At 60.8% G+C, this 62,493-nt stretch overlaps 3 protein-coding genes across 4 annotated transcripts in view; all 3 read left to right on the top strand.

The window, feature by feature from the left end:
- Positions 1–8,035, top strand: part of GPR108 (G protein-coupled receptor 108) — a 9,160-nt gene extending 1,125 nt beyond the window's left edge. Inside the window, exons 3-18 of the mRNA XM_062178431.1 lie at positions 1,632–1,682; positions 1,812–1,900; positions 2,711–2,835; positions 2,938–2,975; positions 3,067–3,135; positions 3,211–3,315; positions 4,206–4,339; positions 4,430–4,505; positions 5,723–5,796; positions 5,870–5,987; positions 6,079–6,209; positions 6,307–6,350; positions 6,507–6,556; positions 6,648–6,731; positions 7,137–7,261; positions 7,629–8,035. Of these exons, the coding sequence (XP_062034415.1) occupies positions 1,632–1,682; positions 1,812–1,900; positions 2,711–2,835; positions 2,938–2,975; positions 3,067–3,135; positions 3,211–3,315; positions 4,206–4,339; positions 4,430–4,505; positions 5,723–5,796; positions 5,870–5,987; positions 6,079–6,209; positions 6,307–6,350; positions 6,507–6,556; positions 6,648–6,731; positions 7,137–7,261; positions 7,629–7,701 (1,386 nt within the window). The 3' untranslated portion in view covers positions 7,702–8,035. The remainder of the gene's footprint in view (positions 1–1,631; positions 1,683–1,811; positions 1,901–2,710; positions 2,836–2,937; positions 2,976–3,066; positions 3,136–3,210; positions 3,316–4,205; positions 4,340–4,429; positions 4,506–5,722; positions 5,797–5,869; positions 5,988–6,078; positions 6,210–6,306; positions 6,351–6,506; positions 6,557–6,647; positions 6,732–7,136; positions 7,262–7,628) is intronic.
- A 9,407-nt stretch (positions 8,036–17,442) lies between these two features.
- On the top strand, positions 17,443–46,815 carry C3 (complement C3). Its single transcript, XM_062179436.1, is given in 48 exon segments — positions 17,443–17,508; positions 17,510–17,532; positions 18,301–18,493; positions 18,628–18,790; positions 18,882–18,952; positions 19,786–19,880; positions 19,992–20,074; positions 20,406–20,496; positions 21,286–21,346; positions 21,348–21,380; positions 21,382–21,390; positions 21,672–21,692; positions 21,694–21,756; positions 21,758–21,800; positions 22,263–22,291; positions 22,293–22,379; positions 22,462–22,608; positions 23,800–23,821; positions 23,824–24,008; positions 24,097–24,303; positions 24,398–24,556; positions 24,986–25,115; positions 25,338–25,409; positions 25,571–25,771; positions 27,896–28,004; positions 28,316–28,401; positions 29,224–29,366; positions 29,465–29,677; positions 32,121–32,187; positions 32,412–32,498; positions 33,226–33,429; positions 34,524–34,599; positions 34,814–34,973; positions 35,904–36,002; positions 38,334–38,490; positions 38,851–39,014; positions 40,215–40,373; positions 40,521–40,580; positions 40,707–40,797; positions 40,932–40,983; positions 42,013–42,100; positions 42,212–42,301; positions 43,270–43,375; positions 44,276–44,365; positions 44,455–44,538; positions 46,209–46,292; positions 46,386–46,521; positions 46,627–46,815. Coding segments are annotated over 48 exon segments (4,986 nt in total). The 5' UTR covers positions 17,443–17,457; the 3' UTR covers positions 46,769–46,815.
- A 9,284-nt stretch (positions 46,816–56,099) lies between these two features.
- TNFSF14 (TNF superfamily member 14) lies at positions 56,100–59,761 on the top strand. 2 transcript variants are annotated; one of them, XM_062179531.1, is made up of 4 exons: positions 56,100–56,318; positions 58,213–58,249; positions 58,496–58,537; positions 59,334–59,761. In XM_062179531.1, exons 1-4 carry the CDS (start codon positions 56,100–56,102, stop codon positions 59,759–59,761), a joined length of 726 nt encoding a protein of 241 aa, XP_062035515.1. The 2 variants fall into 2 exon arrangements, with proteins under 2 accessions (XP_062035515.1, XP_062035516.1); XM_062179532.1 differs by having other exon boundaries at positions 56,100–56,210.
- The last annotated feature ends 2,732 nt before the right edge of the window (positions 59,762–62,493 follow it).

Here is a 62,493-nt window from a genome sequence, read left to right on the forward strand (position 1 = left end):
CACACCAGCACAGCCCAAGTCATGCACACACGCCAACATGCACGGACACACCAACATGCAAACGCCAGCATAGCCCAAGTCATGTACACACGCCAGCACACACACGCCAGCACGCACACACATGCCAACACGCACACACATACCAACATGCACGCCAACACAGCCCCCAAGTCATGTACACACGCCAGCACGCACAGACACGCCAACACACACGCCAGCACGCACACACGCCAGCATGCACATGTCAACACACACCAGCACAGCCCAAGTCATGCACACACGCCAACATGCACGGACACACCAACATGCAAACGCCAGCACAGCCCAAGTCATGTACACACGCCAGCACGCACAGACACGCCAACATGCGCACGCCAGCACACACAGACATGCCAACACATGCCAACACAGCCCCCAAGTCATGTACACACGCCAACATGCACAGACACGCCAGCACACACATGCCAGCACAGCCCCCAAGTCACATACATATGCCAACACACACGCCAGCACAGCCCCAAGTCACGGACACACGCCAACACAGCCCCAAGTCATATACACACGCCCACACACACCAGCACAGCCCAAGTCACATACACACGCCAACACACACATATACGCCAACACACGTGCCAGCACAGCCCCAAGTCATGTATACACGCCAACATGCACACACACGCCAACACACACACCAACACAGCCCCAAGTCACATACACATGCTAACACACATGCCAACACAGTCCCCAAGTCACATATACAGCCCAACACATACACACATGCCAACATGCACACCCCCACAGGCCAACATGCACACACGCCAACACACACATACCCAACTCACATACACAGCCCAACATGCACACACAACACAGCCCCCCAACTCACACATGCCAACACACACTCAACATACATATGCACACACAAAACCAGCACACAATACCAACAGCCCCCCAGCTCACATACACAGCCCACCACGCACACACACGCCAACACACACACTCAACATATTGAGATACATATGTCAACACACACACCCCAACACCTGCACACACCAGCAAACACACCAGCATACACAGTCCAGTGCACATGCGTGCACACACGTCAGCACAGCCACACACGTGCACACGCCTGTGCACACACGCAGAGTTCCGATCTTGAGCGAGACCGCACCGGCTGCTAGACTGTACGAACGGGGTGACGCTGACGGACAAGACAGCCCCAGTTTCTGACGGCATTTATGGATGCCGGCTGGAGAGAGGTCCCCACTGCAAGGCCATTGCCACAGGTGCCCTCGGGGAGGCTGTGAAACGCCCCTGCACCCAGTTACGAGAGGACAGGACTGGCCGCGGGCAGGGGCAGGTGTCGAGCTCAGAGCCACACCCCCTGCGAGTGGCAGGGCCCAGACTCTGATCCAAGCCTCTGTCTTCTCCGTGGAGGGCGGACGGGTGAGGCCGCCTCCCCGAGGGACCGACCTCCAGGCTGAGGGGGCAGGTGCGGGGGCTGGGCTTTGGAAAACCGAGGGGAGTGGGATCTGGGGGCCGTGCAGGCGCTAACACACGTGAGGTCCCCTCTCCCTGCCGCTGAGAGATGGTGAGGGCCTCTGCATCCTGCCCCTTCTCCTGCCTCCCAGGTGGGCTTCAGTCTGAGCCGAGTCCGGTCTGGCAGCCTCCGCTCCTACTCCGTGAGTGCGGGGCAGGGGGGGCTGGGAGAGGGGAGGGGTCGCCATCTCCCCTGGTCTGTCCCGGAGGCGGGAGGATGAGGAGGGAAGCGGCGTGGGGTAACCAGGGCCGCCCTGTCGCCCACTCCTCAGGCCCGGGACTCCCAAGACTGCCTTCTCCAGAGAAACAGTAGCAGTAGCAGCTTCCTGGTCCTGTTTCTCATCAACACCAAGGACCTGAAGTGAGTGGGGGGCAAGGGGCGGAGCTTCCCGGCCGTGACCCGCGCGGAGCTGAGCTGGCCGGCTGGAAGGAGAGGCACTGATGCCCACTGGGAGAAAGCCAGTCGGTTTCCAGTTCACCTTCAAGCCTTCTGATGGGGGGGGGCAGGAGAGAGGGAGGGGTCTCGGGACAGAAGCCGGGAAGACAGGGGGTTGCTGGGAGAATCAGTGAGCGGCGCCCACACTTGCCGAATGCTTCCTGTGCAGCAGGAGCTGCGGCGAGAGCTCAAACGCTAGTACCTGGCAGAGGCCGTGCACTGGGGGGCTCCATCAATGCCCAGGACAGCTGGCCCCTGGGCAAGGCGGCAGGGACCCGGCTGCTTCACCCAGCACCTGCTGCCTCCCAGGGTTGGCACTGACAGGAAGCTGGAGCCAGGAGCCGGGGAATGAATCCAGGCACCCCCGTGGCATCCTAGGTGCTTGGCTGCTGTTGTCCGAAGACCCGGGATCACACTGGGGCAGGCAGCCTGGTGCCAGACCGGAGATACTGTGTTGCCTTCCTTTAGATACAATGTGGCCTTGGTGCCGCCTCCTAGACAGAAGGCGGCCTGCCTATTGTTTGTCTACAGATAAAGTCCTTGCTTCTTGCTATCTGTTGACAGTACTTTATTCCCAAACGCCTTAGTGAATCAGGAGGAGCGAGAGAAGAAATGACAACAGCACAGGAACGCAGCACCAGCTTGGCTGGGCGGTGGGCAGGTGCTGGAACTTTGTGGGGATGCACTGGGCACCTGCCGAGCTCAGTCTCCCCGCCCCTCGCCCCCCTACCCCAGGGTCCAGGTACAGAAGTATGGGGAGCAGAAGAAGCTGTTCATCTCTCCTGGGCTTCTGCCCGAAGTGCCGCCCAGATCGGAGCTCCCGAAGCCAGAGGCCACGGCCAGCGCCAGGGTGGACAGCAGTGAGTCAGGCAGGCCATGCAGGCAGGGTGGGGTGTCCTGGCTGTTCTCCCACTGTCCCCCGCGCTGTCCACTGCTTAAAACCACCCACCTGTTTCCCACAGCGACCACAGCTGCCAGCAATCCACCTGCAGTGTCTCAGGTTTCGGGGGAGCCAGGGGGAGGGAGGCAGGCCTGCCCCGCCCCCAGGGGCCAGCTGGGAAGGCCGGCTCATGGAGGACTCTGTCCCCCAGGGTCCCGGTGCGAAAGACAAGGAGCTGGTGCTGGGCCTGGGCCACCTCAACAACACGTACAACTTCAGCGTGAGTGTCCACAGCCCCCAAACCCCACCTGCCCTTCCCCTCCCCCCAAGCTGACACCTCCCCTGCCACCACCAGTTCCACGTGGTGATCGGCTCCCGGGACGAGGAAGGCCAGTACAATCTCAACTTCCACAACTGCCACAACTCCAAGCCTGGGCAGGAGCATCCATTCGACCTCACAGTGAGCAGGAGGGGAGGGCCCGACCAGCTGGGGGAGGGTGGACAGGCTGGGGGCACAGCAGGCTGGGAGAGGGCAGGGTGGGCTGATGGGAGGGACGGGCTGGGGGAGGGTGGGGTGGGCTGATGGGGGTGGGGCAGGCTGATGGGCATGTGAGGAGGGCAGGGTGAGCTGATGGGGGGGCAGGGCAGGCTGGGGAGGGTGGGATGAGCTGATGTGTAGGGGCAGGCCGATGGGGGGCACGTGTGGAGGGGACGGGCTGGGGAGGGTGGGGTGAGCTGATGGGGGGAGGGACAGGCTGGGGTGGGCGGATGGGGGCGGGGCAGGCTGGGGAGGGTGGGGTGGGCTGATGGGGGTGGGGCAGGCCGATGGGGGGCACACGTGGAGGGGACGGGCTGGGGGAGGGTGGGTGGGCTGCTGTGGAGGGGCAGGCGGATGGGGGAGGGGCAGGCTGGGGACCAGCTGGGCTGAGAGCGGAAGCCCCATGCCAAGTTTAGCTCCATAGAATCCTCCTGGTAGCATTTGTAGGAAACAGGAGTTGGGACGTCACAGCCAGCCCCACTGTGTATCTGTGGGTTCAGCCAACCGTGGATTGAAAATACTTGGGGGGGGTTACATCTGCACTGAACATGTGGGTGTTTTTCCCGTCGTCGTCCCCTGAGCCACATAGAGTGTAGGGCTGTTGACCGGCACTTGAGTGGGTACCCAGACAGCCGCGGTGACTTAAGGTAGCCAGGAGGGGGTGTGCAGACTCCGTGCTTCACAAAAGGGACTTGGGCATCAGTGGCCTCGGTGGGGGGGGGGGGGGGTCCTGGAAGCAGCCCGTGTGGGAGGTGGGCTACACCGAGGCTCAGATGGGGCCCTGCGACCCCCTGCCGCTTCCCCTGCCCCAGGTGATGATCCGGGAGAAGAACCCGGAGGGCTTCCTGTCGGCGGCGGAAATCCCCCTCTTCAAGCTCTACTTGGTCATGTCCGCCTGCTTCCTGGCCGCAGGCGTCTTCTGGGTGTGCGTCCTCTGCAGGAACACGTAATGCCGGCGCCCCTCACCCCTCAGCCCTCCCCTGCACGCCCCTGGCCCGATGCCCACCGCCCCTTCTCCCTCTCACCGCCCTGCCAGGTACAACGTCTTCAAGATCCACTGGCTCATGGCGGCCCTGGCGTTTACCAAGAGTATCTCCCTCCTCTTCCACAGCGTGAGCACCTGAGGCGGGGGTGGGGGTGGAGGCCAGCCAGGCCACGCCCAAATCTGCAGACCCCAAGCTTGGGAAATCCACTGCCCCTGTCCCCGTGTCACCTGTCTGTCCCCTTCCACTGTCGGCCCAGCTGGTGGAGCTGTCCACCTCCGGGCCTATCTATCCCTCTGCGACCCCCCACCAGCCTGACTGGAACCCACAGTTAATTCACCTCTCTGGCCACCCCCCAGCCCCCCATCACCTCCTGGCCATGCCCTCGGTGGTGCTGACCCCATCCCTAACCTGCCCCCCTCATCGCCTCCTGACCACACCCTTGGTGGTGCTGGCCCCGTCCCTAACCTGCCCCCCTCATCGCCTCCTGACCACACCCTCGGTGGTGCTGACCCCATCCCTAACCTGCCCCCCTCATCGCCTCCTGACCACATCCTCAGTGGTGCTGGCCCCATCCCTAACCTGCCCCCCCATTGCCTCCTGGCCATGCCCTCGGCGGTGCTTTCCTCATCCCCAACCTGCCCCCCTCATTGCCTCCTGGCCACACCCCCATCCCTAACCTGCACCCCTCCTGTTCCCCCTCGCCTCCCAGCCACACCCCTGGTGATGCTGCGCCCATCCCTAACCTGCCACCCCATGGCCTCCTGGCCACACCCCCGTCCCTAACCTACCCCCCTCCTGTTCCCCTCCCCCCCGCCTCCTGGCCACACCCCCGTCCCTAACCTACCCCCCTCCTGTTCCCCCTCGCCTCCTGGCCATACCCCCGTCCCTAACCTGCCCCCCTCCTGTTCCCCCTCGCCTCCTGGCCTCACCCCGTCCCTAACCTACCCCCCCTCCTGTCCCCCCCCCCCCCGCCTCCTGGCCATACCCCCGTCCCTAACCTGCCACCCTATGGCCTCCTGGCCACACCCCATCCCTAACCTGCCACCCCATGGCCTCCTGGCCACACCCCTGTCCCTAACCTGCCCCCCGCCCTGTCCCCCTCCCCCCGCCTCCTGGCCACACCCCTGTCCCTAACCTGCCCCCCGCCCTGTCCCCCCCCCCCCCCGCCTCCTGGCCACACCCCCGTCCCTAACCTGCCACCCCATGGCCTCCTGGCCACACCCCCGTCCCTAACCTGCCCCCCATGGCCTCCTGGCCACACCCCCGTCCCTAACCTGCCCCCCCGCCTCCTGGCCACACCCCCGTCCCTAACCTGCCCCCCGCCCTGTCCCCCCCCCCTGCAGATCAATTACTACTTCATCAACAGCCAGGGCCACCCCATCGAGGGGCTGGCCGTCATGCACTACATCACGCACCTGTGAGTGCGGGGTCTCCCGTGCGGGGTGGGGGGGCAGGGAGGCGGGCTTCCCCTCATCCCCGCCGCCTCCCAGGCTGAAGGGCGCGCTGCTCTTCATCACCATCGCCTTGATTGGTTCCGGCTGGGCCTTCGTCAAGTACGTGCTGTCGGACAAGGAGAAGAAGATCTTCGGGATCGTGATTCCCCTGCAGGTGCCGCGCAGAGCGCCCCCCCCCCCCCGGGCGGAGGTGGGGGCGGGGCGGGGGCGCCCACCCACGCATGCACCCTGCCGGTTGCGCGCAGGTGCTGGCCAACGTGGCCTACATCGTGGTGGAGTCGCGGGAGGAAGGCGCCGGCGACTACGGGCTCTGGAAGGAGATCCTGTTCCTGGTGGACCTGGTGTGCTGCGGCGCCATCCTCTTCCCGGTGGTCTGGTGAGGACCCCGCCCCCGCTCCGCGGGCTGAGCCCCGCCCCCATCCCTGTGCGCCGCTCAGTGCTGACCCCGCCCCGTGTTCCCCGCCCGGCCCCAGGTCCATCCGGCACCTCCAGGACGCTTCCGGCACGGACGGGAAAGGTGAGGACCCGCCGGGCCCTTCTTGGGGGGAACCCCCGGATGCGCCCCCTGGCGCCTCTGCCCACCTCCCAGCCTCTGCCTCTGGACGCCTCCCTCTGGCCTCCCCTTCCGCTCTGAAGCCCCTCGCCTGACCTCTGTGTGTGCCCTCCCCCGCAGTGGCAGTGAACCTGGCCAAGCTGAAGCTATTCCGGCATTACTATGTCATGGTAGGAGTGCGCCATCGCTCAGGAGGGACCGTGGGCAGGGGGAGGGCCCAGCCTGCGCCCCGCCCAGCCACGCCCACCTGTGCCCCCACAGGTCATCTGCTACGTCTACTTCACACGGATCATCGCCATCCTGCTGCGTGTGGCCGTGCCCTTCCAGTGGCAGTGGCTGTACCAGGTGGGCCCCAGCGGGAGGCCGCGGGCAGCGGGCTGGGCCACACAGTGCCAGGGCGGTGACTGCGGGCAGCAGGCCGGCCACACAGCGCCGGGGCGGTGCCCATGGGCGGCAGGCCGGCCACACAGCGCCGGGGCGGTGCCCATGGGCGGCAGGCCGCCCACACAGCACCGGGGCGGTGCCCATGGGCGGCAGGCCGGCCACACAGCGCCGGGGCGGTGACCGCGGGCGGCGGGCCGGGCCACACAGCGCCGGGGCGGTGACCGCAGGCGGCAGGCCGGGCCACACAGCGCCGGGGCAGTGCCCATGGGCGGCGGGCTGGGCCACACAGTGCCAGGCCACACAGCGCGGGGGCAGTGGGTCGCAGACCGCCCACCGCCCACTCTCTCTCTCTGCCCGTGTCCCCAGCTCCTGGTGGAGGGCTCCACGCTTGCCTTCTTCGTACTCACCGGCTACAAGTTCCAGCCTGCAGGGAACAACCCGTACCTGCAGCTGCCCCAGGAGGATGAGGAGGACGTGCAGATGGAGCAAGTGTGAGCCCCGGGCCTGGGGCGGGGCCTGGGGCGGGGCCGGACAGCTCCGCTTGCAGGTGGAGCTGAGCAGGCAGCTGTGGGATAGGTTTGTGTAGGCTGTGACATCAGGGGGACAGTGATTGACAGCTCAGGGTGGGCGTGTCTTGAGCAACTCGGGTGGGAGAGTCCAGATGAAGGCAACTAGGGGAGGACAGGCTGATCTGGGGGGGACTCAGCCAGACTGCCTTGGGGAAGGAGGGAGGCCAGGGCTGCTGGGGGTGGAGGCCCTGGGCTGGAGTGGGCGGGGCCAAAGCGTCTGTGGGCGGAGCTGGGTGGCCGCGGCCAGCTGCGCTGGGGCTCAGGACAGCCGCCTCGCTGTGTGCTCCAGAATGACGGACTCTGGGTTCCGGGAAGGCCTCTCCAAAGTCAACAAGACAACGAGCGGACGGGAACTGTTGTGATGGCTCGGGGTCTCGGACCAGACCGCCCTCCGCTTCCTCCGCCTCCCGCTCGCCACTCCTGCCCCTGGCGCAGAGCGAGTGCGCGGAGGTGCGCGGGCCGCAGCAGGGAGGGTCCCAGCTCCCTGGACCCAGGCCCCCAGAGGGGGCCGCTTCGGGGAAGGCGGACATTGGGCAGCCGGGGCCTGGCTGCGGGCCGCCGTGTGTTCACGGACAGCGAGGACCGCCCCGTTGCAGGGGGGCTGTGTTTATCATTCGGAAGCCTGTACTCCCCGGGGGCCGGTGGGGGCACCACGCCCACTGCTTTACACATTCAATAAACATGCATGGAGCAGCTGCGAGTGCTGGGTCCCGGGTCCCGTGCTGGGCGCTGGGGACAGGGCAGTGGCCAGGAGCCCCAGCCCTCAGGGGACTCAGGGAGCAGGACGTGTGGCCCGGCAACTCCACCACTGGGGCAGCAGACCCGGCACAGGGGCCACCCGGGGCCCTGAGCCAGCCAGCGGTGTCGGGGAGGGCGACAGAGACTCGGGGCAGGTGAGGGAGGAGGTGGCACCGGTGTCTCCAGGTCAAACCGGCAGTCGTTGCAGTAGACTTCAGAAAGCCAGTGGGAAATGGAGTGGAAAGATGCATTATCGTGGTGCGAAAAAGCCACAGATCTCTACAGAGTTTTCCCACCAATTTTTCAAAAAGAGCCAACAGAGAGAGAGAGAGAGCTCTGTCACCCACTGGTTCGCTCCCTGATGGCCACAACAGCTGGGTCTGGACCAGGGGGGAGCTAAGACTCCCTCCAGGTCTCCCATCTGAGGAGCAGGGGCCTGCATACCTGGGCTGCTGCCCCGAGGGTGCCGTAGCAGGAAGCTGACTCGGAAGCGGAGCATCTGGGACTCGAGCCAGTGCTGGGATTCGGATCATTGCAAGCGGGGTCTCAACCCACTGCACCACAACGCCGGCCCCTCCACGGACCCTGGAGGCCCCTCTTGGTAGCTAATACATCATGATTGCAACACGACACACCCCGCACCAAGGCTTCCCTGGACCTTACTAAAAAGTGCATGAGGGGCCGGCGCTGTGGCGTAGTGGGTAAAGCTGCCGCCTGCAGTGCCAGCATCCCATATGGACACTGGTTCGAGTCCCGGCTGCTCCACTTCCCATCCAGCTCCCTGCTATGGCCTGGGAAAGCAGTAGAAGATGGCCCAAGTCTTTGGGCCCCTGCACCTGCTTTGGAGACCTGGAGGAAGCTCCTGACTCCCGGCTTTAGATCAGCACAACTCCGGCCGTTGCGGTATTTGGGGAGTGAACCAATGGGCGGAAGACCTTTCTCTCTGCCTCTCCTCTCTGTAACTGTCTTTCACATAAATAAAATTTTTTTTTAAAAAAGTGAGGCGCAGAGAGGCAAAGTAGGTCACCAGCCGATGAGTTTGTGGAGACGAGGGCTCAGAGCCCGATGCAGCGGCCACTAAGCTCACACAAGACCTTGGTGCTGTGCCACTGGCTGCGTGGCCCTGGAACGCCAACTTAACCTCTTTCCTTGCCTGTCAAACGGGGCCTCCTAAGTCAATCAATAACCAGCGTTCAGCAGGCACATGGCCCAAGTGTGGCCTCTGGGGACCTGCCCTGTGTCTTGGGAGACCCCCTTTAGGGGCAGGTCACCGGGCAGTTGCCCCCCTTCCCCGGGAGCACCCAGAACCCCTTTTGCAGCTCTGAAAAATGCTGCTCAGTGGGGCGAGGACCAGACACGGGGCAGGACTACAGGGCAAGGGCTTTCTGTAGGTGGAATCCAGGGCAACCGAGGCCAGATGGATAAACAGCTCTAGCAGCCAAAGGAGGAAGTGGTGAGGCATGGCAGGGGAGCAAGGCCAGCAAGCCCCACTGCGGTGTGGGGGGGGGGGGGGCTGGGGGCAGGAGCCTAAAGCTGGGCGTGCACATGCTGGGGTCCCCCGGGAGCCAGGGGACAGCTCACAGCCAGGAGGGACATGGCCACGTGGTGCTGGTGGTCTCTCCTGTGTGTGTGCTATGGAGGGCAGCACCAGGGTCCCCAAGGCCTGTGCTTGGGAAAGTCCATGGGGACGTTGAGGGTGGCATCAGGTTAAGGATCTGGAGGTGGGAGCTCGTTCTGGGCTAGCACACTGGGGGCAGTGTGCTTAGAGAAGGGGCAGGAGGGAAACGCAGGGGTGAGTGTTGGGCCTGGCGGCTAAGATGTCGGTTGGGACTCCAGCACCCCTCATCCGAGTGCCTGGGTTTCCATACCCGGCTCCACCCCTGGCTCCTGGGGGTGGGGGGCAGCAGGTGATGGCTCTTGCTTTCTTGAACCCCTGACACCCAAGAGGAAGACCCAGATGGAGTTGCCCAGCCCACACAGCCCCAGCCATTGAGGGCATCGGGGGAGTGAATCAGTGGACGGGAACGGCCTCTCTGGCTCTCAGATTAAAAAAAAAAATCCATAAAATTTCATAAAGAAGGAAATGCAGTGATGAAAGACGCTGGCAGTGATCAGAGGAGGGGGCCAGGAGCCAAGGAATGCAGGCAGCGTCTAGAAGCTGAAAAACAAGCGGCAATCGCTTCTGCCTTGGAGCGCCCAGAAGGGGACACAGCCCCCACGAAGCCGTTGCGTCAGACTTTCCGGCCTCCCAAACTGGGAGAGGAAACATGCAGCTGCCGAAGCCCTGAGTGCAGCGTGAGCTGCGACAGTGCCTGCAGGAAGCTCCCTCAGGGTAAGAGCGTGAACTCCAGAGCCCGGGTTCTGATCCCGGCGCCCAGCAGCTGCAGGAGCTTGGGCAAGTGGCCCAAGCCTCTGTTGCTTCATCTGTAGAATGGGAGGATAATAGCACCTGCCACCAGCCGTATTCACAAGCTGAAAGACGCTTCCGCTGAGCTGTCACGAGGGCGTGTCCACTCTGTTCACTTTCCAAACGCCTGCAACCGCCGGGGCTGAGCCTGAGCCGAAGCTGGGAGCCAGGAGCTCCGTCCAGGTCTCCCACACAGGGGAGTGGGAACCCAGTCTCACCCGTGAGCCATCGCTGCTGCCTCCCAGGGTCTGTGTTAGCAGGAAGCCAGAGTCAGGGACCAGAGCTGAGAATCAAGTACTCTGATGTGAGATACAGATGTCTCTTAAAAAAAAAAAAAAAAAGATGTATTTATGTATCTAAAAGGCAGAGAGACAAAGAGAGAGCTTCTATCAGCTGGTTCACTCCCCAAATGGCCACAATAGCTGGGGCCGGGCCAGGCTGAAGCCAGGAGCCAGGAGCTCCATCCGGGTCTCCCGCGTGCAGGGGCCTGAGCACTCGGGCCTCACTGCTGCTTTCTCATGTGCATCAGCAGGGGACTGGATTGGAAGTGGAGCAGCCGGGACTTGAACTGGTCCCCTGGTCCCAGGGATGCTGGCCCTGCAAGCAGAGGTTTAACCTACACCACAGCGCCGGCCCCAAGATACAGATGTGTTAACTGCTAAGCCAAATGTCTGCCCCTGTAATTAAGTTTAACTTCTGATTTTGCACAGTGAGAGGTAAACAACAATGATCAATAATAGAACAATTACAACAATATACCACAATGGTTATGTAAACGCAAGGCTGGCATTGTGGCCCAGGGGGTCAGCCACCACCTGTGACACTGGCATCTTATATGAGCTCCAGGTTCAAGTCCCGATGCTCACCTTCCCATCCAGCTCCCTGCTAATGCGCCTGGGAAAGCAGTAGAAGATGGCTCAAGTGCTTGGGTCCCTGCCACCCACATGGGAGACCCAGATGGAATTCCGGGCTCCTGGCTTCAGCCTGGCCCTGCCCTGGGCATTGTGACCATTTGGGGAGTGGACCAGCAGATAGAAGATCTCCTCTCTCTCTCTCTCTCCCTCATTCCCCCTCATAACTCTTCACTTCAAATGAATACATAATTATTTTTAGATCTCTTTCTCAAAATATAGTGCTCGGGGCTGGCACTATGGCATAGCGGGTAAAGCCACCACCACCTGCAGCACTGGCTTCCCATATGGGTGCTGGTTCCAGTCCTGGGTGCTCCATTTCCAATCCAGCTCTCTGCTGTGGCCTGGGAAAGCAATAGAAGATGACCCAAGCACTTGGGCCTCTGCACCCACGTGGGAGACCAGGAAGAAGCTCCTGGCTCCTGGCTTTGGATCAGCGCAGCTCCAGCTGTTGTGGCCATTTGGGGAGTGAACCAGCAGATAGAAGATCTCTCTCTGCCTCTCTCCCTCTCTCCCTCTCTCCCTCTCCCCTCTGTCCTCTCTCCTCTCTCTGTCTCTCTCTAAGTCTGCTTTTCAAATAAATAAATAAATCTATAAAATATATGTAGTGCTCTCACCTTTTCACTCAAAGGAAGCATTTTGCTGCTTCTCTCTGGCTAAAATAGCCCAGCAGCCTACATCTCCACTCTTTGGAGCCATTATTAAGTCAAATGGGAGCTACTTGGACACAGCCCTGCAACACCGTGACAGTGGCTCTGTCTGCCAAGACAGCTGCTGAGCGCCCACCGGATGGAGAGCGCTTGCAGCACGGGTGCACCGGGCAAAGGGCTGCCTCCCCTCCAGGCGCGAGAGGGCTGCACATCCCAGTGCCCACCGAACATTCCCACAGTTCGGAATTACTTCTGGAACTTCCCACTGCATAGCTACCAACTTCAGTTTTCCATGGGTAAGTGAAACCAAGGCGAGCGGAATCACAGCTAAGTGGGGAATTCCTGTCTGATGCCATCATTTTGTGAAAGCAATCCAACATGAGTTTTATTTTCCTTACTTATCTAAGACACAGAGACACAGGCCTGGAGAGCTCTCCGCTGCCTCATTCCCCAAACGTTTGCAATAGCAGAGGATGAGCTGGCAATTCCAGCCGGGTCTCCCACGTGGGTGGCAGGGACCCAAGGACTTCAGCCTTCACGGCTGCCTCCCGGGGTCTGCATTAGCAGAGAGCTGGAGGCAGGAGCCAGAGCTGGGGATTGAACCCAGGCCCTGCAGGGTGGGAGGTGGGCACCCTAACTGGCTCTCAACCACTACGTCCCCAAAGGCGGGTTTTAGAAAGTCTTCATCTGCTGGACGGGGAGGGAGAAAGCTGATCCCAGGCAAGAGTGGGGACCACAAGGGAGGAGAAGGGTGGGCTTGGAGAGAGGGTCCGGGCTGGAGCAGGGCCTGGCAGCTGGATCCGGGGAATGAGGAGGAGGGAGGGAGAGAGGGTCGGGGAGAAGTCTGGCTTGGAGGCCTGATGAGCTCAGGGGCGCTAGCGTGCTGTGTGTGCATTCTCTGGTTGGCACCCCACTTTTACCCAAAACGAGAAGAGCAGTTCTGCTAGTGTGGGTCTCCCAGGTACTGCTGTGAGAGAGCTGGATCCAACCCTCTAGGCTGTCCCAGGTCCAGGCCCCAAGGGGGTGCAGGGAAGCAGCCATTGTCACTGGGAGGGGACGATTGATTGATGCATCCGGGTCAAGGTTAGCAGCCAGTTAATGAGTGACGGGATGGGAGAAGGGGGGTGTCCTGGTCGTGGGTTCTGGAGGGAATTCTGGGAAGGCAGCACAGGACACTCCCCACCGTGGGGGCAGGGGTCCTCTGTGGGGTGCACCAGAGCAACCGACCCCAGGCCAGCACAGAGCGGCGGCCTCTGCCCAGAACTCAGCCTCCTTCCCTTCGTCCTGTTCTGGGAACCCACGCAGATACCAGAATCCATGGTGATCATGGCCCTTCTAAACAACAACATAGTATTTGCACAGAACTTACACCCACCCTCCCACAGACTTATTGATTTTTTTTTGAAGATTTGTTTTATGGGGGCCAAGCCTCTACCTGTGGCACCGGCATCCCATATGGGCACCGGTTTGCATCCCAGCTGCTCCTCTTCCAATCCAGCTCCCTGCTTATGGCCTGGGGAAGCAGGAAGAAGTTTCCAGAAGAAGCTCCTGGCTTCTGATCAGCCCAGCTCTGGCCATTGCAGCCATTTGGGGAGTGAATCAGTGGCTGGAAGATCTTTGTCTCTCCCTCTCTCTCTCTGACTCTGCCTCTCAAATAAATAAATAAATAAATAAAATCTTTAAAAAGTTTATTTTAGGTATTTAAAAGGCAGAGTTACTGAGAAAGAGAGACAGAGAGAGAGAACTTCCATCCACTGGTTCACTCCCCAAATGGCCACAATGACCAGGCACAAGACCAGGCTGAAGCCAGGAGCCAGGATCTTCTTCCGGGTCTCCTACATGGGTGCAGGGGCCCAAGCACTTGGGCCATCTTCCACTGCTTTCCCAGGCCATAGCAGAGAGCTGGACTAGAAGTGGAGCAGCCGGGACTCAATTCAGGGCTCACACGGGATGCAGGTGGCGGCTTCACCCACGGCACCACCACACGGGCCCCATCCCGTGGACTTTAAATCAGCTCTCCATGACTTAGATTAGCTCCTGTAGTGTGCCGGCTCTGTACGAAGTTGACACGGGGACATTTTGCTGTGGCTGCCACACTGTCGCGTTTTCCGTCTGCAGTGGTTCAATTCCTGGGGACTGAATCCATGGATGCCGTCCTGGTGAACATGGGGGAGCCACCCGTGCCTTCTTAGCACAAGTGCCTGATTGCCCGCTACCCAGCAGCTCGGGGCAGCCCCCATTTGTCTCTGCCTTCCCTGTTGCTCAGGATGCTGGGCTGGGCAGATCTGCACACTGGGACCCCCGCCCCTTGCCCACCGCCAAAGCCTCCCTTCCTCTCTCCTGCCATCTCCCGAACTTCTAGACAGAAATGCACCTTGCCAAGGGGATCTCACATGGGGAGCAAAGAATCCCCCCTTCTCTTCACTCCTTCCCTCCCGCTTTCGATTCCCTCCCAGTCTCCGCCTCCCTGGTCACTTCCAGGAGGCCAGGACCCCTTCCCCGAGGGCCAGTCAGGCACCTGCGTGAACAATGACAACCATAGGGAACTCCTTCAATGATGGCAGCAGCTGGAACCACCTCTCAACAGCCCCATTGCTCAGATGGATACACTGAGGCTCACCAGAAAGTTCCAGAAGGGAGGAAGCCCATCTTGCAGCAAAGGCAGAAGCCAGACCGGAATTCCTCTTCGAGGCTGTGAAACCACAGAGCCCCATGAAACCAGGACACGGGATGGCCTGGGGCCCGGGGAGGGGAGGAAGGAGGGGGAGAGGAAGTCACGGGGCAGCTTGAAGCCAGATTCTGAAGAATAAGCAAGCGCTCTCGGCCTCCTCCCTGCTCCCCGTCCAAAACAAAGGGTGTTGCAATCAGAGCAAGCAGAGGCCAGGTTTGCTCTGGGCACACCAGGAAGACAATGTGATTTACAGGAAATTAGAATCAGCGGGGTTTCAGAAGCCACCTCTCCAGGGTCGGCGCTGTTCCATGCGGGCGACCGCCATAACCAGCTAACAGGCGGGGTGTGGCTCTGCACCCCATAAGCCCGGGTCCGCTCACCCACTGTGCAGAGGGCCAGTCACTGGACATCTGGGTGTCCAGCAAAGGACTTGTTTTATTTTGCAAAGCACAAAGCAAGGAAACTGGTCGCTAGCGCTTAATTCCCAGCCTCCCTAAGGCCTTGGGGTGAGGGTGCTTAGCGGGGTGAAGCTGGGGCTCATGTCCAAGTTACTGGGGAGTTGGCAGTGCCTGTGGCCTTCCTTTGCTGGGTCCATCATCCACTGCTTTCCCAGGCACATGAGCAGGGAGCTAGATCGAAAGTGGAGCAGCCGGGACTTGAACCAGCGCACTCTGGCCTTCCTTTGGTCACCGAAACCGTCCCTTAGGGAATTGTGGTCACGGCACAGTGAGCTCCCTCAGGCTGGGAGCTACACGAAGGTGGCGGTGACCTCGACTCCGGCCTGGGGTTCCTGGAAAAGACATTCCTAGAGGAAGGACTGAGCGTGGAGATGTTTATCTACGGGCCTCCAGTGTTGACAACCTTGCAAGGCCGGCTGTGCCGCTGCCTGGAGGCAGCGAGCTAAGTTTAGAACAGTGGTTGATTTGCTTCCAACAGGCAGGGCATAGCGGCTAAAGTCATCGCCTGCAGTCATATGGACACCAGTTTGAGTCCTGGCTGCTCCACTTCCGATCCAGCTCTCTGCTGTGGCCTGGGAAAGCAGTGGAAGATGGCCCAAGTGCTTGGGCTCCTGCACCTGTGTGGGAGACCCGGAAGAAGCTCCTGGCTCCCGGCTTCGGATCAGCCCAGCTCTGGCCGTTGCGGCCATTTGGGTGGTGAACCTGTGGATGGAAGACCTCTCGCACGAGGCGGCCCCCACGCAAGCATTGATTTCACGGGGTGCGGGGGAGCATGGTGCACACCCGATACAGTCCCAGAGAGTGGAACCAGCAACGTGTGTCAAGACCCGCAGCTGCACTCCCACAAAATGGGGGTTCCCGCGGCTCCACTCCACGTGGGGAAACTGAGGCTTGGGGCAAGAAAGAGGCACAAGCACAAGGCTGCTCACTGCGGAGCACAGAGCTGGAAGCCAGGGAAGTGCGTCCCTGTGCCAATCAGCAGGCTGCTAGTGCCCACACGGCGGCGGCGTAGGAACGGCATCTGTGCACCCACACAGAGCCATCTCCAAGGCCTATTGTTCTTGCAAAAACAGCTGCGCCCAGCCAGCCCAGGAAGAACGGCACAGACAGTATGTTCGTGTTTGTTTTTCAAATGTGTTGTACGCCGGGGCTGGCGTCGTGGTGCAACAGCTTAAATGGCACCCATGTGGGCGCCAGTTCGTGTCCCGGCTGCTCCACTTCCCATCCAGCTCCACGCTGGTGTGCCAGGGAAAGCAGCGGGGGATGGGCTTGGTCCTGGGGCCCCTGCACTATGCTGGCAGATCCACCCGGAAGGAGCCCCTGGCTCCCGGCCCAACCCCAGCCGTTGTGACCATTTAGAGAGTTAACCAGTGGATGGAAGATCTCTTTGTCTCTCTCTCTCTAACTCTGTCTTTCAAATAAATAAAAAAATCTTTTAAAAAAAAAACATGCTGGCATCAAGGGTGGGAGACTACCTTTTACATACTGAACCATCTGGACCTGTTGCCTGCCCCTCCCCTCCCACACACATACAAATCAACACTGTCCAAAGTAACAATGTCCTAAGAGGATGTTGCTGTAAGATACGTGCAAACACTAGAAGTGAGGATCTTCCCTATTTGGTGACACAGTCACTAAGACATTGTGACAAGGAAAAGTGAGTGGAGCTCCAAGCTTTCTGTTCCCTGGAAAACAAGTGGACCGGGATAGCAAACTCCTACACATACTTCAAAACCCAGCCAAGGCATCCCCTCCACCAGGAAGCCTCCCCTGACTCCTCGAGAGGCAGAATCTTCTCCACCACTAGGGAAAACACTCCGTGGGTCCTGAGAGTACTGGGGGGGGGGGGGGGGGCTGTGTTCCTCCAGCCTAATCTCCCCTCCCTCAACACGGGACCTGACTTCTGGGCTCCAGCTCCCAGCAAAGAGATGGACAAATAGCAAGAGTGTCATCAGCAAACGCACAGCTGAAGGTGGACATCGGGTGGCGGTGGGGGCTCTAACAGCCGGTGCAGCAGGCAAAGCTCTCGGTTCGCCAGCTGACCTTCACGCCGAGAGAGGCCAAGGGCAAGGGGCAGGCACTTTCCTGTCGGCAAGGGGTCACGGCCTCAGGTTCCTCACCCCCTCGCAGGGCCCCAAGGATTGAGAAATCGGGGGCAGTCCCAGGGAGGGGACAGGCCACGGGAGAAGGAAGGGGCGGGAGCAGATAAAAGGCAGCCTCCAGCGTCCCTGCTACTCTCCCCCACCCTGCCCCTCTGTCCCTCCACCCCTGGGCCCCTGCGCCATGGGACAAGCCTCAGGCCCCAGCCTGCTGCTGCTGCTCCTGACCAGCCTCCCCCCTGGCCCTGGGGGACCCCATGTGAGTGGTCCTGGCTGTGTATGGGGGCCGGAAGCAGGCATGCAAAGTGCGGCTGGGGCATACTGATTCAGGTTGAGTCGGTTCTGGGTGTTTACGGGTTGGGTATTTGTGGGGTGTGGGTGTTGCGGCATGGAGGGTTTGCATGTGCACAGAAATGGGGATCTGTAGCCTTGGGGGCGCTGAGCCATGGTGCCCGCGGGCGGGTTTGAAGCCCTGGAGGTTCTGACTTTGCAGGAGCTGGGAGCTGGAAAGTTTCAGCGCTCACAGGTGTAGTGTTTGGGGGTGCAGAGGTGTAGCTGCCTGGAGGGTCGCCATGTTTGCTTTTGGCTGTGTTTGTGGGATTCGAGCGGTGGGGGTTCCAGGTCTTTTGGCATCGGGGTGCGTGTGGGTCTGGGTGTGGGGAGTGCTGAGGTGGGTGGGTTTCAGGGCCTTGGGCGCGGGTTGGCTTTGGTCATTGTGGGTCGCAGGGCTGCTGGTTCTGGACTGGAGGCTCAGCGGTTGCTGGGATCTGCAGCCCAGGGGGGTCCCGGCTGTCAAAGGCCACGCCCCACCTGCTGAGGGTGGCTCGTGGCGGCCACCGTCCCCCTCTTAGCTCTCAGCACGCGGCAAGGGCAGTGCCTGAGGACTGAAGGCCCAGGGTCCGGATTCCGGGTTGGCAGGTGCCCGGGGCACTCACTGGCGCCCTCCAGGATCCGCGGCTGGGCAGAGCGCCCAGGGGTCGGAGGCCCAGCCGGCCACTGGCCCTCAGCCTCGGGTCGGCTCCTACAGGTTCTCCTTAATCACCCCCAACGTCCTGCGCCTGGAGAACCAGGAAACCGTGGTGCTGGAGGCCCACGGCGCGGCGGCCGACGTCCCGGTCACTGTCACCATCCACGACTTCCCCGCCAAGAAGCAAGTGCTGTTCAGCGAGAAGATGGTGCTGACCAGCGCCACGGGCTACCTGGGCAACGTCACCTTCAAGGTGGGCGCCCGCTGCAGCGGGGTCTGCGGGCGTCCTGGGCCCCCCCTCCCCCAGACTGGGCGGCGAGCGGGGGCCGGGGAGACCCCCGGCAGCCCCCTGCCCACCGCTGACGCCCGGCCCACGGCCACACGCAGCTCCCCGCCAGCCGGGAGCTGAGCTCCGGGCGCGGGCCGCGGTACGTGATGGTGCTGGCGCTGTTCGGCGGCGAGGCGGTGGAGAAGGCGGTGCTGCTGAGCTCGCACAACGGCTACCTGTTCGTGCAGACCGACAAGACGGTGTACACGCCCGGCTCCTCAGGTGCGGCTGGGCGCGCGCCCCCGCGGGCCCTCGGGCGCGCGCGCCGGCCCCGGCTCACGCGCCCGCCTCGCCCCCCATCCCCGCCCCGCAGTGCTCTACCGCGTCTACACCGTGGACCACAACCTGCTGCCCGCGGGCCGCACCGTCGTCGTCAGCGTCGAGGTACCGCCGGGGGCCAAGCCAGGGAATTCTACGCGGGCGCATCCTCCCACGGCCGCCAGGGGGCGAGCGTGAGCACCCGAGTCTGGCTTGGGCCCTCCCGTGCCCACAGCCCCCCCGGTGGCTCCCATCTTCTGTGGCACAGAGCCCTGGAGCCCTGCACGACCCCACCCCACCCTCGCTCCCCTTGCCCACTCCGCCTCAGCCACACGGGCCTTCCGGTTCCTCCAACATGCCCGCTGGGCCCTACCCCAGGGCCTTTGCACGGGGCTCTTCCCACAGCTCAGAAAAGCAGGATACAATACAGCCGTTCTGGCCGGGCAGAGCACGCCGCGCACCAGCAACGCCGTGGGTGACGGCTGCTCGAGGGTGCAGCAGGGAATAAATGCCAGTTACGCCACCCGAGACGCCTGCCTCCACCATCAGACTGCCTACTTTCAGTCTGGACTTCTCTGCTTCTGATCCAGCTCCCTGCCAATGCACAAGAGGGCACCAGTGAGGTCTCAAGTCCTTGGGTCCCTGCCACCCACGTGGGAGCCCCGGATGGAGCTGCAGGCTCCCGGCTTCGGCCTGGCCCAGCCCCGCTGTTGCAGGCATTTGGGGAGTGACCAGCGGATGGAGGACCTCTCTCTCCCTCCCTATCCCCCTTAATAATAACATGAAAGGATGCTCACTACGAGCACAGAGAGGTTCACTAAGTCGCCCAAGGTCACCCAGCCTGCAAACCGCACAGTAGGTTGGCCTGCCAAGCTCCGTGCCCTGTGCCCCTGTAGCACAGAGAGGCCGAGGGGCGCCGGGGGACTGAACCCGCTTTATCCCCCCCTCCTTCCCCACAGAACCCTGACGGCGTCACCATCAAGCGGGACACCCTGTCTTCTCACAACCAGCATGGAATCCTGGCCTTGTCTTGGACCATTCCGGAGCTGGTCAAGTAGGCGGGGCCATCCAGGAGGAGGGGGCCCGGGAGGGGCTGGGGGTGCAAGCAGGGCGGGTGGGGGCTCCCCGGGGGGCCCGGCCAGACCACCGCCCGCCTCCCTGACAGCATGGGGCAGTGGAAGATCCAGGCCTACTATGAGCACTCCCCGCACCAGGTCTTCTCCAGCCAGTTCGAGGTGAAAGAGTACGGTAAGGGCGGGCGGTGCAGGGCGGCAGGGGGCGCCCAGGGCTCCGGGACCGCAGGGCGGCAGGGGGCGCCCAGGGCTCCGGGACCGCAGGGCGGCAGGGGGCGCCCAGGGCTCCGGGACCGCAGGGCGGCAGGGGGCGCCCAGGGCTCCGGGACCGCAGGGCGGCAGGGGGCGCCCAGGGCTCCGGGACCGCAGGGCGGCAGGGGGCGCCCAGGGCTCCGGGACCGCAGGGCGGCAGGGGGCGCCCAGGGCTCCGGGACCGCAGGGCGGCAGGGGGCACCCAGGGCTCCGGGACCCCGTGCCTGCCCCTCCAATGACGTCTCGCACCCCAGTGCTGCCCAGCTTCGAGGTCATCCTGGAGCCTGCGGAGAAATTCTACTACATCGATGACCCGCAGGGCCTGGAGGTCAGCATCACGGCCAGGTGAGGAGCAGGGCAGAGCGAGGGGAGGCCGGGGGAGGCGGAGGGGAGGCGAGGGAGGCGAGGGGAGGCCGGGGGAGGCCAGGGGAGGCCAGGTGAGGAGCAGGGCAGGCGAGGGGAGGCCAGGGGAGGTGAGGGGAGGTGAGGGGAGGCGAGGGGAGGCGAGGGGGAGGCCGGGGGAGGCCAGGGGGAGGCCAGGTGAGGAGCAGGGCAGGCGAGGGGGAGGCCGGGGGAGGCTGAGGGAGGCGAGGGGAGGCGAGGGGAGGAGCAGGGCAGGCGAAGGGAGGCCGGGGGAGGCTGGGGGAGGCCAGGGGAGGAGCAGGGCAGGCGAGGGGAGGCCAGGGGAGGCTGGGGGAGGCAAGGGGAGGCGAGGGGAGGAGCAGGGCAGGCGAAGGGAGGCCGGGGGAGGCTGGGGGAGGCCAGGGGAGGAGCAGGGCAGGCGAGGGGAGGCGAGGGGAGGCCGGGGGGAGGCTGGGGGAGGCCAGGGGAGGAGCAGGGCAGGCGAGGGGAGGCGAGGGGAGGCTGGGGGAGGCTGGGGGAGGCCAGGGGAGGCCAGGTGAGGAGCAGGGCAGGCGAGGGGAGGCTGGGGGAGGCGAGGGGAGGCGAGGGGCGGCTGGGGGAGGCCGGGGGAGGCCAGGGGAGGCCAGGTGAGGAGCAGGGCAGGCGAGGGGAGGCCAGGGCAGGCCGGGGGAGGCCGGGGGAGGCCGGGGGAGGCCAGGCCTGTGGGGCAGGGGCTGGGGCCGGGCGCAGGGACGAGGGTGGGGGGGCCCTGACTTGCTCCTGGCCTCCCAGGTTCCTGTACGGCAAGAACGTGGACGGCACCGCCTTCGTCATCTTCGGCGTCCAGGATGGTGGACCAGAGGATTTCGCTGGCTCAGTCTCTCACCCCGCGTTGTGGTACCTGCAGGGGCCCCCGCCTCTGAGCCCCCTCCCACCACACCCCTCCTCTCTCCCCAGGGCCCTGCCTGCTCTTAGCCCCCACCTGCCACACCCCCTCCTCTCTCCTTGGGCCCTGCCTGCTCTGAGTCCCTCCCCGCCACACCCCTCCTCTCTCCTTGGGGCCCTGCCTGCTCTGAGCCCCCTCCCACCAGACCCCTCCTCCTCTCTCTCCCGGGGCCCTGCCTGCTCTGAGCCCCCACCCGCCACAACCCCCTCCTCTCTCCCCATCCCTCCACCAGATCGAGGATGGCAGTGGTGAGGGCGGTGCTGAGCCGACAGGTGCTGCTTGACGGGGTGCAGCCGTCCCAGCCCGAGGCCCTGGTGGGGAAAGTCCCTGTACGTGTCGGCCACCGTCATCCTGCACTCAGGTGAGGCCCAGCTCAGATGGGAGGAATGGCTGAGTCTGAGGGAGGAGGCCGGGTCTGAGGGAGGAGGTCCTGTCTGAGGGAGGTGGCCGAGTCAGAGGGAAGATGCCCTGTTGAGGGATGAGGCTGAGTCTGAGGAGGAGGCCCTGAAAGATGAGGACAAGTCTGATGGGGAGGCCCAGTCTGAGGGAGGAGGCCCATCTGAGGGAAGAGGCCCTGTCTTAGAGAAGAAGGCTAATTGAGGAAGACACCCCTGTCTGAGGGAGGAGGCAAGTCTGAGGGAAGACGCCCTGTCTATGGGAGGAGACCCTGTCTGAGGGAGGAGGCCCTGAGGGATGAGGCCAAGTCTGATGGGGGGAGGCCAAGTCTGAGGGAGGAGCCCTGTCTGAGGGAGGAGGTCCTGTGTGAAGGTGAGGTCCAGGCCTGAGGGGGGAGGGTCTGGTCCTCACAAGCTGGTCCCTTCAGGAAGCGACATGGTGGAGGCGGAGCACACCGGGGATCCCCATCGTGACCTCCCCCTACCAGATTCACTTCACCAAAACACCCAAGTACTTCAAGCCCGCCATGCCCTTTGACCTCATGGTGAGACCCGGGGGGCTCCACCCCTCCGCCTGGAGCGCTGACCAGGCCTCCGCGTCCGCCTGACCGCCTCCCCCTGGCCCAGGTGTTCGTGACCAACCCTGACGGCTCCCCGGCCCGCCGCGTGCCCGTGGTGACCCAGGGCTCGGACGCGCAGTCCCTGACCCAGGACGACGGCGTGGCCAAGCTGAGCGTCAACACGCCCAACAGCCGGCAGCCCCTGAGCATCACGGTGAGCCGGCCCGCCCGCCGCCTCCTGCGGCAGCGCCTCCGAGCCCCTCCTCTCCCTCCTCACTCCCTCCCCCTTCCTCCTCCTCCTCCCCTCCTCCTGTTTCTCCTCCTCTTTCTCTTCCTCCCACTCCTCCTCCCTCCTCCTCCCCTCTGCTCCCCTCCTCCTCCTCCTCTCCTCTGCTCCCCCTCCTCCCTCCTCCTCCTCCCCCTGCTCCCCCTCCTCCCTCCTCCTCCCCTCTGCTCCCCCTCCTCCCTCCTCCTCCTCCCCCTGCTCCCCCTCCTCCCTCCTCCTCCCCTCTGCTCCCCTCCTCCCTCCTCCTCCTCCCCCCTGCTCCCCTCCTCCCTCCTCCTCTTTTCCCCCACCTCCTCCCTTCTCCTCCCTCCTCCTACCCCCTGCTCCCCCTCCTCCCTCCTCCTCCCCTCTGCTCCCCTCCTCCCTCCTCCTCCCCCTGCTCCCCCTCCTCCCTCCTCCTTCTCCCCCCTGCTCCCCCTCCTCCCTCCTCCTCCCCTCTGCTCCCCCTCCTCCCTCCTCCTTCTCCCCCCTGCTCCCCCCTCCTCCCTCCTCCTCCTCCCCCCTGCTCCCCCCTCCTCCCTCCTCCTCTTTCCCCCCACCTCCTCCCTCCTCCTCTTTCCCCCTCCTCCCCCTCTGCTCCCCTCCTCCATCCTCCTTCTCCCCCCGCTCCCCTCCTCCCTCCTCCTCCCCCCTGCTCCCCCTCCTCCCTCCTCCTCCCCTCTGCTCCCCCTCCTCCCTCCTCCTCTTTCCCCCAACTCCTCCCTCCTCCTCTTTCCCCCAACTCCTCCCTTCTCCTCCCTCCTCCTACCCCCTGCTCCCCCTCCTCCCTCCTCCTCCTCCCCTCTGCTCCCCTCCTCCCTCCTCCTTCTCCCCCCGCTCCCCCTCCTCCCTCCTCCTCCCCTCTGCTCCCCCTCCTCCCTCCTCCTCTTTCCCCCAACTCCTCCCTTCTCCTTCTCCTCCTCTTTCCCCCTCTTCTCATCCTCTTCCTCCCTTTTCTCCTCCCCTCTCTGTGTCTCCCCGCCCTGTGATTTAATCAAACCCACAGCTAGCTCAAGACAATCCTGCACTCAGGCTCCCAATGTCACCCCATGCGTGCGCCACACAGCCCCAGGAGCCAGCGGCTAGGGTGCAGTGGGCCACACGCTCCATCCCCTCCCCTGCCACCCCACCCACCCGCAGGTGCGCACGAAGAAGGAGGGCATCCCGAGGCTCGGCAGGCCTCCAGGACCATGCAGGCCCAGGCCTACAGCACGCTGCACAACTCCAACAACTACCTGCACCTGTCCGTGCCGCGCACGGAGCTCAAGCCCGGGGAGTCACTGCACGTCAACTTCCACCTGCGCACGGACCGCGGCCTGGACGCCCAGATCCACTACTACACCTACCTGGTGGGCGGCCCCCAGGGACCCTCCCGCTCGCTCCCCAAGGCCGGCTCGCAGCCTCCCGGGCTGACAGCAGCTTCCCCTGTCCCCCCAGATCATGAACAAGGGCAGGCTGCTGAGGGCAGGCCGCCAGCTGCGCGAGCCGGGCCAGGACCTGGTGGTGCTGCCCCTGACCATCACCCCGGATTTCCTGCCTTCCTTCCGCCTCGTGGCCTACTACACGCTGACCGGCGCCAGCGGCCAGAGGGAGGTGGTGGCCGACTCGGTGTGGGTGGATGTCAAGGACTCGTGCGTGGGCACGGTGAGCCCCCCTGCCCCAGCCACCCCGGGACCTCCTGCCTCCTGGGCGGCCCTCGGGGGGCTGACACCTGCTCCCTCCCGCAACCTGCACACAGCTGGTGGTGAAAGGCGGCGGTCGGGATGGCCAGCAGGCCCTGCCCGGGCAGCAGATGATGCTCAAGCTGGAGGGTGACCGCGGGGCGCGAGTGGGGCTGGTGGCCGTGGACAAGGGCGTGTTCGTGCTGAACAAGAAGAACAGACTCACTCAGAGCAAGGTGCGCGGCCCCGGGGGCTCCCGGGCTGGGGGTGCAGGGGTTGAGGTTGGAGTGGCCTGGGCGCAAGTGGAGGTGGAGACCAGGGGACAGGCGAGGGCTCACGCTGGGGGGTTCAGGATGGGCGTGGCTCCAGTCATCCGAGTGGGGTGGGGGACAGGGTGGACGTGCTAGGTTGTAGATCCCGGGGACCAGAAGTGGGGTTGGCGGGATGCGGCCACGGGTGCAGGGGGGAGCCGGGAATGGGGTTGGGATAGGTTTGAAAATGCAAGCGGGGGTGGGGGATTGGGAACAGAGCAGACTTGGTTGGAGAGGGCTGCGGGGGAGGGGCGCAGTGAGGAGTGGGGGTGCAGTGGGGGTGGGCGTGGCTGGGGCAGAATCGCAGACGAATCAAAGGGGGACGCTGAGGCCCGGGGCCTCCCGCACCCCCAGATCTGGGACGTGGTGGAGAAGGCAGACATCGGCTGCACCCCAGGCAGCGGCAAGGACTACGCGGGCGTCTTCATGGACGCTGGCCTGGCTTTCAAGACCAGCAAGGGCCTGCAGACGGAGCAGAGGAAGGGTGAGGCGGCCATCGCGCGGAGGGGCGGGGCCTGGGAACTGCGGGGACCCGGGTTCAAGTCCTGCCTCCAGCTCCGAGCTCGCTGCTTCCTCGGGGCCTCAGCTTCTCTTGGGGCGGCGGGCGGACGGGAATCTCCCCATCCCTGCCCGCGGCCGTCCTGGGGAGGGAGCCGAGGGCACACAGCTGGCCTTGCTTTAGCCGGTGCTTGGCCTTGCCCCGTAGAGCTGGAGTGCCCCAAGCCGGCCGCCCGCCGCCGCCGCTCCGTGCAGCTCACGGAGAAGAGGATGGACAAAGGTGGGTCCCGGCCCGAGGCGGGAGGATGGAGACCCAGGGCGGAGAGTCAGGAGCCGTGGCGGGGGCGGGGGTGGGGGCCCTGGGGTGTCCCCCCGGGAGTCCGCCCCGCGTGGCTGCTGCTCCAGGCGCTGACTCGCCCGCCCCGGGCGCTGTTCCCGCAGTGGGCCAGTACACCAGCAAGGAGCTGCGCAAGTGCTGTGAGGACGGCATGCGTGACAACCCCATGCAGTTCTCGTGCGAGCAGAGGGCGCGCTACGTCATCCTGGGCCCGGCGTGCGTGCAGGCCTTCCTGGACTGCTGCACCTACCTGGCCCGGCTGCGCGAGCAGCACCAGCGCGACCGGCCCCTGGGCCTGGCCAGGAGTGAGTGGCCCCAGCCGGGGCGGCGCGTCCCTGTCTGAGGGGGAGGGTCCCTGTCTGAGGGGGGAGGCCACAGTCTGAGGGAGGAGGGGGTCCCTGTCTGAGGGAGGAGGCCACAGTCTGAGGGAGGAGGGGGTCCCTGTCTGGGGGAGGAGGCCACAGTCTGAGGGAGGAGGGGGTCCCTGTCTGAGGGAGGAGGCCACAGTCTGGCCAAGGGGGGGGGGGCGAGAAGAAAGATCCTGTCTCAGGGAGAAGGTCCTTGACTGAGGGGGGAGGGGGTTCCTGTCTGAGGGAGGAGGCCACAGTCTGAGGGGGAAAGGGGGGTCCCTGTTTGAGGGAGGAGGCCACAGTATGAGGGAGGAGGGGGTGCTTGTCTGAGTGAGGAGGCCACAGTCTGGTGGGGGGGGGGGGCAAGCAGAAAGATCTTTTCTCAGGGAAAAGGTCCTTGACTGAGGGGGGAGGGGGTTCCTGTCCGAGGGAGGAGGTCCCTGTCTAGGGGGTAGGCCCCTACCTGAGGGGGAAGTGGGTCCCTGACTGAGGGAGGAGGCCACAGTCTGAGGGGGGAGGGGATCCTGTCTGAGGGAGAAGAAGGTCCCTGTCTGGGGGTGGGGGGTAGGCCCCTATCTGAGGGGGGAGTGGGTCCCTGACTGAGGGAGGAGGCCACAGTCTGAGGGGAGAGGGGGTTCCTGTCTGAGGGAGGAGGCCACAGTCTGGGGGGAGGCAGGTAGAAAGATCCTGTCTCAGAGAGAAGGTCCCTGCCTGAAGGGGGAGGAAGCCCCTGTCTGAGGGGGGAGGACACTCCTGTCTGATGGAGGAAGAGACCTTTGAAGGTAGGAGAAGCCAGGTGATTCAGGTCTGAGGGAGGAGAAACCTAGTCTGATGAGGGAGACAGCAGTGTTTCCCGCCCAGCCCGAGTCAGCGTGGAGTTTGCAGCCGGTGGGCTGCCTGTGGGGAGGCCGCCATGGGTGGCGAGCCCACAGCAGAGGAAGCCACGCCATGTTGCCTCCAGCGAGCGCTGCCCACACGTGCTCACCCATTCACCCATTCACCCATTCATCCGGTTCTGAATCACACAAAGCACATACACACTCGTGACGTCACACCCTGGGCCAGAAACACGCTCACAACGCAGAGACAAATGTCTCTTGCCATAAGCTCTCTTTAAGTAAATCTGAAGCCCTCTCTCTCACCCGAAGGAGACAGTCTGAGGGCTTCGGAGAGAAGTTCACAAAGCCTCTGGCCTATCGGGATGGGACTGTGTCCACGGGAACATGATTTCCCCCAGCATTGTGTAATTTCTTTAGCCAATGGTGATTCAAAGAAGGGCTTCATTGTCCATACGTTTGCATGGAGTGTTCTGGAATACAGGTGGATTGCTAACCCTATGGAGTCCCACCTCCCCTGTTGCTAAGGAGCCCCAGAGCCCCGGCTGTCTGTCGTGTGTGAGGACAGCCCGGCCGGACTTGCTGTCGGTGTCCAGCCACACTCTAGAGGTCACCTCCTCCTCACAGGTCTCCTGCAGGGCGGGGGATGCCCTCAGTGCACCTGCTGGCCCTCGGGACTGGCAGAGCCTGTCAGAGTGAGCAGGTGCCCAGGGGCCATGAAAAAGTCTCCGTTTTGCTGGAAATCCAAGTGGGAAAAATGACAGTTGCCCAGCCTGCATTCTATCTTTGGATCAACATAGTTGTAAAACAAAATCCCTAATTAGTTGTTTTTAGAAGATGTGTTTGGAAGGCAGAGAGAAAGAGAGAGCTTTCACCCGCTGATTCACTCCCCACGTGGCCACAATGGTCAGGGCTAGGCCAGCCTGAAGCCAGCAGCCGAGAATTCCATCCAGGTCTCCCACATGGGTGCAGGGGCCCAAGGACGTGGGCCATCTTCCACTGCCTTCCCAGGCCGTCAGCGGGAGCTGGATCAGAAGTGGAGCAGCCGGGACCTGAACTGGCGCTTACAGGGGCTGCCAGGGTTGTGGGCAGCAGCCTCACCTGCTGCGCCACGACCCCAGCCCCGGGGGCTCCCAGAGGCAGCCGTCCCTGGGGTCAGCCCTGGAGGGGCTCTGTCCCAAGGAAGTCACCTCTGGGGGCAGCCAGGGCTGGGGTCTGCTCTGAACCCACCTCTGACCCTCAGGTGACCTGGATGAGGACATAATCCCGGAGGAAGACATCGTCTCCCGAAGCCACTTCCCGGAGAGCTGGCTGTGGACCATCGACGAGTTCAAAGAACCCGCGAAAAATGGGTGAGGCTGCGATACTCCACTCTGAGGGCAGAGGAGGTCCCAGTCTGAGGGGGGAGGAGACACTGATGGGGGAGGAGACTGTCCGAGATCTCCTGAAGCCTCCTGTCTCATCTAGAATCCCTCTCCCCTGCACAGCCCACCTAGAGAATGCCTGGGTTACCCATGGTGCCCTCTCCAAGCCCCGTCCCTCCACCTGCTAGCTCGTCCCCCTCTCCCCTGCACAGCCCACCTAGAGAATGCCTGGGTTACCCATGGTGCCCTCTCCAAGCCCCGCCCCTCCACCTGCTAGCTCGTCCCCCTCTCCCCTGCAGAATCTCCACTAAGATCATGAACGTGTTTTTGAAAGACTCCATCACCACCTGGGAGATCCTGGCCGTGAGCTTGTCCGACAAGAAAGGTGAGCGAAGGTGACGGCCTCAGAGGCCAGACTCTGGGGGACATGGTCTCCAAATGTGGTAGGGTTTTTTGTTTTTGTTTTTGTTTTTAGATTTATTTTATTTATTTGAAAGAGTTACAGAGAGAGAGAAAGAGAGATAGAGAGAGAGGTCTTCCATCTTCTGGTTCACTCCCCAGATGGCCGCAACGGCCGGAGCTGAGCTCATCCGAAGCCAGGAGCCAGGAGTTTCTTCTGGGTCTCCCATGCAGATGCAGGGGCCCAAGGACTTGAGCCATCTTCCACTGCTATTCCAGGCCACAGCAGAGAGCTGGATCGGAAGAGGAGCAGCTGGGACTAGAACCAGTGCCCATATGGGATGCCGGCACTTCAGGCCAGGGCATTAACCCACTGTGCCGGCCCCAACCCCAAGTTTTTTTAAAAGATTTATTTTATTTATTTGAAAAGCAGAGTTACAGAGAGAGAGAGAGAGAGAGAGAGAGAGAGAGATCTTCACCCACTGGTTCACTCTCCAAATAGCTGCAATGGACAGGGCTGGACCAGGCCAAAGCCAGGAGCCAGGAGCTCCATCCTGGTCTCCCAGGCAGGTGCAGGGGCCCAAGCACTTGGGCCATCATCCACTGCTTTCCCAGGCCATAGCAGAGAGCTGGATTAGAAGTGGAGCAGCTGGGACTTGAACCGGCACCCATATCGGATGCTGGCACTGCAGGCTGCGGCTTTACCCGCTATGCCACAGCGCGGCGGCCCCACACAATTTCTCAAACTAAGCGCTTGCAACCAAGGCGCCCCCTGCCCTTGACACCCCTCCGGTCTCTGCCTGAGCAGGGATCTGCGTGGCCGACCCCTACGAGGTCACGGTGATGCAGGACTTCTTCATCGACCTGCGGCTGCCCTACTCCGTGGTGCGCAACGAGCAGGTGGAAGTCCGCGCCGTCCTCTACAACTACCGGGAGTCCGACTCCCTCAAGGTGTGTGGGCAGGCGGCAGAGGCCCCGGGCAGGTGGGCTGGGCGTCCACAGCACACAGCCCTGCCGCACGACGCGCCCCGCCTCTCTCTGTCTGGCAGGTGCGAGTGGAACTGCTCTACAACCCAACCTTCTGCAGCCTGGCCACCGCCAAGAAGAACCACCAGCAGACTGTGACCATCCCGCCCAAGTCCTCGCTGCCCATCCCCTACGTCCTCGTGCCTCTCAAGATCGGCCTGCAGGAGGTGGAAGTCAAGGCTGCCGTCTACAACCGCTTCATCAGCGACGGTGTCAAGAAGACCCTGAAGGTCGTGGTGAGTCCTCGGGGGGCGTCTGTGGCCCCTGCTCCTTCAAGGAAAGCACCCGGCCGGTGTGCTGCTTCGTCTTCACAGATGTGTTTGCCTGAGGGCCCCGCGCTGTGGCGTAGTGGGCTAAGCCTCTACCTGCAGCGCCGGCATCCCATATGGGCGCCAGTTTGTGTCCCCGCTGCTCCACTTCCCATCCAGCTCTCAGCTTATGGCCTGGGAAAGCAGTAGAAGATGGCCCGAGTGCTTGGGCCCCTGCAACCCACATGGGAGACCTGGAAGAAGCTCCTGGCTCCTGGCTTCCAATGGGCCCAGCTCTGGCTGTTGTGGCCAATTGGGGAGTGAACCAGCAGATGGAAGATCTTTGTCTCTGTCTTTCCCTCTCTGTGTCTGTAACTCTACCTCTCAAGTACATGGATACGTCTTTAAAAAAGATTTATTTGCTTGAAAGGTAGAGCGATAGAGAAAGGGTAAGGGAGATAGAAATAATGATAGGTAGATGATAGATAGATAGATAGATACTAGATAGATGCTAGATGATAGATAAATAGGTTGATAGATAGATATAGATAGATAGATAGTAGATAAATAGGTAGATAGATAAATAGATGATGGGTAGATAGATAGATAGATAGCTCCCACCTGCTGGTTCACTCTCCTAAATGGCTGCAACAGCCAAGTCTGGACCAGGTGAAATCCAGGAGCCAGGAGCTCCATCCTGGACTCCCCCATGAACTCTCCCGGCCATGGGTGGCAGGAGCCCCAAGCACTTGGGCCATCACCTGCTGCTTCCAGGTGCATTAGTGGAGCAGAGCTGGGACTTGGAACTGGTGCTCCTACACAAGGTGCCAGCATTGTAAGAAGTGCCTTGACCCACCGCACAGCAGTGCCAGAGGTGGGAGACTCGGGCTCTAGGACATTAGGAATCACAGTGTCCCACCTGGGAAATATAGAAGTTCCAGAAAGCAGAGCTCGGGTTAGACTAAGGCAGAGGACATGCCCCTGGTGCAGAATTTTAGGAACACTAACAACCTCGGCAGTTGAGAGCAAAGTAATTCAGCACAGTAGTTTTTTCCCATACATGACTTGTTGACTTCTGTTATTTCATTCCCCAAATGCCCACCATGGCGCCCAGCTGGGGCCAGAGCCAGGAGCCAGGAGCTCCATCCGGGTCTCCCATGTCGGCACCAGGGACCCGAGCACTTGAGCCATCACCGCTGCCCCCCAGGGTCTGCCTCAGCAGGGAGCCGGGGCCAGGACCCTGACACAGGTGCGGGGGTCTCAAGAGCCATATTGCCTGCTTGGACAAACACCTGACCCTGTTATGGTTTATAATACAGCTACATTTTTTTAAAGAATTAATTTATTGATTTCAAAGGCAGAGTTAGATAGAGACAGAGACAGAGAGAGAGAGAGAGAGGTCCTCCGTTCCACTGGTTCACTCCCCAAATGACCACAATGGCCAGAGCTGAGCTGAGATGATCCGAAGCCAGGAGCCAGGAGCTTCTTCCAGGTCTCCCACACGGGTGCAGGGGCCCAAGCACTTGGGCCGTCTTCTACTGCTTTCCCAGGCCATGGCAGAGAGCTGGATTGGAAGAGGAGCAGCTGGGACTAGAACCGGCGCCCATATGTGATGCCAGCGCTGCAGGCTGGGCCTTTAACCCACTGCACCACAGCACCGGCCCCTACAGCTACACATAGGACCACCTTCTAAAGTGGCATATCGGTGTCTCTACCTAAATCGTAAACAAAATGGGAGTGATTAGAGCAGCACCCTCCCCACTGTTTGCTGTGAGGTTTGAGTTAAGCAGGCCGAGCCTCTGACCAAGCAGCAGCATTTCAAAAGCCTTTATTATTTCATTATTCACTGTCACCTGGCGGTGGATTTGCACAACCACAGTGTGACACAGATGCTTGTGTACCACGTCTTCAATTATTTTTTCAGAGGTGTATTTATTTATTTATTTATTTGAAAGGCAGAGAGCAGAGTTACAGAGAGAGATGCAGAAAGAGAGATTTTCCATCCCCTGGTTCATTCCCCAAATGGCTGCACCAGCCAGGCCAGGACCAGAAACTCCATCCAGGTCTCCCACGTGGGTGCAGGGGCCCAAGCATTGGATCATCTTCCACTGCTGTCCCAGGCGCATTAGCAGGGAACTGGATTGGAAGTGGAGCAGCCGGGGCTCGAACCGGCGCCTGTATGGGATGCAGAGCCACAGGAAGCAGCTTAACTTGCTGCACCACAATGCCAGCCCCCACTTTTTCCTTACAAAGGAAGAAAACAAGGCACAGAGGGGTTAAGTAACTGGCCCCGAGTCACACAGCTACAGGAGTGATGAGCCAGGTCAGAGGCCCCGACACCTGAGCCAGGGTGACTGCAGAACAGTGCCCCGCTGACCCTCTGTGTGTCCTTCCATGTCCCCTCCCTCTCCCCTTTCCCAACGCTGAGTAGCCTGAAGGAATGCCAATCAACAAAACTGTGGCCGTTCGAACCCTGGACCCAGAGAACCTTGGCCAAGGTGGGTGAGCTGCAGGAGAGGGGGCGAGGCCGGCCCTGGGCGTGGTGGGGCAGGAGGAGGGCGGGTGGCCTGTGCGGCTCTCTCCTTGTGGGGGAAGCCTGGGCGTGGTGGGGCGAGAGGAGGGTGGGGCAGGAGGAGGGCGGGTGGCGTGTGGGTCTCTCTCCTTGTGGGGGAAGCCTGGGCATGGTGGCCGGCCACCTTCAGGCCTCTCGCTTGCCCGGTAGGGGGCGTCCAGAAAGAGGAAATCCCTCCGGCGGATGTCAGCGACCAAGTCCCAGGGACCGAGTCCGAGACCAAAATCCTCCTGCAAGGTGAGATGCGCTGAGCTCCCGGGAGGGGGGGGGGGCGGGCAGCGAGCCGGGAGCCGGGAGCCCCACCCCCCAGGAAGGGGTTGAACTCCCTCTCCTTGCATTGGTGCCTCACCACCCCTCCACATCAGAGCAGCCCCTCTTGGACCTGCTCTCTGGAAACTTCCAGAGGAGTGTGCATTTTCAAAGACTTTTTTTTTTTGCACCAAAACAAGCTCATCTGATTTCTTCTATGAGAGACAAAGAGCTACATCTGCTGGTTCACTCCCCAAACGCTCACCCCATCAGGACAGGGCAAAGGCAGAAGCCAGGAGCTAGAGACTGCCTGCAGGCCTCCCTCATGGGTGGCAGGGACCCGAGGGCAGCCGTCCCCTGCTGCCTCCCAGGGTGTGCATCGGCAGGCAGCTGGGTGTCACACCTGGGTGCGCTGTGGGCATCTTAACCGCTGGGTCAAAACACTCCGTCCCAAAATTTTTAAGTTCAGGTTTCCCTGAACTTTTTGAAGACCCGTTGTTGGTGTTTGTGGCTCTTGTTATTAGAATTATTTTTCCTCCGGTGAGACGGGAGGCTAGAAGAGGAGGGTTCACTGTGAACCAGAGCCCCCGACCCCCAAAGGCAGACCCCTCCCTCCCTCCCTCCCCCAGTCACATCCTCACATCCTCCCAGCCCGCACCTGCCCTCGCCCCTTGGGTCCCTCCTCACCCCCAGGGGTCGCCCCGCCCGGCTGCAGGGACCCCCGTGGCCCAGATGACGGAGGACGCCATCGACGGCGAGCGGCTGAAGCACCTCATCGTGACGCCGTCCGGCTGCGGGGAGCAGAACATGATCGCCATGACGCCCACGGTCATCGCCGTGCACTACCTGGACCACACCGAGCAGTGGGACAAGTTCTCCCTGGAGAAGCGGCAGGAGGCGCTGGAGCTCATCAAGAAAGGTGGGCGCCGCCCGCAGACCCCGCCCCGCTAGCCCCTCCCCCCAGGACCCGCCCCGCCAAGCCCCTCCTCCCACAGGACCCCTCCTCCCCCAGGACTCCTTCTCCCCCGAGACCCCGCCCCACCGAACCTCTCCTCCCCCAAGACCCCGCCCCGCCAAGCCCCTCCCCCCCAGGACCCTGCCCCACCGAACGCCTCCTCCCCCAAGACCCCGCCCCACCGAACCTCTCCTCCCCCAAGACCCAGCCCCACCGAACGCCTCCTCCCCCAAGACCCCGCCCCACCGAACCTCTCCTCCCCCAAGACCCAGCCCCACCGAACGCCTCCTCCCCCAAGACCCCGCCCCGCCGAGCCCCTCCTCCCCCAGGACCCCTCCTCCCCCAGGACTCCTTCTCCCCCGAGACCCGGCCCCACCGAACGCCTCCTCCCCCAGGACCCCGCCCCGCCGAGCCCCTCCCCCAGGACCCCGCCCCACCAAGCTCCTCCTCCCCCAGGACCCCACCCCACTGAGATCCTGCCCCACCGAGCTCCTCCCCCAGGACCCCTCCCCCCCTGAGACCCCACCCCGCTGTGCCCCTCCTCCCCCAAGACCCTGCCCCACCAAGCCCCTCCTCCCCCAGGACCCCGCCCCACCAAGCCCCTGCTCCACCCTGCCCCTCCTCCCTCAGGACCCTCCTCCCCTGAGACCCCACCCTGCTGTGCCCCTCCTAGGCCAGACCCCTCGCTTGAGACCCCACATCCTCTGAGATTCCTCCCCTGGGGCCCCTCCTCCCTGAGATCCCTCCCCCTTGAGACTCTTGTCAAGGCCACACCCTTCCTCTAAGAGCTCCTCCCACTCCTCTGGTCCCCCATCCCCCCAACTCCCCTTCCCTCTCCAAAGCCCTGTCCTCTCTCTAAGCCCCTCGCCGTCTCTGAGATCCCTCTCCACTGACACCCCCAGACCCCTCCGGTTCTCTTGTTCCCCTGGGAATCTGGTCCCCCCTCCCCTTCTCTCTCCCACCCCCAGCAGCACCCCTGTGCCCCCCTGGTGAGCCCACAGCAGCCACCTCCTGTGCTCAGGCTGTGCCCCTCCTTGGGGTCCCCCTCTCCCCTGCAGGCTATACCCAGCAGCTGGCCTTCAAGCAACCCAACTCGGCCTATGCAGCCTTCCTGAACAGGGCACCCAGCACCTGGTGAGGCTCTGGGCCGGCCTGGTCTTGCCCCTCCCTGGCCCCAGGCAGTCGGGGCGGATGGGGGAGTGGTCTAGGACTCCTCGGATCCCTGAGCGTCATTAGACGCTGACTGCATGCACCAGCTGGGTCCCAGGAAGGGCCAGGCCCGGCCTCTTGTAGCTGACCGAGCGTGTAGCCCGGAGCCCACAGGCTCACTCCCAGTGTCCACCCCCAGGCTGACCGCCTATGTGGTCAAGGTCTTCTCTCTGGCCGTCAACCTCATCGCCATCGACTCCCAGGTCCTGTGTGGGGCCGTGAAGTGGCTGATCATGGAGAAGCAGAAGCCGGATGGGGTCTTCCAGGAGGACGCACCCGTGATACACCAAGAAATGATTGTGAGAGGCCGGGGCCGCGGGCAGAGTAGGCAGAGGGCTGCTGGGTGTGGCCAGGCGGAGGAAGACGCCGCTATCTCCCCCCTGCCCAGAGTGGGAGGGAGGGCAGAGAGACACATGGCCCCAGGTGGTCATGCCCATGTCACCAACGCCAGAGGCCTGTGCAGCCCAGGGCAGAGAGAAAACGCACGGTCCCCTCATTCAGAAATTGTTAAGGGTTTCGTTCATGCCAGTGCAGGTGCCGTCCGTGCCCGGAGACCCTCCCTCACATCCAAATCCATCTCCTACTCCTGCTGCCCGGGTGTTCAAAGCTCTCCCCTTCCCCCCATCTCCCGGGCCAGGAGACCCTGCAGGCCTCCCACCCCCCTACCCCAGCTGTCACCCCAGAGCCGCTGGGGCAGCTTTTTTTGAATCTGCTTGAGTCACTCCTTAGGAAGTCCCATAGCTCCCTTGACTCCTAAACAAGGACCTCCTTGGAGTAGCTGGTGTCTTTGGGCCACCACCAGCAGCAGCATAAACGTGTTAGAAACGCACCTTCTAGGGGTGGGCATTTAGCTGGGTGGCTGTGATGCTGGGTAAGGATCCTGAATCCCACATTGGAGGCCCTGGGGCCTTTGCACCTGCTCCTCCTGCTGCTATCGGAAAGAATCAACTCCTACTCTCCAGTCGTGCTTCAGCTATACAGATGCCCCAGGGGTATCTTTCTTGACCTCCCTGCCTGGCTCGTATTCTCACCATGATCTTTTCCTACATAGCGTTTGAAGGTTTCTCATTACAGAGACAGTCCCTAATACAGAAACGTTTCCCCTTCTGTGCGCTCGGACACCAGGAAGAGGCCCGGCCCTGCCCAGACCTCCTGGCTCCGCACTGGGGGTGACTGTCACATGTGGACTCCTTGGTGACCCCCACCTTGCTTCCTGCTCCCCATCCCAGGGTGGCCAGCGGAACTCTGCCGAGAAGGAAGCATCCCTCACCGCCTTCGTTCTCATCGCCCTGCAGGAGGCTAGAGAGATTTGCGAGGAGCAAGTCAACGTGAGTGTCCCCCGCCTTGTCCCCGCACCCTGCCCTGCCCCAGCTGGGGCCCATCCAGATGTCACCCTCAAGGTGTTTCCAGCCCTCCCCAGGGGCCACAACAGCCACCGTGGTCACTCTGATAGCACCTAACGCTCACAGAGCGCTTACCCAAGACCCCCATCCGGGAGCTCCGTGTAACCTCCCCGGAGATGACGGATTCGTGTGAACCCCGGTTCACAGATGAGAGAAGCTGAGGGCTCCTTGTGGGCTGCTTTGCTGTTTGCCGAGAGCTTTGAGCTCGTTCCCAAAAGGCACGTTAGCCTGAGGACTTGGCACATCGCCCGTCCGTGATCAGTGCTTTTGCGTTCCTGCTTGGAGAAAACTCAGGACATTAATTCCCGAGGAAAGTAACACCTAAGGCGATGGCCTCCGGCCAAGGCATCTTCCAGGAGACGTTCAAGGGGGTCCCGGGCCCCAGACAGGAACTGACAGGGCCCTGGTGGTTCCCTGCTGGCCCCTCTACCTCTGGTTTCGCTCCTGAAGCAGGAAGCTCAGAGTCACTCGATTGCTTTGTCCTGGGCTTGGGAGAGTGGGCTAACTTGTAGCTTTCCGAGGGGGGAACCCCAGGAGCTCCCCATCATCCCAGCTGCTTGCCCCACGTTGGCACCCCAGGAAAGAGAGGGAGGGGAGCGGGGCAATGAAGAGAGAAACAAAGCCAGAGCCACTGACTCGGATACCCAAGGCGGACTGGGGGGAGGGGGGTGTTTCTGGTTCTAACCTTGCAAATCTGAGAAAATTTCATGAGAGGGAGGGGAATCTAGCCAGGGCTATGGGGTCAGACAGATCCTGCTGTTCAGGCACTTCCCCCCTTAGGCCTCAGTGTGTGCATCTGTGAGATAGGAATAAGGTTCTAAGACTCCCAAAGTCATCCCAGATATGACACATGTGTGACCCCAGCGGGAGATGTGGGTCCAAGGATCTGTCGAGGGCACAGAAGAAGGTGGCCTGAGGGACTGTACCAAGAGGCTTTGCTCCTTCCCTCTGGGTCTTTCACCCCCTTCTTGCCCAAACGTGGAGCTTTCCTGACATCCAACCTGTCGGGCAGACTATGGCTGCCTTCCTTGCAGGAACCAGCCACATGCAAATTCCCCAGGAGACACTCTGATTGGCTCAGCCTGGGTCAGGTGATTGCATCTGGCCCAATCAGCTGCGGAAAGGAAGTGGGTCTCAGGGGATAAAGATGGCTGCTTCCGCTGTGGCCGTATGCGTGGAAGGCAAGAGGATAAATGCCTACGAGAGCCAGGAGAGGATGTAGGTGAGGCAGACAGACAGACAAAAGGATCGGTTTCCGCTACAACATAGCAGCGTGGTAATGGGGTGGCCCTCAGGCTGTGGGACCAGAGTGACGGGGCCAAGGCGTGAGTGTGTGGAACCAACCTGCGAGAGCCAATAGGTAAATTCCCAGGAAGCTGGTCGCTGAACGAGTGCGGGGAAAATTACATCACCTGCACCTACCGTGAAATAAATTCCATGCCACACTCAAAACTCATCGCTTCCTAGTTATTCTGCTACCCGCTCCCATGACCACGAGCTCTGTCTGTCTGTCTGTCTGTGTCGGCCTGGTGGAGGCTGCATCAGCCAGAGTGGAAGTATTTACCACCTAGAAGTCATCAAGCCCTGTACGTCTCATCCTCCTCCACCCCCAGGAAGCCGGGTTGGAATCCTGACTCTGTCGCTTACTGCCTAGCTTGGGCTTGGAAGGACCACTGAGCCTCTCAGAGCATCCGTGTTTCCATCTCATGGGGTGTTGGAAGGTTGAGTGAGTGGATGTGTAACCGGCATGGGGTTAGGTGTGAGCCATGAGGATGACGGAGAAGATGGAGATGATGGTGATGATGAAGAGGATGATGGTGGTGTTCCCATGAGAGGTGTTCTCACGGCGTGCTCAGTCTGTCTCAGCTCAGCCTATAATGACTTCCTTGGTGCCTCTTTCCTTTGTTCAGGGACACTGGTAGCTGATGTTGGCCCTGGGGGGAATGTTTGCTCCCCAGAAACTGGCAATCCTTATAAACCAAGGCTATGCCAACCCTCCCACCAGAGACCTGGTTGTTAACCGCTGACCAGCACACCACTGGGTTGTGACCCACACCTGCTACATCACAGATACTCAACAACAAGGCAGCTTGGGTTGGCAACAACGTCTCAGAAGCTCCAAAACAGATGCAAAGCAGATAGATCAAAGGAAAGGAAGGATCCTAGTGCCTGGGAGTTGGTTCCCGGATGGCGTTCACCTGCTGTCTCTGGCAGCAGTGCCCACTTGACCGGCCTGTGTGACCCTCTTTCTCACAGAGCCTGGCAGCCAGCATCAACAAATCAAGGGACTTCCTTGCAGCCAATTACATGAACCTGCAGAGACCATACAGTGTGGCCATCGCTGGCTATGCCCTGGCCCAGCAGGGCAAGCTGCAGGGAGCATTCCTCAACAAATTCCTGAGCACAGCCAAAGGTAAGGGGCAGCGTGGCGGGGCCGCAGGGGGACGAATGGATGGGATGCACGGTCGTAAGCTGAACTGGGCTGTGTGTGTCTGAGATGGGCCCATTGCAAACCACACAAGCAGGTCCGTTTGTAGCAGGTGCATCCCTCATTCGGTAAGTGTCCGTCAAGCATTCGGTTTTAAGCAGACAGAGTTGGTGAAGGCAGAGGGCGAGGCAGCAGTCAGGAGATAGACAATGACCTTGAACGCCACCCAGGACACCTGAACGCCCGCCCAGAAGTCTAGAATGAGTCTTCCTCTGAGCTCCCCCGGAGCCAGCCCCCGGCTGGCCAGAGCAGTGAGTGCTGGGGCCGGGGGCCGCCTTCTTGCAGAGAAGAACCGCTGGGAGGAGCCGGGTCAGAGGCTCTACAACGTGGAGGCCACGTCCTACGCCCTCCTGGCCCTGCTGCTGCTCAGAGACTTTGATTCGGTGCCTCCAGTTGTGCGCTGGCTGAACGAGCAGAGATACTACGGCGGTGGCTACGGCTCGACCCAGGCAAGCAGACTCATGCACCCCCCCGGGGGAGGGGCCCCCGCAGAGAGGCGGTTCTGTCCCCTGAGCCACGGTGATGGGAGCGGAGGAGGGACATGAGTTCCCCTTAGCTGGGAGCACGTGGCTGGGTTCTAGACTCCACTTGGAATGTTCCAGCTGCGCCTGGAGCCTCCCCACCCCTCCTGGCGTCGCGGGCATGTCCTTGTGTCCCAGGTTCGGACCTCTGCTTCCTTACCTCCCAGTGTCACCCCGCCTCACTGGTGAGTTCCAGACCAACCTCGTGGTTACTCCAGGACACTGCCGGGTCTCTGCCCCCCACCCCACCACCCACTGGACCCTTCCTGGTGGGATCAGGGTCCCATTCTCATGTCACAGCCTTAGTCACACCTTTGTATTTTTTTCAAAGATTGATTTACTTGTTTGAGAGGCAGAGTTACAGAGAGAGGGGTCTTCCATCTGCTAGGTCACTCCCCAAATGGCCAAAACAGCCAGAGCTGGGCCAGGCTGAAACCAGGAGCCAGGAGCTTTTCCCAAGTCTCCCACGTGGGTACAGAGGCCCAAGCACTTGGGCCATCTTCTACTGATTTTCCGGGCCATTAGCAGGGAGCTGAATCTGAAGTGGAGCAGCCAGGACTTGAACCGGGGGCCTTATGGGATGCCGGCGCCCCAGGCGGAGGCTTAACCTGCTGCGCCAGCCCCCACGCCATCGTATTCTAAATCATATGCTCAGTGTGCCCAGGCTGCAGTTTTCTACGTTTTCTCGTGATTGGGTTCTATGTACATTCTTGGTGCTTTCTAGGCCCTGGTCTAAGACTCTCCCGTCAGTGGGTCCAGACCACACTCTCAGCGCCGTTAACCTTCGATCTGACTCTTGAACTTTCTGGACACGTTCTCGCCATCGTCAAGCCCTGGTCTAAGTGTCTGGCCCTCGGAGAGTTCTAGAACACGCCCCCAATGTCTAAGGACATCCAATGTTACCTCTGAGCTCTCTGCAAGGGTCTAGGCCACCAACTGATTGTCACCAAGTCCTGGCGTGGCCCCCTCTCACCCAGAGAATTCCAGAACGCATTCTCCGTATCCAACAACTGCCCGCCACATGCATGCGCTCTCTGTTGGATTCTGGGCCATGTTTTTGGGGAGCAGCCGTGATCTGAACCTCTCATCCCCCACTGGCTTCTAACCACACTCCCTCATGGGTTCTAGGCCACCTTCATGGTGTTCCAGGCTCTGGCCCAATACCAAACCGATGTGCCTGACCACAAGGACTTGAACATGGTGGTGTCCATCCAGCTGCCCAGCCGCAGCTCCCCAGTCAAGCACCGCATCATCTGGGAATCCGCCAGCCTCCTGCGGTCAGAAGAGGTACAGTCCCCAGTCCAGGCCTCCCTCCTCGCACCTGCCACCCTAGCCAGACTCTGCCCAGAGTCACTGGGCAGGACAGGTGACCGCACCAGCCAGGGCAAGGCCTGCACCCCAGTGGCCCCTCTTCTCGCTCCCCTCTCTCTGCAGACCAAGGAAAACCAGGGTTTCACGCTAACAGCTCAAGGGAAAGGCCAAGGCACCTTGTCGGTAAGGAAGATGGGCTCACTCCTGCCTTTGCAGCCCCTGTGCCCCGGAGGGCCCTCCCCTCTCCTGCCCTCAGGGGCCCAAGGCCCACAGGCAGACGCTTTGTCTCCCCACCCCTCATCTCGCCAGGTGGTGACAACCTACTACGCCAAGGTCAAAGGCAAAGTCACCTGCAAGAAGTTTGACCTCAGGGTCAACATAAGACCAGCCCCTGAGACAGGTAGAAGGAACAAAGGCCCTGTCTGTCACCCTTCCCCAGTGTGTGTGCTAATGTCTGCCCAGCCCTCCCCACCATGCCTTGTGAACCAGGACCCAGGGACGCCCCCGCCCATAGTCTGTCTCTTGTGTTTCTAGTGAAGAAGCCGCAGGATGCTAAGAGCACAATGATCCTGGACATCTGCACCAGGTGAGACGCCTGGTGGTTGGGGTCCACCCTGGCCATCGCTCCGTCTCTAGCGAGACTTTTTACGACTGGGAGCCGCGTGCTTTCTGAGTTGCCTCTCAGGACTGGCCTAAGAATAATCGTCACGGCGTATTGGTCAGCAGCCGTGGCGGGTCCCGTGTGCGATGGCTTACCATCATAACCACTAGGTGGTTCCAGAAGTGAGCACTTCCTGTCACCCAGTGAGCACTTCCTGTCACCCCGTGATGACTTCCTGTCACCCAGTGATGACTTCCTGTCACCCAGTGAAGTCACAGTGCGATGTGTTAGTGGTGCTGGAGGTGCTGCTGCTGTCAACACGCCTGTCTCGCTAGCGACAGCTTCCTGTCGCATCACGATGGCCCGCGATGCTCAGGACCATGGCACGCTGCCCAGACTGTAGCCGGGGAGCTGTAAGCTGTGCCGTATCCCCGGGGTGTGCAGGAGGCCATCCCACGTAGCTCTGTGACGGCGCACTCTGACAGGTTCGCACGCCGAACGTAACAGATGAGTGACACGCGACCGTATCCGCTACACGGCAGAGCAGTCTGCTTTGTGCGGCGCTCTGAGACTGTAGCCCTGAGGGTAAGCCGAGGCCGTGCAAAGGAATCTGAACCGTCCATGAAGGAGATTCTAGACGCTTCTACGACCTTCGCATTCTTCCCTCGCAGCCCTCCTGCCAGCTATGAAGGCATAGGGCGATGGAAAATACAGAATGATGAGTGTTTCCCGACAGCTGTGCCTTTAAAGGTGCTTTGACTTCACTGGGTTTTCCCTTGTCAGTCACCTTTGGAGAGCTCTGCAGTAGGGACGACGCTTGCCTTCTGTTGCCATAACTTGCGATGTGCAGTGGCTGGTGGAACAGCCGCAGAGGGAGGATCACGTGGCGAGCAGGCAGCAGAGAGCGATCTGAGCCCAACTCAGGCTGACAGCCGAGTTTCTCCCGAGCTCTGCCTCCCAAGGGTGTGGCCAACCCCGCCCCAGGACCCACACCTTTCTCCCTTCCCTGTTCAGGTACCTGGGAGACGAGGATGCCACCATGTCTATCCTGGACATATCCATGATGACCGGCTTCGTCCCTGACACAGATGACCTCAACCTGGTCCACAGGGCTCAGGGGGCTGGCTCGGGGGAGTCTGGGGTTTGGCAGCGGGGCCAGAAGGGGCCCAGGGAGGGATTTTTTTTCCCAAGCCCCGCTCCTGTCTTTCCACAGCTGAGCACTGGTGTGGACAGATACATCTCCAAGTATGAACTGAACAAGGCCTTCTCCAACAAGAACACTCTCATCATCTACCTGGACAAGGTAAGGCTGCATTCTCCCCTGGGTGCCATGACCCTTACCTGGCTGGCCTGGCCTGCCCCCCTGACCTAGCGCCAAGCCAGGGGTCTGGGCTACTGGGTAACGGGGAAGGAGCTGATAAAGCCAGGCGGCTCCCCCAGGGTCACCGCTGTCTGTGTACCTTGCCTTTCGGCCACTGATGCTGCAACCTTGTTTTCCACGCACATCCTGCTTGTTTTCCACTTCTCATCTGAGTTGCTACGGCCATTGCAGAAGGGCGGCTTTGGTCTTCGGGGAGCGTTAGTGGACAGGAAGAGCCTGCCTTGGTCTCTGTTTCCAGTCCCCGTTTTGTCCTCTGCTCTTGCTTTCTCTCCCGGCATGCTCTCGCTCTCCATGATTTTTTCCTTTTCCCCCACTCCTTTGTCTTCCCATCGCCATATCCGGTCCTTCCCAGTGCCTCTCAATGCCACAGAAATAACGCCAGCTGGGGAAACAGAACGCCGAGCAAGAGGGGAGGGGCTGGGCGTCGACGCGAGAGACTTGTGCTTCTCACGTGGGTGAAGTTCAAGGCAGGAAGGAGCTGTGTGCCCCACGCAGTCCCTCGGGGATCCAGGCACCTTCCCTCATGTGGCTCTGTGACCGTGGGCTCCTGGAGTTCTCTGCAGAATCCACGCTGTCCAGTGGACGACAGAACTGTTGGGGGAGGGAGGGATAGTTTCTGGACATAAAAAGCAATCCGTGGGCCAGTGTCCGGGCACCTGGTCACAGCTCACTTGAGGGGTGTGCTGGGGGGACGATGATAAGCGTAATCCAACTTCAAGCCCAGGAGAAAGAGGAAATGGATTTGCTGTACTACCCACTCCCTGCTGCCCCTCCGGCCACCGCCGCCGCCCGGAAGCCTCCCCCTCGGCCCCTGCGTTTCGCCACCACTCCTGCAGCTCCCTGGACTGCCCTCCCACAGCAGCCACTGACCGGCCTCCCGCTTCCCCCAGATCTCACACTCCCAGGAAGAATGTCTGTCCTTCAAAGTCCACCAGTACTTTAACGTGGGGCTTATCCAGCCGGGAGCTGTCAAGGTCTACTCCTACTACAACCTGGGTGAGCAGCCAGGGGGCTGAGAGTCCTGAGGGGCTGGGGGTCCCAAGGCCCTCGGAGCTGGGATCTGTGGGTCACAGGGCTTGCAAGCTGGGGATCTGAGTGTCCCAGGGTTTGAGGGTCCTGGGGGACCTGAGGGCTAGGGAGTCTAAGAATCTCAAGAGTCCGAGGGTCCCAAACCCCAGACAGTTGGGGGTCCCAGTGATCCACGAGCTGAGATTCTCGGAGCCCTCAGAGTCAGTGCTGGAAGTCTGTGGGTCATAGCAGTCTGTGACTGGAGGGCTTAAGGACTTCCAGGGCCTGAGGTCTTGAAGATGAGGAAGTTGGCAAGGGGGGGGGGGGTCGTTGGGCAGAGTCCCAGGGCCCCAAGGATCTGAGGGCTGGGGTCTATGCATCAAGAGGATTTGCAGGCCGGCGCCACGGCTCAATAGGCTAATACTCCGCCTGCGGCGCCGGCACCTCGGGTTCTAGTCCCGGAGGTCAGGGCACCGGATTCTGTCCCGGTTGCCCCTCTTCCAGGCCAGCTCTCTGCTGTGGCCCGGGAGTGCAGTGGAGGATGGCCCAAGTGCTTGGGCCCTGCACCCCATGGGAGACCAGGAGAAGCACCTGGCTCCTGCCTTCGGATCAGCGTGGTATGCCGGCCGCAGTGCACTGGCCGCGGCGGCCATTGGAGGGTGAACCAATGGCAAAGGAAGACCTTTCTCTCTGTCTCTCTCACTGTCCACGCTGCCTGTCAAAACAAAAAAAAAAAGGATTTGCAAGTTGGACCTGAAGTCTCAGGGCCTGAGGGTCTCGGAGGTCTGGGGGTTGGGACCCAGCACCTCCAGGTCTGACCCTCCCCGGCATGCATGCTCTCTGGGCTGTTTGATGCTCATGGCTCTCCCGCCTCACCTCTGCCCACAGAGGAAACCTGCACCCAGTTCTACCACCCGGAGAAAGAGGACGGGATGCTGAGCAAGCTGTGTCACAAGGAGATGTGCCGCTGTGCCGAGGGTGGGTGTCCTGGGGCCGGGAAGGGGCAGGCGCCGGCGCGGTAGACCCCCAGGGCTGGCCACACCCAGCGCACACCATGTTCTCTGCAGAAAACTGCTTCATGCAGCAGCCGGATGAGGCGATCACCCTGAATGACCGGCTGGACAAGGCTTGCGAGCCAGGCGTGGACTATGGTGAGTGGGGCACACCCCTGTGTGGCCGTGGGTGAGCAGTGGTGTGCGTGGCTCTGGTTGTTTGTGTCAGACTGAAGGCAGTGGGTGTGGCGGTGGTCGTGTGCGCCACTGGCTGTGTGTGACTGCTCCTGGCTATGGTTGTAGCTGAGCATTTTATGTGCACGCGTGGATGTGTTGCCAGGGGCCATGATGGTGTGCGGAACCATGGTTATGAGTGGTCTTGGTAGGGGCGAGTGTGTGAGAAAAGTGGTTGTGAGCAGATGTGTGTGTGTATGTGGCTGTGTGTGTGTTTGTGTATGTATGTGGCTGTGAGGCCATCAGTGGGCACAGTTATGGTTATGTGAGGTTGTGAGCATGGATGAGAGTGACTGAGTAGCTGTCGTGTGCATGACTGTGGCTATGGATGGTTGTCTTTGAGGTGTTAGCTGGTGATTGGCTGTGGTTGTGTGTGACTGTGTGAGGCTGTCACTGTGAGGGACTGTGTATAGTGTGAGGCAGTGGTTGTGGGTGACTGTGTGAGGGACTGTGGCTGTGTGTAGTTGTACGTGCCTGGTGGGAAGCAGTGTTTGTGGGCGACTGGATGGGAGTAGCTGTGGCTGTAGCTGTGGGTGTAACATAAATATGGCTGTGTGTGTAGCCATGGTTGTGTGTGAGCCTGCAGTGTGAGTGACTAGCCACAGGAGACAAGACTGTTGTCGACGACAGTGCCTATGAGTAGCTCAAGTGTGTAAGACTGTTGTGGATGACTGAAGTTGTGTGTGTGTCCATGAGTGTGAGTATGGGTGAGGCAGTGCTTGGGGGTGATGTGGATAGGAGTAGTGATAATTATATATATGGCTGTAGTTTGAGAAAGTTCTCAGTGTGTACCTGTGACTGTGAGGCTGTAGGTACATGTAGCCAGGCTGTGTGAAACTAGTTGTAGATAGCTGTACATTGTGAGCAGCTGTTGTGTCTGTGGCTGTACCTGTGGGTGACTCTTGCTGTAGACATGGTTGTACGTGTGACTGTGAGGCTGTAGGTACATGTAGCCAGGCTGTGTGAGTCTGGATGGCTGTACATTGTGAGCAGCTGTTGTGTCTGTGGCTGTACCTGTGCATGGTTCTCACTGTATGTGTGACTGTGAGGCTGTAGGTACATGTAGCCAGGCTGTGTGAGTCTGGATGGCTGTACATTGTGAGCAGCTGTTGTGTCTGTGGCTGTACCTGTGCAAGGTTCTCACTGTATGTGTGACTGTGAGGCTGTAGGTACATGTAGCCAGGCTGTGTGAGTCTGGATGGCTGTACATTGTGAGCAGCTGTTGTGTCTGTGGCTGTACCTGTGGGTGTCTCTTGCTGTAGACATGGTTGTACGTGTGACTGTGAGGCTGTAGGTACATGTAGCCAGGCTGTGTGAGTCTGGATGGCTGTACATTGTGAGCAGCTGTTGTGTCTGTGGCTGTACCTGTGGGTGTCTCTTGCTGTAGACGTGGTTGTACGTGTGACTATGAGACTGTAGGTACATGCAGCAACTCACGGTGTGCATGCCTCTGAGTGCAGCTGTGCGGGAGGTGATCATGTGACCACTGTGAGCCCTATCTCTGCTTGAGTCACACGAGCAGGTGCCGTCCAGGCCAGGTTGCCCTGCCATGGCCGACCCTGCCCGTGACCCACCTGCCACGCTCTCCTCGGCAGTGTACAAGACCAAGCTGGTCCGGGTGGAGCCGGCAGATGACTTCGATGAGTATCTAATGGTCATTGAGAACACCATCAAGTCAGGTCAGCCTCAGCCTGTCCCTTCCTGTCCCATGTCCCGCCCTCCTCCTCCGGCTCCCTCGGCGCGGCTCAGCTCACCTCCCCTCTCCACCGCAGGCTCCGACGAGGTGCAGGCCGGGCAGCAGCGCAGGTTCATCAGCCACATCAAGTGCAGAGACGCGCTGAAGCTAAAGGAAGGGAAGCACTACCTCGTGTGGGGGCTCTCCTCCGACCTCTGGGGCGAGAAACCCAAGTGAGCGACCATCCCTCGCGTGCACATGCCCCTCCCACCCCCTCCAGCCCCGCCCCCTCAGCCCCGCCCCCTCCAGCCCCGCCTGACCTGCCGCCCCGCCCCCAGCACCAGCTACATCATCGGCAAGGACACCTGGGTGGAGTTTTGGCCCGAGAAGGAAGAATGCCAAGATGAGGAGAACCAGAAACACTGCGAGGACCTGGACGCCTTCGCCGAGGGCATGGTCGTCTTTGGCTGCCCCAACTGACCCCGCCCCCCGCGGGTTCCCCCCAGTAAAGACAGACTTCACCTGTCTCCCACAGTCTGCACTTCACGGAGGGAGGGATCACTCGCCGGCCGCTCTGCTGCCTCCTGTCCGCCCGCAAGCTCTCCTGTCTCTGCTGGCTGGATTCCCTCCAGGGGCTGCCTCCCCTGCACCCCGCCCCCAGTGCACCTGCACCTCCCCCCTCACCTGAATTCCCACCTCCATCTTTCCTCGCCCTCCCTTCCGCCTCCTGCCCAGCAAGCGCTGAGCCTTCCTCACCTCCTCACTCACCTGCGCCCTGCGAGCTCCCGGGGTCTCCCCCAGAAGCCTGCTCGCTCAACTGCATGAGTGCATTTTTTTTCTTTTTTACATCCTCACCTGGCTGCCCGCCCACATCTTCGTCTGTGAGCTCACCTGTGTCTTAACAGCATGCTGATGTACGCTCACCTGTTTTGCTACCTGCAGAGCCTCTTCTGCGGGTGTGTTCTCTCTGCATCTGTGTCTGGACCCTCCTCTGTGTCAGCGCATCTCTTTGGATCTTAGCAACATCCTCACCTGTGTCTTTACCTGCATGCTCACCTGTACCGTCTGCATTTTCTCCTGGGTCCTCCCCAGCGCCATCACCCTGCAGTCTGGCTCTGCCCTCTCACCTGTCCTCAATCCAGCCCGGGGCCCCTGGTCCTCAGCTGGCTCTGGCTCCACTTCCTGCCTCACCTGCCTTCTGTGTGCCCGTCGTCGGTGCAGGGCTCGTCCGGTGAAGGCTTCAGGTGGCTGCCGGGCCAGGGTGGGCAGGGAGGGGTTTCCAGCTGGAGCCGAGGCCTGAGTCAGCAGTGGGGTGGGGTGGGGGCCTTTGTCACCGTGTGGCAGCACTGCGTGGGGCAACCAGCAGCCTTGGCGGGGGTGGGAGTTGTGGGGAGGACAGCGCCAGGGCTAAGGCAGACTTGTCCCTCGGGGATGGGCAGGTGGGTGTTGAGGGTGGGCTCCAGGGTGCCAGCTCTGGCTGAGGTCATCACAGAATCTGAAAGTCACTGCTGGGCCCCTGCTCCGGGTCCTGGGAACCCCTACCCACCTGACTCCAGGAATATGAGAAAGAACCAGCTCGCTCTCTCACTCGCTCTCTCCTCCCCCCCGCCCCCGCCTTCAGCCCCCAAATGCCAAAGGCTGCTGTCAGGGAGAGCCCCAAGTGCCTGTGACTCCCCAGATGCCCCGGTGACCACTGCCAGGCACCCCCACCCCTTTCAGATCCGTCCTGTCCGTCCCGTTCTTCCTCATCACCCCTCCCTCTGGCTCGAGATGTATTTCACTCATTTTATTTGAGAGGCCGAGAGAGAGCTCTCTCTGGTTTGTTTCTCCAAATGCCCAGGATGACCTGGACTGGGTCCAGGCTGAAGCCAGGAGCCAGGAACTCCATCCAGGTCTCCTACCTGGTGGCAGGGGCCCAGGGGCCTGAGGCATTACCTGCTGCCTCCCAGGGTTTCCTGTAGCAGGAAGCTGGAGTCAGAAGCGGAGCCGGAGCTCAAACCCAGGCGCTCTGATGTGGGATGCAGCTGCTTTAACCACAGAGCCAAATCTCCACTCCTGTTCTTTTTCTGAACATGTGGGGGTGCTGTCTGGTTTTGTTTGAGTGTTGCTACGACTAGCAAAGGTAGGGTCTTAGGAATCCGACAGGAGGCCAGTGTCTTGCTACAGTGGGCTCAGCCGCCACCTGCAACACCTCCCATATCTCAGAGCGCTGGTTCCAATCCTGGATGCTCCACTTCCAATCCAGCTCCCTGCTAATGCACCTGGGAAAGCAGCAGGTGACGTCCCAAGTGCTTGTGCACCTGGCACCCCCCTGTGGGAGACACAGATGGAGCTCCTGGCTCTTGGCTTCAGCCTGGCATATCCCTGGCTGTTGTGGGGATTTGGGAAGTGAACCAACGGATGGAAAGTCTCCCTGTCTCTCTTTTGCTTTCTGTCATCTACCTTCCAAATAAATAAACCTTTTAAGAACTGAACACAGGGGCCAGTGCTGTGGCGCAGCAGGTTAAAGCCCTGGCCTGAAGTGCCAGCATCTCATATGGGCGCCGGTTCTAGTCCTGGCTGCTCCTCTTCTGATCCAGCTCTCTGCTATGGCCTGGGAAAGCAGTAGAAGATGGCCCATGTCCTTGGGCCCCTGCACCCACGTGGGAGACCCGGAGGAAGCTCCTGGCTTCAGATTGGCTCAGCTCCAGCCGTTGTGGCCATCTGGAGAGTGAACCCATGGATGGAAGACCTCTCTCTCTCTACCTCTCTCTGTGTAACTCTTGTTTTTCAAATAAATAAAAATGAAAATAATTTTTAAAAAAGAACACATGGAAGAGGAACAGGAAAAGGCACTCATAGGCCTGAATTCTCATGAATTCAGACAGGGCAGTCGTCCAGGGAAAGGAAAGCAGAACAAGGTGACCTCAGGCCGCTTGCCCCAGCCAGACCGCAGCATGACCATCCAGGTGGGGTCCGGGGAGGGCTCGTTTGGGTGCCGCCCCAGCACCTGGCGTCTTGGGGGAACGCGGTCTCCGTGTTCTGACTCCAGCTTCCTGCTACAGGCGACCCTGGGAGGCAGCAGGTAATGCCTCAGGTCCCTGGGCCCCTGCCACCCAGGTCGGAGGCCTGGATGGAGTTCCTGGCAGCAGCAGGTCTTTCTGGGCGGCGTCTGCACCTGCAGTCTCAGGTGGGGGCGGGCTGCACCTGATCAGAGGAAGGGTTGAGGGCAAACACGCGGTGTCCAAAGCACAGGTTGGTGCTTGCGTCCCCTGCCCTGGCCTCAGGACAGCAGCACTGGCTGTGATCTGCTGGCTCGGCCCTTGGATTTCAGATTTGCCAACCTCACAACCATGTGAGCCAATTCCTGGAAATCAGTGTCTCTCTCTCTCTGCCTCTGTCTCTCTCTTCTCCTCTCTTTTTCTCTCTCTAGCTCTGTCCCTTACCTCTGGCTGTCTCCCTGCCTGCATCTCTCTCTGTCCCTCTCCCTCCCTCCCTCCCTCTGTTTCTGTCTCTGTCTCTCTCTCTGTCCCTCTCCCTCTCTCTCTCTCTCTCTGTCTCTCTCTCTCTGTCTTCCTTTTTCTCTCTCTCTCCCTCCCTCCCTCTTTCTCTTTCTCTCTCTCTCCCTCTCTCTTTCTCTCTCCCTCTCCATCCCTCCCTCTTTCTCTGCCTCTCTGTCTCTCTCTGTCTCTGTCTCTCTCCCTCTCCCTCCCTCCTTTCTCTGCCTCTCTCCGTCTCTCTCTCCCTCTCCCTCTCCCTCTCCCTCTCTCTCCCTCTCCCTCCCTTCTTTCTCTGCCTCTCTCCGTCTCTCTCTCTCCCTCTCCCTCTCCCTCTCCCTCTCCCTCTAGCTCTCCATCCCTCCCTCTTTCTCTGCCTCTCTCTCCTCCTCTCTCCACCCATCCTTCATCCTTCCATTCCTCCGTCCTGGTCAGCTGCGTGGATGTGGTCCCACCCCCTGTCTTCGAGCTTCGGTTTACAAATCCTTTCCCTCACTGGGTGTGTGGCACAGCAGGCCAAGCTGCTGTCGGGGCTCCTGTCTCTCACACCAATGTCGGAGGGACAGTGCCAGTCCCAGCTCCTCTGCGTCTGACCCAGCTTCCTGCTATTGAATCCTGGGGGGCAGTAGAAGATGATTCAAGTGCTTGAGCCCCTGTCACTCACGTGGGAGACACAGATGGCATCCTGGACTCCTGGCTGTGTCCTGGCCCAGCCCCAGCTGTTTTGGGTGTGTTGGGAGTCAGGCAGTAGATGGAAGATAACTATCTCTCCATCTCTCTCTCTCTTTCTCTCTCTTCCCCCCGTCACTCTGCCTTTCAAGTAGATGAAAATAAATAAAAATCCACACATTCATGAAGACATACACACCCTCCCATACACACATCCATGTACACACATGCACCAGTAGACATGCATATGTACATACAAACACCTGTGTGCCCACACAAATGCATGGGTACAAGAAAGTACCTCCACATACATGCATGGGCCAGACATGCACACACCTCCCACAATACACACACCTGCACATACATACCTGGACCAGACAGGCACACACCTCCCACAATACACACACCTGCACATACATTCCTGGACCACACACGCACACACCTCCCACAATACACACACCTGCACATACATACCTGGACCAGACAGGCACACACCTCCCACAATATACACACCTGCACATACATACCTGGACCACACATGCACACACCTCCCACTATACACACACCTGCACATACATACCTGGACCAGACACGCACACACCTCCCACAATACACACACCTGCACATACATACCTGGACCACACACGCACACACCTCCCACAATATACACACCTGCACATACATACCTGGACCACACATGCACACACCTCCCACTATACACACACCTGCACATACATACCTGGACCAGACACGCACACACCTCCCACAGTACACACACCTGCACACACATACCTGGACCAGACATGCACACACCTCCCACTATACACACACCTGCACACACATACCTGGACCACACATGCACACACCTCCCACAATACACACACCTGCACACACATACCTGGACCAGACACGCACACACCTCCCACAATACACACACCTGCACATACATACCTGGACCAGACAGGCACACACCTCCCACAATACACACACCTGCACATACATACCTGGACCACACATGCACACACCTCCCACTATACACACACCTGCACATACATACCTGGACCAGACACGCACACACCTCCCACAATACACACACCTGCACACACATACCTGGACCACACATGCACACACCTCCCACAATACACACACCTGCACATACATACCTGGACCAGACATGCACACACCTCCCACAATACACACACCTGCACATACATACCTGGACCACACACGCACACACCTCCCACAATACACACACCTGCACATACATACCTGGACCACACACGCACACACTTCCCACAGTACACACACCTGCACACACATACCTGGACCACACACGCACACACCTCCCACAATACACACACCTGCACACACATACCTGGACCAGACAGGCACACACCTCCCACAATACACACACCTGCACACACATACCTGGACCAGACAGGCACACACCTCCCACAATACACACACCTGCACATACATACCTGGACCACACACGCACACACCTCCCACAATACACACACCTGCACACACATACCTGGACCACACATGCCCAACCCCTCCCACAATACACACACATGCATGAACCAGACACGCACACACCTCCCACAATACACACACCTGCACATACATACCTAGACCACACATGCCCAACCCCTCCCACAATACACACACATGCATGAACCAGACACGCACACACCTCCCACAATACACACACCTGCACATACATACCTGGACCACACATGCCCAACCCCTCCCACAATACACACACATGCATGAACCAGACACGCACACACCTCCCACAATACACACACCTGCACATACATACCTGGACCAGACAGGCACACACCTCCCACAATACACACACCTACACATACATACCTGGACCACACACGCACACACCTCCCACAATACACACACCTGCACCTACATACCTGGACCAGACAGGCACACACCTCCCACAATACACACACCTGCACATACATACCTGGACCACACACGCACACACCTCCCACAATACACACACCTGCACCTACATACCTGGACCAGACAGGCACACACCTCCCACAATACACACACCTGCACACACATACCTGGACCAGACAGGCACACACCTCCCACAATACACACACCTGCACATACATACCTGGACCAGACACGCACACACCTCCCACAGTACACACACCTGCACACACATACCTGGACCAGACAGGCACACACCTCCCACAATACACACACCTGCACATACATTCCTGGACCACACACGCACACACCTCCCACAATACACACACCTGCACATACATACCTGGACCAAACATGCACACACCTCCCACAATACAAACACCTGCACATACATACCTGGACCACACACGCACACACCTCCCACAATACACACACCTGCACATACATACCTGGACCAAACATGCACACACCTCCCACAATACACACACCTGCACATACATACCTGGACCACACACGCACACACCTCCCACAATACACACACCTGCACACTCATACCTGGACCACACACGCACACACCTCCCACAATACACACACCTGAACACACATACCTGGACCAGACAGGCACACACCTCCCACAATACACACACCTGCACACACATACCTGGACCAGACAGGCACACACCTCCAACAATACACACACCTGCACATACATACCTGGACCACACACGCACACACCTCCCACAATACACACACCTGCACATACATACCTGGACCAGACAGGCACACACCTCCCACAATACACACACCTGCACATACATACCTGGACCACACACGCACACACCTCCCACAGTACACACACCTGCACATACATTCCTGGACCAGACAGGCACACACCTCCCACAATACACACACCTGCACATACATACCTGGACCACACACGCACACACCTCCCACAATACACACACCTGCACATACATACCTGGACCACACACGCACACACCTCCCACAATACACACACCTGCACCTACATACCTGGACCACACACGCACACACCTCCCACAATACACACACCTGCACCTACATACCTGGACCAGACAGGCACACACCTCCCACAATACACACACCTGCACATACATACCTGGACCACACACGCACACACCTCCCACAGTACACACACCTGCACATACATTCCTGGACCAGACAGGCACACACCTCCCACAATACACACACCTGCACATACATTCCTGGACCACACACGCACACACCTCCCACAATGACACACACCTGCACATACATACCTGGACCAGACAGGCACACACCTCCCACAATACACACACATGCACATACATAGCTGGGCCACACACGCACACACCTCCCACAATACACACACCTGCACCTAAATACCTGGACCACACACGCACACACCTCCCACAATACACACACCTGCACCTACATACCTGGACCAGACAGGCACACACCTCCCACAATACACACACCTGCACATACATACCTGGACCAAACATGCACACACCTCCCACAATACACACACCTGCACATACATACCTGGACCACACACGCACACACCTCCCACAATACAAACACCTGCACACACATACCTGGACCAGACAGGCACACACCTCCCACAATACACACACCTGCACACACATACCTGGACCAGACAGGCACACACCTCCCACAATACACACACCTGCACACACATACCTGGACCACACACGCACACACCTCCCACAATACACACACCTGCACATACATACCTGGACCACACACGCACACACCTCCCACAATACACACACCTGCACATACATACCTGGACCACACACGCACACACCTCCCACAGTACACACACCTGCACATACATACCTGGACCACACACGCACACACCTCCCACAATACACACACCTGCACATACATACCTGGACCACACACGCACACACCTCCCACAATACACACACCTGCACATACATACCTGGACCACACACGCACACACCTCCCACAGTACACACACCTGCACATACATTCCTGGACCAGACAGGCACACACCTCCCACAATACACACACCTGCACATACATACCTGGACCACACACGCACACACCTCCCACAATACACACACCTGCACATACATACCTGGACCAGACAGGCACACACCTCCCACAATACACACACCTGCACATACATACCTGGACCACACACGCACACACCTCCCACAATACACACACCTGCACATACATACCTGGACCACACACGCACACACCTCCCACAATACACACACCTGCACATACATACCTGGACCACACACGCACACACCTCCCACAATACACACACCTGCACATACATACCTGGACCACACACGCACACACCTCCCACAGTACACACACCTGCACATACATTCCAGGACCAGACAGGCACACACCTCCCACAATACACACACCTGCACATACATTCCTGGACCACACACGCACACACCTCCCACAGTACACACACCTGCACATACATACCTGGACCACACACGCACACACCTCCCACAATACACACACCTGCACATACATACCTGGACCAGACAGGCACACACCTCCCACAATACACACACCTGCACATACATACCTGGGCCAGACAGGCACACACCTCCCACAATACACACACCTGCACATACATACCTGGGCCACACACGCACACACCTCCCACAATACACACACCTGCACCTACATACCTGGACCACACACGCACACACCTCCCACAATACACACACCTGCACCTACATACCTGGACCAGACAGGCACACACCTCCCACAATACACACACCTGCACATACATACCTGGACCACACACGCACACACCTCCCACAATACACACACCTGCACCTACATACCTGGACCAGACAGGCACACACCTCCCACAATACACACACCTGCACACACATACCTGGACCAGACAGGCACACACCTCCCACAGTACACACACCTGCACATACATACATACATACCTGGACCAGACATGCACACACTCCTCCCACAATACATCCATACAGGAACATACATAAGTATGCATGTGTGGACATGCACCTGCACGCACAATACACACCCTCACCCAGGCACGCACGTGCACACATGGAGCACTCGTGCACGCACAACTCCTTCCCTCATCTCTTGAATTTCCACCGTGCTTGTCGCCATCTAAACGCTCCCTCCTTGGGTATCATCTGCTAGTTCTGCGGCCTCCCTCACCCCAGTGGACCAGGAGCTCCGGGCAACCAGGGCCTTTGCCTCCCTCCCTCGCTACTATACTCCCCCACCCCCAAGAAACCTCGGACAGCCCCTGGTGCACACAGGAAATTTTTGGCAACCGATGGAACGGAGGAAGCAGCCGGCCCGGCCGAGCAGGGAAAGCTGGGGCCGCCCCCTCCAGCCGCACCTGAGTCACATTTTCAGAGGCTCTGGAAAGTGTGAGTGAGAGTGAGGCAGGCCACAGGGGGCGGCCGGGGTGGGGGCACAGGAAGAAGAGGAGGGCGAGTGGGGAAGGGGAGGGGCTGAACCCCAGGGCTAAAGGCGGCCCCAGGGCCGCGGGCGGGCGGCTTCTGCAGCCGGCAGAGCACGGGGCGCATTGGGCAATTGTGGTTTCCTCCCTACTCGAGGGACCCAGGCGTGCAAGCCCTGCCCCTGGGGCCACCGGGGACCTCATCGGCGCCGGCATGGAGGAGACCATAGTGCGCCCCTCGGTGTTCGTGGTGGATGGACAGACGGACATCCCGTTCACGAGGCTGGGGCGGAAACGCCGGAGACAGCGCTGCGGCGCTGCCCGGGTGGGCCTGGGCCTCGTGCTGCTGCTGCTGGGGGCCGGGCTGGCCGTGCAGGGCTGGTTCCTACTGCAGCTGCACTGGCGCCTGGGAGAGATGGTCACGCACCTGCCGGTGAGTGGGGCCGGGGGCTGGGGGCCGGTGGGTCACGCACTGAGTGTCCAGATGCACCCCTGAACTGTGGCTGCTGCTGCCACCGACCCCAGGCAGGTGAACTTGGCTTTCTAGGGGCAGGCGTTTGGTCGGGCAGGGAAGCCGCCAGGTCCCACCTCAGAGTGCCTGGGTTCAAATCCCCGCTCTGGCTCCTGACTGAGCTTCCTGTTAAGTCTGGGCGGGAGCAGCAGTGTCTCAAGTAGTCTGGTCCCTGCCACCCACGTGGGAGCCCCGGATGGAGTTCCTGGCTCCAGGCTCAGCCCCAGCCCAGTCCTGGCCATCGAGGGCATTTGGAGAGTGAACCAGTTGATGGAAGCTCTCTCTCTCTCTCTCATCTCTATCTCTACTATCTCTTTCTCCCTCTCTCTGCCTCTCAAATAAGCATGATGAATAAGTAGCTTTTTAAAAATCCACCTCTCTGAACCGGGTTCCCTCATCTGTAAGCTGGGGGTGTGAGCAGGAGCCCACCTCCTAGAGAAGGTAGCGTGGTTCAGGGTATGTGGTGCCCTGGCAGTGGCCCTGGCCCTGGGGACCTGCTTGCCCCGAGGGAAGCCAACTTCTGAGTTCATCATTGTCATTGCCAAGCCCTGATCCCTGTTCTAGTTGCGAGCTGTCCCCCTGTGTATAACTGGTCGGCCGTGGCTGTGTCTGTCTTGTGTGCCCACCTGTGCACTGTGTCTCCGATGTTGTGCCCGTGTGGTCTTGTCCTGTTGAGTCCCGGGGCCCCACGTCCTTCTACCAGGGTCTCCTGGCCATGTGGCCACGCGTGCATGCCCACGGGACCCGTGCTGCCGTCCATGGACAGGTATCTGCATGTGTATTTGCTCATCTGTCTGCCATCCCGAGTGGCTGTTGTTGTGCACTGCCTCTGTGTCCAGAGAACCTGAAACCCCATGTCCACCTAAGCCCACGTGTGTGTCACTGTGATTGAGGTCCAGGCCGGCATTGTGGCACAGCGGGTCAAACCACCGCTTGCGACACCAGCATCCCGTATTAGAGCGCTGGTTCCAGTCCTGGCTGCTCTGCTCTCAACCCAGCTCCCTGCTAATGCACCTGGGAAAGCAGCAGCTGATGGCCCAAGTCCTTTGTCCCCTGCCACCCCCATGGGAGACCTGGATAGAGTTCTAGGTTCCAGGCTTTGGCCTGACCCAGCTCTGGCTGTTGTGAGCACTTGGGGAGTGAGCCAGCAGATGGAAGATCTCTCTCTCTGTCTCTCTCTCTCTCTCTCTCTCTCCCCCCCCCCTTTCAGATAACTAGATAAAGCAATCTTTTCTCAGAATTTAAAGAATAAAGATTGAGGTCCGGCTGGTGTCCACGTGTCCAGCCCATGTGGATGTCCACACATTGTTAATGCAGACTGAACACCCCAATCTGAAAAGCCAAAACGCTCTGCAACCGGAACGCCAACACGATGCTCCAGAAGTTTCGGATGTTTGGAGCATTTCAGATTTGGGGATGGAGGATGCTGGATTGGTAAAAGGCTATGCAAATATCCCAAAACCCAGAGGAGGAAAAAAAGAAAGAGAGAAACCCTGAAATCCGAAAGACTTCTGGTCCCAATCGTGTGGGAGGAGGGAGACTCAGCCTGCATCCCACACCCACTACACCCCCGTAGGGCGCCTAGCGTGTGCGGCCCCAGCAATTCTTGTTAAAGGGTCCGCTGTGTTCGATTATAAGCAGGCGTTCTGTGTAACTCCAGGGGCATCAGAGAGGCACGCTGAGGCCCGGGGGTTACGAGGCTGCTGCGTGCTGTGTGTGTGCGTGTGTGCGTGTGCACACGTGACCCTGTGTGTGTCTGTGGCCAAGGAGACTCCCACACATGTGTGCTCACCATGGGCGCCTTCTGCCCTTTCAGGACCAAGACACAGGCTCCTGGGAGCAGCTGGTACAAGGTGAGTCAGAGCCGCCCTGTTCCCTGCGGTGGGCGGGGCTCCCACGAGGCCCCACCCCCTCCATAGTTGCTCAACTGTTTTACACAACCGGCCCCAGCCCCGCAGGTGCCCCTCCCCCAGGCCTGAGAAGCAGAAGTGTGGGTCGCTGAGGAAGGGGTGGCGTGGACACGGGGATGGGGTGGGCACGGGAGGCTGGCGCTCGCCCCCGCTGTCTGTCCCACTAACCTGTGACCCTGTCTCCCCCAGCACGCAGGTCCCACAAGGCCAGTCCAGCGGCGCATCTCACAGGTGAGTGGACCCCACCCACCCACCGTGCGCCCCCGACCAGGGGCTGTCTGAAACCCTGGACAGCACCAAACCCTGCACGGGCGAACTTCAAAATTTTGTGGCAAAATGGAATCAAAAGACAAGGCGATTTTGGTGCAAAAAAAAAAAAAAAAAAAAAAAAAAAAAAAAAAGCAAACTCCATACAGTTGTTTTTTTTTTTTTTTTTTTCATAATATGCTTTCTCCATGAACGTTTTGAAGACTGTATGCAGGGCTTTGGAAAAAAAAATTTGCACCAAAATACACTTATCTTTACATCCCAGAAGCACCTTGCTTTTGCATGCGTTTTTCCCGATACACACGTAGCCGGGACAGTGTTCGCTTTAGGATCCGGCCACCGAGAGAGATTAAGAACGATCCTAACAACCCGCTATCGAAGCTTCCGAATTGGCTTGTTTCTGGAATGTTCCATTTATTTTGGGCTCGCAGTTGGCCGTGGTTGACCACAAGTAACCGAAGCCGCGCAGAAGGGGTGGGGGCAGCCGCTGCGAGCTTCTAGCTCGGTGTACTGAGACCTTGCCCCGGGCTGCGACACGCCACGGCCGCGCGAGCTCGTCCAGCCCTAGGCAGGCGCCGTGCCTACCTCCACAGGGGGGGGGAAACTGAGGCACTGGCCCCCTGCAAGGCTTGGGCCCTTTGTGCCTCGGGGTCCCGACCTGCAGAGGGGCCGCCGTGCGCATCCACCCACAGGGGGAGGCTCAGAGAGCGGAGGCGTCCAGCAGAGGAGCTGACCGCCCGCCCTCGTGTCTCCCCGCCAGGCGCCAACTCCAGCTCCGCGGGCACCGGGGGGCCCCTGCTGTGGGAGACGCAGCTGGGCCTGGCCTTCCTGAGGGGCCTCGGCTACCGCGACGGGGCGCTGGTGACCACCCAGGCCGGCTACTACTACATCTACTCCAAGGTGCAGCTGGGCGGCGTGGGCTGCCCGCAGGGCCTGGCCACCGACCTGCCCGTCACCCACGGGCTCTACAAGCGCACCACTCGCTACCCCGAGGAGCTGGAGCTGCTGGTGAGCCGGCGGTCGCCCTGCGGGCGGGCGGCCAGCTCCCGCGTCTGGTGGGACAGCAGCTTCCTGGGCGGCGTGGTGCACCTGGAGGCCGGCGAGGAGGTGGTGGTGCGGGTGCTGGAGGAGCAGCTGGTCCGGCTCCGCGACGGCACCCGCTCCTACTTCGGCGCGTTCATGGTGTGAAGGACGCCGTGATTGGCGGGCTGGATCGGGTGGGCGGAGGCCTCGCTGGATGGACGGTGTGATTGGCGGATTGGATCGGGTGGGCGGAGGCCTCGCAGGATGGACGGTGTGATTGGCGGACTGTATAGGGTGGGCGGGGACCTCACGAGGTGGAGGCCTCTCAGGTGGACGTCGTGATTGGCGGATCGGATCGGGTGGGCGGGCGGAGGCCCTCGGAACGGGTGGGCGGAGGCCTCGCAGGGTAGATGGCACGATTGGTGGATCGGACCGGGTGGGCGGAAGCCTCACAGGGTGGGCGCCAGGATTGGCGGGCTGGATCGGCTGGGCGGAGGCCTCTCAGGTGGACGTCGTGATTGGCGGATCGGCTCTGGTGGGCGGAGACCTCGCAGAGTAGACGGCGTGATTGGTGGATCGGATTTGGCGGGCTGAGGCCTCGCAGGGAGGAGATGGCGGAAGCCACCCAAGGAACCCAAACTCAGCGGGCTGAGCGCTCAGCGGGGACCCCCGGCCCCGACACCCAGGACTCAGCCGCCTCGGGAAGTCGAGAGACGCGACAGGCACGTCGCCCGCCGCGGACCCTGACCCGGAGGCGCGGGGGTCTGTGCGACCCCGGGCACGGGGTGCGGCCGGCCTTCCAAGCAGGGGTGAGGGGTGGGCGTTTGCACTTCTGATCTGCAAGGAGCTCATCGCTCTGCAGGCTCAGCCACAGGCATGGGGCCACGCGCGCCGCACAACCCCGCGGCGTGGCGGACAGGCCGGCCACGTGGGACGTCCGCGTCACCGCCAGAGCCCGCGACCCCGCCCCAGCCAGGACTGACGCATCCTGGGGCTGGGGCCAGACCTTGTGCGGAGCCGCGGGTCCCTCGGCCCCCGGCCTTTGAAATAAACGGCAACCGATGGCACCTGGCTGTGTCTGGTTCTTGGGGGAAGGCACCCCGAGTGGGATGGGGGCACCGGTCGGTGGTTCACGGAGGCAGAGGGATGGATGGAATGACCCCCCCCCCCCAGCCTCGGGGTCGTTTTACAGGGGAGGAGCCCAGACACAGCTGCTCCAGCCCCGGGGCAGGAGAGTCAGGAGCTTCTTCCTGGTCTCCCATGCAGGTGCAGGGCCCAAGCACTCGGACCATCCTCCACTGCACTCCCGGGCCACAGCAGAGAGCTGACCTGGAAGAGGGGCAACCGGGACTAGAACCCGGCGCCCATATGGGATGCTGGCGCTGCAGGCAGAGGATTAACCAAGTGAGGCACGGCACCGACCCCCCAAGGACTTCTACTGCTTTCCCAAGCGCATTAGCAGGGAGCTGGATCGGAAGTGGAGCAGCCGGGTCTTGAACCGGCGCCCACACGGGATGCCGGCGGGCAGTAAGAGCTCGCTGAGTGTGGAGCGGTCATAAGGGATTCAGAGACAGCGGGGAAGGACCAGGCACATCTTCCCTGTGACCTCCCACTCTCACGGGCGGGCGGGAGGCGAGAGGGCCCCAAGAGCCCGGCCCCGGCGCCCGCCAGAGTTTCCTCTGCTCTCATCACGGTCTGTTTCCGTGGCTTTGATGAGGAGACCGAAGCATGAGGACAGCGCACTTATAAAAGCCACCGGCTTCCGTCTGGGGATGGAGCGTCGTGCTAAGTTTAGTCTGGAGGGCCTCACAGCCCCGCAGAGGGGGCGAGGGAGGGAGGGAGGGAGGGAGGCGTGGGTGAGGAGGAGCAGAAGCAGGGGGATGGAAAGAGAGGGAAGGGATGACGGGGGGGGGGGGAGGGGCCGGGCGCTCCTGCAGGGGCAGACGCCGGTGCAGAGGGAGCCCAGGGCCTCAGCCTGATCTGATAGCAGGCTGGCAGCAGGAAGCCCCCAGCCCAGGCCGCAGACCAGCTTCTGAGAATTTATCTGCTCCGTTTCCTCTTTCTCCCCCAGTGCCCCAGGCTCTCCCCAGATTGCACCCTCCCCGCCTGCCTCAGCTCCTCCCCAGGCCCCGAAGCCCACAGGCCTCCTCCAGCCCCTGGGCAGGAAACCCTGCCCTAGGCCCTGGCCAGGGCAGGGCGGAAGTAAGAGGACTGCTGATAACACCCCGGATTCCTCTCTCCTGCTGTATGCCACTGGGTGCCAACGCTCGCGGTGCACCCTTGCAAAGACACGCGGGGGTGCTGAGGAAGCCGGAGCCCGGCCGCCCGAGCTCCGGCCCCCGCTCGGGCACTCCCCAGCCTCGGTTTCTCTCAACCTCAGCTTCTTCATCCGCAGAACAGGGTAAAGGGCGACCGCCCCCTCGCCCTGAGGGTCATGATAGTTATTCCCCCCAAAGCGGCCTTCCGTCCATGGGTCACATCTAGCCCCTGGGTGTGTCCCTAAAACAGGAATCAGGAGCCAGGATTGAAACACGAGAATATGCTGGGGAGCCCGGCACTGTGACGCAGAGGGTTAAGCTGCCATCTGCGATGCTGGCATCTTCTATGGCCGCCGGTTCGAGTCCCGGCTGCTCCACTTCCCATCCTGCTTCCTGCTATGCTCTGGGAAAGCAGTGGAAGATGGCCCAGTGCTTGGGCCCTGCATCTGCATGGGAGACCTGGAAGAAGCTCCTGGCTCCTGGCTTCAGATCTGCCCAGGCCTGAAGACTGCAGCCATTTAGGGAGTGAGCCAATGGATGGATGATCTCTCTTTCCCTCTCCCTCCCTCTCTCCCTCCCTCCCCTTCTCCCTCCCTCCCTCTCTCCCTCTCTCCCTCTCTCCCCCTCGCCCTCCCTCTC

This window comes from Lepus europaeus, chromosome 20 (genome assembly GCF_033115175.1).
Source record: "Lepus europaeus isolate LE1 chromosome 20, mLepTim1.pri, whole genome shotgun sequence".
Lineage (NCBI taxonomy): Eukaryota > Metazoa > Chordata > Mammalia > Lagomorpha > Leporidae > Lepus > Lepus europaeus.

What these genes read in the sequence shown, in the direction of transcription:
- TNFSF14 (XM_062179531.1), top strand. Translation starts at nt 56,100, where the DNA reads ATGGAGGAGACCATAGTGCGCCCCTCGGTGTTCGTGGTGGATGGACAG. An exon ending in AGATGGTCACGCACCTGCCG is followed by an intron (nt 56,319 to 58,212) that starts GTGAGTGGGGCC and finishes CTGCCCTTTCAG; the next exon opens with GACCAAGACACAGGCTCCTG. An exon ending in CTGGGAGCAGCTGGTACAAG is followed by an intron (nt 58,250 to 58,495) that starts GTGAGTCAGAGC and finishes TGTCTCCCCCAG; the next exon opens with CACGCAGGTCCCACAAGGCC.